The sequence below is a fragment of the Protomyctophum parallelum genome, assembly GCF_964188405.1.
Source record: "Protomyctophum parallelum genome assembly, chromosome: 21".
In the NCBI taxonomy this organism is placed as follows: domain Eukaryota; kingdom Metazoa; phylum Chordata; class Actinopteri; order Myctophiformes; family Myctophidae; genus Protomyctophum; species Protomyctophum parallelum.
Window position 1 is genome coordinate 13,982,982 of NC_139713.1, and position 72,089 is coordinate 14,055,070.

Sequence of the window (72,089 nt, forward strand, 5' to 3'; positions counted from 1 at the left end):
AAAATTTAAAAAAACGATGGGCTATAACCCATGTTTTTTGTTTTTTTTTCATTTTTTTCAAATCCTCAAAAATGATGAAAAACGGCGTGCTATAGTATGCCATATGGTATGGGCTATAGCCCATGTTCAAAAATGATGAAAAACGAGGTTAATTTTTTTTTTCAAAATTTCAAAAAACGATGGGCTATAACCCATGTTTTTTTTTTTCATTTTTTTCAAATCCTCAAAAATGATGAAAAACGGCGTGCTATAGTATGCCATATGGTATGGGCTATAGCCCATGTTCAAAAATGATGAAAAACGAGGTAATTTTTTTTTTCAAAATTTAAAAAAACGATGGGCTATAACCCATGTTTTTTTTGTTTTTTTGTTTTTTTTTCAAATCCTCAAAAATGATGAAAAACGGCGTGCTATAGTATGCCATATGGTATGGGCTATAGCCCATGTTCAAAAATGATGAAAAACAAGGTTATTTTTTTTTCCAAAATTAAAAAAAAACGATGGGCTATAACCCATGTTTTTTTTTTTTTTTTCATTTTTTTCAAATCCTCAAAAATTATGAAAAACGGCGTGCTATAGTATGCCATATGGTATGGGCTATAGCCCATGTTCAAAAATGATGAAAAACGAGGTTAATTTTTTTTTCAAAATTTAAAAAAACGATGGGCTATAACCCATGTTTTTTTTTTTTTTCATTTTTTTCAAATCCTCAAAAATGATGAAAAACGGCGTGCTATAGTATGCCATATGGTATGGGCTATAGCCCATGTTCAAAAATGATGAAAAACAAGGTTATTTTTTTTTCCAAAATTTAAAAAAACGATGGGCTATAACCCATGTTTTTTTTTTTTTTTCATTTTTTTCAAATCCTCAAAAATGATGAAAAACGGCGTGCTATAGTATGCCATATGGTATGGGCTATAGCCCATGTTCAAAAATGATGAAAAACGAGGTTAATTTTTTTTTTCAAAATTTCAAAAAACGATGGGCTATAACCCATGTTTTTTTTTTTTTTTTTTCATTTTTTTCAAATCCTCAAAAATGATGAAAAACGGCGTGCTATAGTATGCCATATGGTATGGGCTATAGCCCATGTTCAAAAATGATGAAAAACGAGGTAATTTTTTTTTTTCAAAATTTCAAAAAACGATGGGCTATAACCCATGTTTTTTTTTTTTTTTTTTTTCAAATCCTCAAAAATGATGAAAAACGGCGTGCTATAGTATGCCATATGGTATGGGCTATAGCCCATGTTCAAAAATGATGAAAAACGAGGTAATTTTTTTTTTTCAAAATTTCAAAAAACGATGGGCTATAACCCATGTTTTTTTTTTTTTTTCATTTTTTTCAAATCCTCAAAAATGATGAAAAACGGCGTGCTATAGTATGCCGTACGGTATGGGCTATAGCCCATGTTCAAAAATGATGAAAAACGAGTTTTCTTTTTTTTTCAAAATTTCAAAAAACGATGGGCTATAACCCATGTTTTTTTTTTTTTTTCATTTTTTTCAAATCCTCAAAAATGATGAAAAACGGCATGCTATAGTATGCCATACGGTATGGGCTATTAGACGAGCGTCTAAAAATGGGATAAAAAACGTCTAAAAATAGACGTCTAAAACACGTCTAAAAATAGACGTCTAAAACACGTCTATTTTTAGACTTGTTTTAGACGTTTATAAACAGAACATTCTAAACGGATGGTTAAATATAAGTTCCCGATTGTACCTCACATGCCAGTGTGGCACCGTAGATAAACCTGGGGTTTATAAGCAGAACATTCCGGGTTCAAGCCTCCTGAAGAACTTTTTCACTGTCCATCTAAATTCTAAACGGCTGGTTAAATATAAGTTCCCGATTGTACCTTACATGCCGATGTGGCTCAAAAGATAAATCTGAGGTTCATAATCCAAAGGTTACTGGTTCAAAACTAATACTCAACCAATGCTGCAGTAATTTGAACTTTTCAAGGCTAGAATAAAAAATAAAAACTCATAAGCACCAGGAGACATCTGCTGATTGCCCCAAGGTGCCTTAGCTCAATGGTGTGGTGTGCTTGATCGGTTGCCTCTGCTACCACCTGCCTGCAGGTTCAAGTCCCATGCAAGGTACTGGGAAGGACCATCGGGAGACGGTGCTCTCTCCCCCTGTTTCCTGAAAAGTAGCAGTTGGGGGTTATGTTTGAAAGAACCCTGTCCACCTAAAATTTTACAGATAAGAATTAGGTCAAACGTTTAAAAATAAAATAGCAATTTGGCCCATCATCTGACAGAAAGAATAGTCTGTGTATTTGCATACTGGGCCCTGATTGGTGGCCCAAAACTTGGTTGGAAAGTCCCTCTTTTATGTCTGGCTTCCAGGCCAGTTGGAAAAGGGCAAACTGAGAGGTGGTAAGAGTATGTTAAATTGGACATTTTCATGGTAAAAGGTTAGCTGGACAGGGTTCTTTCAGACATAAGCCCCAACCGTTACATCTCAGGAAACAGGGGGAGAGAGCACCCTCTCCCGATGGTCCTCCAGCACCTTGATGTCATGACATGGGACTTGAACCTGCCAACTGCCTGTAGCAGAGGCAACGGGTCAAGCGCTCCACACCATTACACCAAGGCACCTTTGGGCATTCAGCAGATGTCTCCTGGTGCTTTTGAGTTTTTATTTTTCATTCAAGCCTTGAAAAGTACAAATTACTGCAGCATTGAGCTGTAGGAGGAACAGGACTTGAACATGGAATGTCTGTACTGAAAGCCTGATGATTAGACCATTGCACCATCAGTCAGACACTCTCAGGCAAAGTCTCCTGGTCATTTTGAAGTGATCTTTTGTTCGTTAGCCTTCAGTTAGTAAAGTTTAAATAACACAGAATCATATTAATCAGATGTTTCTTAGCGCTGTTGAGGTCTTCTTTTATATGATAGTGTAACAGCCGGGAATCGAACCCTGGTCTCCCACGTGGAAAGCCAACATCTTAACCACTACGCCAATTAGAGTTATGAGGTAATCAGGCTGAGGCTGTGAGCCACTGCTAGAATAGCAGTAAATGAAGCTCAATAACTAGCATTAAACTTTAGGAAGAGTGGGATTTGAAAATGAACTCTCTGTGCGGAATAACCCCTACTACACCATCACTCAGTAACATCTGCCTCTTTGTACTGTTGAAGCGATCTTTTGTATGTTAGCCTTCAGATAGCCTGACCTAAGCAGAGACATTTCTGGTCTAGAGGGGCGGGTCGCGCCTCAGAAATGCGCGCACCCTGATTGGATCTCATTGATCTGTCCGTCACCCCCGGCCCCTCCTCTCCCCCCTAGTGCAGCGCTACGTCACATCATTTAGAGCGACGCCCACCCAGAAGGGTTGACTCCCACTTTTAGACTGGTTCAGCCCACGGCTTTTTCCAGGCTTTCATCTTTCGCGCAGACGAAATGAAAGCCTGGGTATCGAGGCTAGCCTTCAGATAGTAAAGTTGAAAGAATCAAGAGTTGAACATAGAATCACGTTCATCAGAGTGTAACACCCAGGAATCGAACACAGGTCACCTGCACTGAAGGCCAACATCTTAACCACTAAGCCAAAGCAACTGCCTATGTCTCAGGGGAGATATGAGACTTTTGAGGTCATCAGGCTGAGGCTGTGAGCCACTGCTATACAATAAAAAAATTCAAAAAACGATGGGCTATAACCCATGTTTTGTTTTTTTTTCTAATTTTTTTTCAAATCCTCAAAAATGATGAAAAACGGCGTGCTATAGTATGCCATATGGTATGGGCTATAGCCCATGTTCAAAAATGATGAAAAACGAGGTAATTTTTTTTTTTCAAAATTAAAAAAAACGATGGGCTATAACCCATGTTTTTTTTTTTTTTTTTTTTCAAATCCTCAAAAATGATGAAAAACGGCGTGCTATAGTATGCCATATGGTATGGGCTATAGCCCATGTTCAAAAATGATGAAAAACGAGGTAATTTTTTTTTCCAAAATTTCAAAAAACGATGGGCTATAACCCATGTTTTTTTTTTTTTTTTTTTTCAAATCCTCAAAAATGATGAAAAACGGCGTGCTATAGTATGCCATATGGTATGGGCTATAGCCCATGTTCAAAAATGATGAAAAACGAGGTAATTTTTTTTTTCAAAATTTCAAAAAACGATGGGCTATAACCCATGTTTTTTTTTTTTTTTCATTTTTTTCAAATCCTCAAAAATGATGAAAAACGGCGTGCTATAGTATGCCATACGGTATGGGCTATTAGACGAGCGTCTAAAAATGGGATAAAAAACGTCTAAAAATAGACGTCTAAAACACGTCTAAAAATAGACGTCTAAAACACGTCTATTTTTAGACTTGTTTTAGACGTTTATAAACAGAACATTCTAAACGGATGGTTAAATATAAGTTCCCGATTGTACCTCACATGCCAGTGTGGCACCGTAGATAAACCTGGGGTTTATAAGCAGAACATTCCGGGTTCAAGCCTCCTGAAGAACTTTTTCACTGTCCATCTAAATTCTAAACGGCTGGTTAAATATAAGTTCCCGATTGTACCTTACATGCCGATGTGGCTCAAAAGATAAATCTGAGGTTCATAATCCAAAGGTTACTGGTTCAAAACTAATACTCAACCAATGCTGCAGTAATTTGAACTTTTCAAGGCTAGAATAAAAAATAAAAACTCATAAGCACCAGGAGACATCTGCTGATTGCCCCAAGGTGCCTTAGCTCAATGGTGTGGTGTGCTTGATCGGTTGCCTCTGCTACCACCTGCCTGCAGGTTCAAGTCCCATGCAAGGTACTGGGAAGGACCATCGGGAGACGGTGCTCTCTCCCCCTGTTTCCTGAAAAGTAGCAGTTGGGGGTTATGTTTGAAAGAACCCTGTCCACCTAAAATTTTACAGATAAGAATTAGGTCAAACGTTTAAAAATAAAATAGCAATTTGGCCCATCATCTGACAGAAAGAATAGTCTGTGTATTTGCATACTGGGCCCTGATTGGTGGCCCAAAACTTGGTTGGAAAGTCCCTCTTTTATGTCTGGCTTCCAGGCCAGTTGGAAAAGGGCAAACTGAGAGGTGGTAAGAGTATGTTAAATTGGACATTTTCATGGTAAAAGGTTAGCTGGACAGGGTTCTTTCAGACATAAGCCCCAACCGTTACATCTCAGGAAACAGGGGGAGAGAGCACCCTCTCCCGATGGTCCTCCAGCACCTTGATGTCATGACATGGGACTTGAACCTGCCAACTGCCTGTAGCAGAGGCAACGGGTCAAGCGCTCCACACCATTACACCAAGGCACCTTTGGGCATTCAGCAGATGTCTCCTGGTGCTTTTGAGTTTTTATTTTTCATTCAAGCCTTGAAAAGTATAAATTACTGCAGCATTGAGCTGTAGGAGGAACAGGACTTGAACATGGAATGTCTGTACTGAAAGCCTGATGATTAGACCATTGCACCATCAGTCAGACACTCTCAGGCAAAGTCTCCTGGTCATTTTGAAGTGATCTTTTGTTCGTTAGCCTTCAGTTAGTAAAGTTTAAATAACACAGAATCATATTAATCAGATGTTTCTTAGCGCTGTTGAGGTCTTCTTTTATATGATAGTGTAACAGCCGGGAATCGAACCCTGGTCTCCCACGTGGAAAGCCAACATCTTAACCACTACGCCAATTAGAGTTATGAGGTAATCAGGCTGAGGCTGTGAGCCACTGCTAGAATAGCAGTAAATGAAGCTCAATAACTAGCATTAAACTTTAGGAAGAGTGGGATTTGAAAATGAACTCTCTGTGCGGAATAACCCCTACTACACCATCACTCAGTAACATCTGCCTCTTTGTACTGTTGAAGCGATCTTTTGTATGTTAGCCTTCAGATAGTAAAGTTGAAAGAATCAAGAGTTGAACATAGAATCACGTTCATCAGAGTGTAACACCCAGGAATCGAACACAGGTCACCTGCACTGAAGGCCAACATCTTAACCACTAAGCCAAAGCAACTGCCTATGTCTCAGGGGAGATATGAGACTTTTGAGGTCATCAGGCTGAGGCTGTGAGCCACTGCTATACAATAAAAAAATTCAAAAAACGATGGGCTATAACCCATGTTTTGTTTTTTTTTCTAATTTTTTTTCAAATCCTCAAAAAGGATGAAAAACGGCGTGCTATAGTATGCCATACGGTATGGGCTATAGCCCATGTTCAAAAATGATGAAAAACTAGGTTAATTTTTTTTTTCAAAATTAAAAAAAACGATGGGCTATAACCCATGTTTTTTTTTTTTTTTCATTTTTTTCAAATCCTCAAAAATGATGAAAAACGGCGTGCTATAGTATGCCATATGGTATGGGCTATAGCCCATGTTCAAAAATGATGAAAAACGAGGTAATTTTTTTTTTCAAAATAAAAAAAAACGATGGGCTATAACCCATGTTTTTTTTTTTGTTTTTTTTTTTTTCAAATCCTCAAAAATGATGAAAAACGGCGTGCTATAGTATGCCATATGGTATGGGCTATAGCCCATGTTCAAAAATGATGAAAAACAAGGTTATTTTTTTTCCAAAATTAAAAAAAACGATGGGCTATAACCCATGTTTTTTTTTTTTTTTTCATTTTTTTCAAATCCTCAAAAATGATGAAAAACGGCGTGCTATAGTATGCCATATGGTATGGGCTATAGCCCATGTTCAAAAATGATGAAAAACGAGGTTAATTTTTTTTTCAAAATTTAAAAAAACGATGGGCTATAACCCATGTTTTTTTTTTTTTTCATTTTTTTCAAATCCTCAAAAATGATGAAAAACGGCGTGCTATAGTATGCCATATGGTATGGGCTATAGCCCATGTTCAAAAATGATGAAAAACAAGGTTATTTTTTTTTCCAAAATTTAAAAAAACGATGGGCTATAACCCATGTTTTTTTTTTTTTTTCATTTTTTTCAAATCCTCAAAAATGATGAAAAACGGCGTGCTATAGTATGCCATATGGTATGGGCTATAGCCCATGTTCAAAAATGATGAAAAACGAGGTTAATTTCTTTTTTCAAAATTTCAAAAAACGATGGGCTATAACCCATGTTTTTTTTTTTTTTTCATTTTTTTCAAATCCTCAAAAATGATGAAAAACGGCGTGCTATAGTATGCCATATGGTATGGGCTATAGCCCATGTTCAAAAATGATGAAAAACAAGGTTATTTCTTTTTCCAAAAAAAAAAAAAAACGATGGGCTATAACCCATGTTTTTTTTTTTTTTTCATTTTTTTCAAATCCTCAAAAATGATGAAAAACGGCATGCTATAGTATGCCATACGGTATGGGCTATTAGACGAGCGTCTAAAAATGGGATAAAAAACGTCTAAAAATAGACGTCTAAAACACGTCTAAAAATAGACGTCTAAAACACGTCTATTTTTAGACTTGTTTTAGACGTTTATAAACAGAACATTCTAAACGGATGGTTAAATATAAGTTCCCGATTGTACCTCACATGCCAGTGTGGCACCGTAGATAAACCTGGGGTTTATAAGCAGAACATTCCGGGTTCAAGCTTCCTGAAGAACTTTTTCACTGTCCATCTAAATTCTAAACGGCTGGTTAAATATAAGTTCCCGATTGTACCTTACATGCCGATGTGGCTCAAAAGATAAATCTGAGGTTCATAATCCAAAGGTTACTGGTTCAAAACTAATACTCAACCAATGCTGCAGTAATTTGAACTTTTCAAGGCTAGAATAAAAAATAAAAACTCATAAGCACCAGGAGACATCTGCTGATTGCCCCAAGGTGCCTTAGCTCAATGGTGTGGTGTGCTTGATCGGTTGCCTCTGCTACCACCTGCCTGCAGGTTCAAGTCCCATGCAAGGTACTGGGAAGGACCATCGGGAGACGGTGCTCTCTCCCCCTGTTTCCTGAAAAGTAGCAGTTGGGGGTTATGTTTGAAAGAACCCTGTCCACCTAAAATTTTACAGATAAGAATTAGGTCAAACGTTTAAAAATAAAATAGCAATTTGGCCCATCATCTGACAGAAAGAATAGTCTGTGTATTTGCATACTGGGCCCTGATTGGTGGCCCAAAACTTGGTTGGAAAGTCCCTCTTTTATGTCTGGCTTCCAGGCCAAACTGAGAGGTGGTAAGAGTATGTTAAATTGGACATTTTCATGGTAAAAGGTTAGCTGGACAGGGTTCTTTCAGACATAAGCCCCAACCGTTACATCTCAGGAAACAGGGGGAGAGAGCACCCTCTCCCGATGGTCCTCCAGCACCTTGATGTCATGACATGGGACTTGAACCTGCCAACTGCCTGTAGCAGAGGCAACGGGTCAAGCGCTCCACACCATTACACCAAGGCACCTTTGGGCATTCAGCAGATGTCTCCTGGTGCTTTTGAGTTTTTATTTTTCATTCAAGCCTTGAAAAGTACAAATTACTGCAGCATTGAGCTGTAGGAGGAACAGGACTTGAACATGGAATGTCTGTACTGAAAGCCTGATGATTAGACCATTGCACCATCAGTCAGACACTCTCAGGCAAAGTCTCCTGGTCATTTTGAAGTGATCTTTTGTTCGTTAGCCTTCAGTTAGTAAAGTTTAAATAACACAGAATCATATTAATCAGATGTTTCTTAGCGCTGTTGAGGTCTTCTTTTATATGATAGTGTAACAGCCGGGAATCGAACCCTGGTCTCCCACGTGGAAAGCCAACATCTTAACCACTACGCCAATTAGAGTTATGAGGTAATCAGGCTGAGGCTGTGAGCCACTGCTAGAATAGCAGTAAATGAAGCTCAATAACTAGCATTAAACTTTAGGAAGAGTGGGATTTGAAAATGAACTCTCTGTGCGGAATAACCCCTACTACACCATCACTCAGTAACATCTGCCTCTTTGTACTGTTGAAGCGATCTTTTGTATGTTAGCCTTCAGATAGTAAAGTTGAAAGAATCAAGAGTTGAACATAGAATCACGTTCATCAGAGTGTAACACCCAGGAATCGAACACAGGTCACCTGCACTGAAGGCCAACATCTTAACCACTAAGCTAAAGCAACTGCCTATGTCTCAGGGGAGATATGAGACTTTTGAGGTCATCAGGCTGAGGCTGTGAGCCACTGCTATACAATAAAAAAATTCAAAAAACGATGGGCTATAACCCATGTTTAGTTTTTTTTTCTAATTTTTTTTCAAATCCTCAAAAAGGATGAAAAACGGCGTGCTATAGTATGCCATACGGTATGGGCTATAGCCCATGTTCAAAAATGATGAAAAACTAGGTTAATTTTTTTTTTCAAAATTAAAAAAAACGATGGGCTATAACCCATGTTTTTTTTTTTTTTTTCATTTTTTTCAAATCCTCAAAAATGATGAAAAACGGCGTGCTATAGTATGCCATATGGTATGGGCTATAGCCCATGTTCAAAAATGATGAAAAACGAGGTAATTTTTTTTTTCAAAATTTCAAAAAACGATGGGCTATAACCCATGTTTTTTTTTTTTTTTTTTTTCAAATCCTCAAAAATGATGAAAAACGGCGTGCTATAGTATGCCATATGGTATGGGCTATAGCCCATGTTCAAAAATGATGAAAAACGAGGTAATTTTTTTTTCCAAAATTTAAAAAAACGATGGGCTATAACCCATGTTTTTTTTTTTTTTTTTTTTCAAATCCTCAAAAATGATGAAAAACGGCGTGCTATAGTATGCCATATGGTATGGGCTATAGCCCATGTTCAAAAATGATGAAAAACGAGGTAATTTTTTTTTTCAAAATTTCAAAAAACGATGGGCTATAACCCATGTTTTTTTTTTTTTTTCATTTTTTTCAAATCCTCAAAAATGATGAAAAACGGCGTGCTATAGTATGCCATACGGTATGGGCTATTAGACGAGCGTCTAAAAATGGGATAAAAAACGTCTAAAAATAGACGTCTAAAACACGTCTAAAAATAGACGTCTAAAACACGTCTATTTTTAGACTTGTTTTAGACGTTTATAAACAGAACATTCTAAACGGATGGTTAAATATAAGTTCCCGATTGTACCTCACATGCCAGTGTGGCACCGTAGATAAACCTGGGGTTTATAAGCAGAACATTCCGGGTTCAAGCCTCCTGAAGAACTTTTTCACTGTCCATCTAAATTCTAAACGGCTGGTTAAATATAAGTTCCCGATTGTACCTTACATGCCGATGTGGCTCAAAAGATAAATCTGAGGTTCATAATCCAAAGGTTACTGGTTCAAAACTAATACTCAACCAATGCTGCAGTAATTTGAACTTTTCAAGGCTAGAATAAAAAATAAAAACTCATAAGCACCAGGAGACATCTGCTGATTGCCCCAAGGTGCCTTAGCTCAATGGTGTGGTGTGCTTGATCGGTTGCCTCTGCTACCACCTGCCTGCAGGTTCAAGTCCCATGCAAGGTACTGGGAAGGACCATCGGGAGACGGTGCTCTCTCCCCCTGTTTCCTGAAAAGTAGCAGTTGGGGGTTATGTTTGAAAGAACCCTGTCCACCTAAAATTTTACAGATAAGAATTAGGTCAAACGTTTAAAAATAAAATAGCAATTTGGCCCATCATCTGACAGAAAGAATAGTCTGTGTATTTGCATACTGGGCCCTGATTGGTGGCCCAAAACTTGGTTGGAAAGTCCCTCTTTTATGTCTGGCTTCCAGGCCAGTTGGAAAAGGGCAAACTGAGAGGTGGTAAGAGTATGTTAAATTGGACATTTTCATGGTAAAAGGTTAGCTGGACAGGGTTCTTTCAGACATAAGCCCCAACCGTTACATCTCAGGAAACAGGGGGAGAGAGCACCCTCTCCCGATGGTCCTCCAGCACCTTGATGTCATGACATGGGACTTGAACCTGCCAACTGCCTGTAGCAGAGGCAACGGGTCAAGCGCTCCACACCATTACACCAAGGCACCTTTGGGCATTCAGCAGATGTCTCCTGGTGCTTTTGAGTTTTTATTTTTCATTCAAGCCTTGAAAAGTACAAATTACTGCAGCATTGAGCTGTAGGAGGAACAGGACTTGAACATGGAATGTCTGTACTGAAAGCCTGATGATTAGACCATTGCACCATCAGTCAGACACTCTCAGGCAAAGTCTCCTGGTCATTTTGAAGTGATCTTTTGTTCGTTAGCCTTCAGTTAGTAAAGTTTAAATAACACAGAATCATATTAATCAGATGTTTCTTAGCGCTGTTGAGGTCTTCTTTTATATGATAGTGTAACAGCCGGGAATCGAACCCTGGTCTCCCACGTGGAAAGCCAACATCTTAACCACTACGCCAATTAGAGTTATGAGGTAATCAGGCTGAGGCTGTGAGCCACTGCTAGAATAGCAGTAAATGAAGCTCAATAACTAGCATTAAACTTTAGGAAGAGTGGGATTTGAAAATGAACTCTCTGTGCGGAATAACCCCTACTACACCATCACTCAGTAACATCTGCCTCTTTGTACTGTTGAAGCGATCTTTTGTATGTTAGCCTTCAGATAGTAAAGTTGAAAGAATCAAGAGTTGAACATAGAATCACGTTCATCAGAGTGTAACACCCAGGAATCGAACACAGGTCACCTGCACTGAAGGCCAACATCTTAACCACTAAGCCAAAGCAACTGCCTATGTCTCAGGGGAGATATGAGACTTTTGAGGTCATCAGGCTGAGGCTGTGAGCCACTGCTATACAATAAAAAAATTCAAAAAACGATGGGCTATAACCCATGTTTTGTTTTTTTTTCTAATTTTTTTTCAAATCCTCAAAAAGGATGAAAAACGGCGTGCTATAGTATGCCATACGGTATGGGCTATAGCCCATGTTCAAAAATGATGAAAAACTAGGTTAATTTTTTTTTCAAAATTAAAAAAAACGATGGGCTATAACCCATGTTTTTTTTTTTTTTTCATTTTTTTCAAATCCTCAAAAATGATGAAAAACGGCGTGCTATAGTATGCCATATGGTATGGGCTATAGCCCATGTTCAAAAATGATGAAAAACGAGGTAATTTTTTTTTTCAAAATAAAAAAAAACGATGGGCTATAACCCATGTTTTTTTTTTTTTTTTTTTTTTTTTCAAATCCTCAAAAATGATGAAAAACGGCGTGCTATAGTATGCCATATGGTATGGGCTATAGCCCATGTTCAAAAATGATGAAAAACAAGGTTATTTTTTTTCCAAAATTAAAAAAAACGATGGGCTATAACCCATGTTTTTTTTTTTTTTTCATTTTTTTCAAATCCTCAAAAATGATGAAAAACGGCGTGCTATAGTATGCCATATGGTATGGGCTATAGCCCATGTTCAAAAATGATGAAAAACGAGGTTAATTTTTTTTTCAAAATTTAAAAAAACGATGGGCTATAACCCATGTTTTTTTTTTTTTTCATTTTTTTCAAATCCTCAAAAATGATGAAAAACGGCGTGCTATAGTATGCCATATGGTATGGGCTATAGCCCATGTTCAAAAATGATGAAAAACAAGGTTATTTTTTTTTCCAAAATTAAAAAAAACGATGGGCTATAACCCATGTTTTTTTTTTTTTTTCATTTTTTTCAAATCCTCAAAAATGATGAAAAACGGCGTGCTATAGTATGCCATATGGTATGGGCTATAGCCCATGTTCAAAAATGATGAAAAACGAGGTTAATTTCTTTTTTCAAAATTTCAAAAAACGATGGGCTATAACCCATGTTTTTTTTTTTTTTTTTTTTTCAAATCCTCAAAAATGATGAAAAACGGCGTGCTATAGTATGCCATACGGTATGGGCTATAGCCCATGTTCAAAAATGATAAAAAACGAGGTTATTTTTTTTTTTCAAAATTTCAAAAAACGATGGGCTATAACCCATGTTTTTTTTTTTTTTTTCATTTTTTTCAAATCCTCAAAAATGATGAAAAACGGCGTGCTATAGTATGCCATATGGTATGGGCTATAGCCCATGTTCAAAAATGATGAAAAACGAGGTAATTTTTTTTTTCAAAATAAAAAAAAACGATGGGCTATAACCCATGTTTTTTTTTTTTTTTTTTTTTTTTTCAAATCCTCAAAAATGATGAAAAACGGCGTGCTATAGTATGCCATATGGTATGGGCTATAGCCCATGTTCAAAAATGATGAAAAACAAGGTTATTTTTTTTCCAAAATTAAAAAAAACGATGGGCTATAACCCATGTTTTTTTTTTTTTTTCATTTTTTTCAAATCCTCAAAAATGATGAAAAACGGCGTGCTATAGTATGCCATATGGTATGGGCTATAGCCCATGTTCAAAAATGATGAAAAACGAGGTTAATTTTTTTTTCAAAATTTAAAAAAACGATGGGCTATAACCCATGTTTTTTTTTTTTTTCATTTTTTTCAAATCCTCAAAAATGATGAAAAACGGCGTGCTATAGTATGCCATATGGTATGGGCTATAGCCCATGTTCAAAAATGATGAAAAACAAGGTTATTTTTTTTTCCAAAATTAAAAAAAACGATGGGCTATAACCCATGTTTTTTTTTTTTTTTCATTTTTTTCAAATCCTCAAAAATGATGAAAAACGGCGTGCTATAGTATGCCATATGGTATGGGCTATAGCCCATGTTCAAAAATGATGAAAAACGAGGTTAATTTCTTTTTTCAAAATTTCAAAAAACGATGGGCTATAACCCATGTTTTTTTTTTTTTTTTTTTTTCAAATCCTCAAAAATGATGAAAAACGGCGTGCTATAGTATGCCATACGGTATGGGCTATAGCCCATGTTCAAAAATGATAAAAAACGAGGTTATTTTTTTTTTTCAAAATTTCAAAAAACGATGGGCTATAACCCATGTTTTTTTTTTTTTTTTCATTTTTTTCAAATCCTCAAAAATGATGAAAAACGGCGTGCTATAGTATGCCATATGGTATGGGCTATAGCCCATGTTCAAAAATGATGAAAAACGAGGTAATTTTTTTTTTCAAAATAAAAAAAAACGATGGGCTATAACCCATGTTTTTTTTTTTTTTTTTTTTTTTTCAAATCCTCAAAAATGATGAAAAACGGCGTGCTATAGTATGCCATATGGTATGGGCTATAGCCCATGTTCAAAAATGATGAAAAACAAGGTTATTTTTTTTTCCAAAATTAAAAAAAACGATGGGCTATAACCCATGTTTTTTTTTTTTTTTTTTTTTTTCAAATCCTCAAAAATGATGAAAAACGGCGTGCTATAGTATGCCATATGGTATGGGCTATAGCCCATGTTCAAAAATGATGAAAAACAAGGTTATTTTTTTTTCCAAAATTAAAAAAAACGATGGGCTATAACCCATGTTTTTTTTTTTTTTTCATTTTTTTCAAATCCTCAAAAATGATGAAAAACGGCGTGCTATAGTATGCCATATGGTATGGGCTATAGCCCATGTTCAAAAATGATGAAAAACGAGGTTAATTTTTTTTTTCAAAATTTCAAAAAACGATGGGCTATAAACCATGTTTTTTTTTGTTTTTTTTTCAAATCCTCAAAAATGATGAAAAACGGCGTGCTATAGTATGCCATATGGTATGGGCTATAGCCCATGTTCAAAAATGATGAAAAACGAGGTAATTTTTTTTTTTCAAAATTTCAAAAAACGATGGGCTATAACCCATGTTTTTTTTTTTTTTTCATTTTTTTCAAATCCTCAAAAATGATGAAAAACGGCGTGCTATAGTATGCCGTACGGTATGGGCTATAGCCCATGTTCAAAAATGATGAAAAACGAGTTTTCTTTTTTTTCAAAATTTCAAAAAACGATGGGCTATAACCCATGTTTTTTTTTTTTTTCATTTTTTTCAAATCCTCAAAAATGATGAAAAACGGCATGCTATAGTATGCCATACGGTATGGGCTATTAGACGAGCGTCTAAAAATGGGATAAAAAACGTCTAAAAATAGACGTCTAAAACACGTCTAAAAATAGACGTCTAAAACACGTCTATTTTTAGACTTGTTTTAGACGTTTATAAACAGAACATTCTAAACGGATGGTTAAATATAAGTTCCCGATTGTACCTCACATGCCAGTGTGGCACCGTAGATAAACCTGGGGTTTATAAGCAGAACATTCCGGGTTCAAGCCTCCTGAAGAACTTTTTCACTGTCCATCTAAATTCTAAACGGCTGGTTAAATATAAGTTCCCGATTGTACCTTACATGCCGATGTGGCTCAAAAGATAAATCTGAGGTTCATAATCCAAAGGTTACTGGTTCAAAACTAATACTCAACCAATGCTGCAGTAATTTGAACTTTTCAAGGCTAGAATAAAAAATAAAAACTCATAAGCACCAGGAGACATCTGCTGATTGCCCCAAGGTGCCTTAGCTCAATGGTGTGGTGTGCTTGATCGGTTGCCTCTGCTACCACCTGCCTGCAGGTTCAAGTCCCATGCAAGGTACTGGGAAGGACCATCGGGAGACGGTGCTCTCTCCCCCTGTTTCCTGAAAAGTAGCAGTTGGGGGTTATGTTTGAAAGAACCCTGTCCACCTAAAATTTTACAGATAAGAATTAGGTCAAACGTTTAAAAATAAAATAGCAATTTGGCCCATCATCTGACAGAAAGAATAGTCTGTGTATTTGCATACTGGGCCCTGATTGGTGGCCCAAAACTTGGTTGGAAAGTACCTCTTTTATGTCTGGCTTCCAGGCCAGTTGGAAAAGGGCAAACTGAGAGGTGGTAAGAGTATGTTAAATTGGACATTTTCATGGTAAAAGGTTAGCTGGACAGGGTTCTTTCAGACATAAGCCCCAACCGTTACATCTCAGGAAACAGGGGGAGAGAGCACCCTCTCCCGATGGTCCTCCAGCACCTTGATGTCATGACATGGGACTTGAACCTGCCAACTGCCTGTAGCAGAGGCAACGGGTCAAGCGCTCCACACCATTACACCAAGGCACCTTTGGGCATTCAGCAGATGTCTCCTGGTGCTTTTGAGTTTTTATTTTTCATTCAAGCCTTGAAAAGTACAAATTACTGCAGCATTGAGCTGTAGGAGGAACAGGACTTGAACATGGAATGTCTGTACTGAAAGCCTGATGATTAGACCATTGCACCATCAGTCAGACACTCTCAGGCAAAGTCTCCTGGTCATTTTGAAGTGATCTTTTGTTCGTTAGCCTTCAGTTAGTAAAGTTTAAATAACACAGAATCATATTAATCAGATGTTTCTTAGCGCTGTTGAGGTCTTCTTTTATATGATAGTGTAACAGCCGGGAATCGAACCCTGGTCTCCCACGTGGAAAGCCAACATCTTAACCACTACGACAATTAGAGTTATGAGGTAATCAGGCTGAGGCTGTGAGCCACTGCTAGAATAGCAGTAAATGAAGCTCAATAACTAGCATTAAACTTTAGGAAGAGTGGGATTTGAAAATGAACTCTCTGTGCGGAATAACCCCTACTACACCATCACTCAGTAACATCTGCCTCTTTGTACTGTTGAAGCGATCTTTTGTATGTTAGCCTTCAGATAGTAAAGTTGAAAGAATCAAGAGTTGAACATAGAATCACGTTCATCAGAGTGTAACACCCAGGAATCGAACACAGGTCACCTGCACTGAAGGCCAACATCTTAACCACTAAGCCAAAGCAACTGCCTATGGCTCAGGGGAGATATGAGACTTTTGAGGTCATCAGGCTGAGGCTGTGAGCCACTGCTATACAATAAAAAAATTCAAAAAACGATGGGCTATAACCCATGTTTTGTTTTTTTTTCTTATTTTTTTTCAAATCCTCAAAAAGGATGAAAAACGGCGTGCTATAGTATGCCATACGGTATGGGCTATAGCCCATGTTCAAAAATGATGAAAAACTAGGTTAATTTCTTTTTTCAAAATTAAAAAAAACGATGGGCTATAACCCATGTTTTTTTTTTTTTTTTCATTTTTTTCAAATCCTCAAAAATGATGAAAAACGGCGTGCTATAGTATGCCATATGGTATGGGCTATAGCCCATGTTCAAAAATGATGAAAAACAAGGTTATTTTTTTTTCCAAAATTAAAAAAAAACGATGGGCTATAACCCATGTTTTTTTTTTCATTTTTTTCAAATCCTCAAAAATGATGAAAAACGGCGTGCTATAGTATGCCATATGGTATGGGCTATAGCCCATGTTCAAAAATGATGAAAAACGAGGTTAATTTTTTTTTCAAAATTTAAAAAAACGATGGGCTATAACCCATGTTTTTTTTTTTTTTCATTTTTTTCAAATCCTCAAAAATGATGAAAAACGGCGTGCTATAGTATGCCATATGGTATGGGCTATAGCCCATGTTCAAAAATGATGAAAAACAAGGTTATTTTTTTTTCCAAAATTTAAAAAAACGATGGGCTATAACCCATGTTTTTTTTTTTTTTTCATTTTTTTCAAATCCTCAAAAATGATGAAAAACGGCGTGCTATAGTATGCCATATGGTATGGGCTATAGCCCATGTTCAAAAATGATGAAAAACGAGGTTAATTTTTTTTTTCAAAATTTCAAAAAACGATGGGCTATAACCCATGTTTTTTTTGTTTTTTTTTTCAAATCCTCAAAAATTATGAAAAACGGCGTGCTATAGTATGCCATACGGTATGGGCTATAGCCCATGTTCAAAAATGATAAAAAACGAGGTTAATTTTTTTTTTCAAAATTTCAAAAAACGATGGGCTATAACCCATGTTTTTTTGTTTTTTTTTTCATTTTTTTCAAATCCTCAAAAATGATGAAAAACGGCGTGCTATAGTATGCCATATGGTATGGGCTATAGCCCATGTTCAAAAATGATGAAAAACGAGGTAATTTTTTTTTTCAAAATTTCAAAAAACGATGGGCTATAACCCATGTTTTTTTTTTTTTTTTCATTTTTTTCAAATCCTCAAAAATGATGAAAAACGGCGTGCTATAGTATGCCGTACGGTATGGGCTATAGCCCATGTTCAAAAATGATGAAAAACGAGTTTTCTTTTTTTTTCAAAATTTCAAAAAACGATGGGCTATAACCCATGTTTTTTTTTTTTTTTTTTTTTTCAAATCCTCAAAAATGATGAAAAACGGCGTGCTATAGTATGCCATATGGTATGGGCTATAGCCCATGTTCAAAAATGATGAAAAACAAGGTTATTTTTCTTTCCAAAATTAAAAGAAAACGATGGGCTATAACCCATGTTTTTTTTTTTTTTTCATTTTTTTCAAATCCTCAAAAATGATGAAAAACGGCGTGCTATAGTATGCCATATGGTATGGGCTATAGCCCATGTTCAAAAATGATGAAAAACGAGGTTAATTTTTTTTTTCAAAATTAAAAAAAACGATGGGCTATAACCCATGTTTTTTTTTTTTTTCATTTTTTTCAAATCCTCAAAAATGATGAAAAACGGCGTGCTATAGTATGCCATATGGTATGGGCTATAGCCCATGTTCAAAAATGATGAAAAACGAGGTTAATTTCTTTTTCAAAATTTAAAAAAACGATGGGCTATAACCCATGTTTTTTTTTTTTCTTTCATTTTTTTCAAATCCTCAAAAATGATGAAAAACGGCGTGCTATAGTATGCCATATGGTATGGGCTATTAGACGAGCGTCTAAAAATGGGATAAAAAACGTCTAAAAATAGACGTCTAAAACACGTCTAAAAATAGACGTCTAAAACACGTCTATTTTTAGACTTGTTTTAGACGTTTATAAACAGAACATTCTAAACGGATGGTTAAATATAAGTTCCCGATTGTACCTCACATGCCAGTGTGGCACTGTAGATAAACCTGGGGTTTATAAGCAGAACATTCCGGGTTCAAGTCTCCTGAAGAACTTTTTCACTGTCCATCTAAATTCTAAACGGCTGGTTAAATATAAGTTCCCGATTGTACCTTACATGCCGATGTGGCTCAAAAGATAAATCTGAGGTTCATAATCCAAAGGTTACTGGTTCAAAACTAATACTCAACCAATGCTGCAGTAATTTGAACTTTTCAAGGCTAGAATAAAAAATAAAAACTCATAAGCACCAGGAGACATCTGCTGATTGCCCCAAGGTGCCTTAGCTCAATGGTGTGGTGTGCTTGATCGGTTGCCTCTGCTACCACCTGCCTGCAGGTTCAAGTCCCATGCAAGGTACTGGGAAGGACCATCGGGAGACGGTGCTCTCTCCCCCTGTTTCCTGAAAAGTAGCAGTTGGGGGTTATGTTTGAAAGAACCCTGTCCACCTAAAATTTTACAGATAAGAATTAGGTCAAACGTTTAAAAATAAAATAGCAATTTGGCCCATCATCTGACAGAAAGAATAGTCTGTGTATTTGCATACTGGGCCCTGTTTGGTGGCCCAAAACTTGGTTGGAAAGTCCCTCTTTTATGTCTGGCTTCCAGGCCAGTTGGAAAAGGGCAAACTGAGAGGTGGTAAGAGTATGTTAAATTGGACATTTTCATGGTAAAAGGTTAGCTGGACAGGGTTCTTTCAGACATAAGCCCCAACCGTTACATCTCAGGAAACAGGGGGAGAGAGCACCCTCTCCCGATGGTCCTCCAGCACCTTGATGTCATGACATGGGACTTGAACCTGCCAACTGCCTGTAGCAGAGGCAACGGGTCAAGCGCTCCACACCATTACACCAAGGCACCTTTGGGCATTCAGCAGATGTCTCCTGGTGCTTTTGAGTTTTTATTTTTCATTCAAGCCTTGAAAAGTACAAATTACTGCAGCATTGAGCTGTAGGAGGAACAGGACTTGAACATGGAATGTCTGTACTGAAAGCCTGATGATTAGACCATTGCACCATCAGTCAGACACTCTCAGGCAAAGTCTCCTGGTCATTTTGAAGTGATCTTTTGTTCGTTAGCCTTCAGTTAGTAAAGTTTAAATAACACAGAATCATATTAATCAGATGTTTCTTAGCGCTGTTGAGGTCTTCTTTTATATGATAGTGTAACAGCCGGGAATCGAACCCTGGTCTCCCACGTGGAAAGCCAACATCTTAACCACTACGACAATTAGAGTTATGAGGTAATCAGGCTGAGGCTGTGAGCCACAGCTAGAATAGCAGTAAATGAAGCTCAATAACGCATTAAACTTTAGGAAGAGTGGGATTTGAAAATGAACTCTCTGTGCGGAATAACCCCTACTACACCATCACTCAGTAACATCTGCCTCTTTGTACTGTTGAAGCGATCTTTTGTATGTTAGCCTTCAGATAGTAAAGTTGAAAGAATCAAGAGTTGAACATAGAATCACGTTCATCAGAGTGTAACACCCAGGAATCGAACACAGGTCACCTGCACTGAAGGCCAACATCTTAACCACTAAGCCAAAGCAACTGCCTATGGCTCAGGGGAGATATGAGACTTTTGAGGTCATCAGGCTGAGGCTGTGAGCCACTGCTATACAATAAAAAAATTCAAAAAACGATGGGCTATAACCCATGTTTTTTGTTTTTTTTTCAAATCCTCAAAAATGATGAAAAACAGCGTGCTATAGTATGCCGTACGGTAAGGGCTATATCCCATGTTCAAAAATGATGAAAAACGAGGTTAATTTTTTTTTTTTCAAAATTAAAAAAAACGATGGGCTATAACCCATGTTTTGTTTTTTTTCATTTTTTTCAAATCCTCAAAAATGATGAAAAACGGCGTGCTATAGTATGCCGTACGGTATGGGCTATAGCCCATGTTCAAAAATGATGAAAAACAAGTTTTTTTTTTTCTTCAAAATTTCAAAAAACGATGGGCTATAACCCATGTTTTTTTTTTTTTTCATTTTTTTCAAATCCTCAAAAATGATGAAAAACGGCGTGCTATAGTATGCCGTACGGTATGGGCTATAGCCCATGTTCAAAAATGATGAAAAACTAGTTTTTTTTTTTTTTTTCAAAATTTCAAAAAACGATGGGCTATAACCCATGTTTTTTTTTGTTTTTTTAAAAAAAAAATTCAAATCCTCAAAAATGATGAAAAACGGCGTGCTATAGTATGCCGTACGGTATGGGCTATTAGACGAGCGTCTAAAAATGGGATTAAAACGTCTAAAAATAGACAAAATAGAATGATACCTGGTCCATTTAAACTGTAGACGGGCCTCTTGAATGATACCTGGTCCATTTAAACTCTAGACGTCTAGGCCTCGCATGGCCTTACTAATTACTATTAGCACACATTTTACGCCCCACTCAGTACGAAAACGTCAATTAAGTCCATATATGGGCATTCCCAGACGTGTTGTTTCAGCGCGTCTCGCCCTCAGGGTGATGACTATAGTTCAGTCAAGAAACATTACAGAAAGGCGATTGTATTTTATTCAAATGACAAAATGGATATATTTATAGAATTTGAAGGATCCATTATCAGGACATCGTGCGCTGACAATGCACTGGTAACCTGTTCAATAAGTAGGCATGCACTTGGGAAGAGATGGACTCACTATAACGTAATTGATTGGACAGAATACGAAGTTATTTGAACAATAAAGGCAATGATATAGCCATGACCTTCTGGTGAGAATGGGCAGACTGATGAAACAAGCGAAAATATTAAATATTTGAATGTGTACTAAAATACTTAATATAATCATTACTGTACAGCTTTATATATAGATTGCTTTCTCAAAGAGTCAAATCCGACCTGTCCTTTGATTAATAGATCAATGTTGGCCAACGACAAGGCCACAAATTGGAGATCCACATTTCGTTTTTTTTTTAAAGATTCCATTTACCTTTTTTTTGTAGTTTGTGGAAAGGTCAAACTGAGGTAGCAATTTACAGTATGTCACAAATCAGTGCATTTCCGCAATATTATCATTCGTGAATCAGGGGAAATAAGACAATCTGTAAAGTTAAGAGATTTCCAAACAAAATTCAAATATGACGCAAGTCACGCAAACCTCCACAGAGAACAATAATATAAAAAGGAATTTCCCGTCTATTCCTCGACAGCTCCGCAAAGTTGCACAGCTGTCTATTGTAGACGTCACGACGGCACACTCCACGTTCAGTGGAAAAGTTGGCTAAGAACATAAACAGACAATTTACTAATAAGAGCCCTCTTTGTTTCCCAAACATCGTAGTAACAGTATACATGATGACAGACTGACAGGGCATAACACTGCTAACCTGACGCTGACAGATCCAAGAAGCTTGCTACACAAGTTTGTTACACAATACCGCCCCCATCTGGCAGAGTCAGGTTATAACACTGCTGGACCATACAGACAGAGAGGTGGAGAGAGACTTCTTATGCATAGTAAGTCTTAAAAACACAACATACAATTGACATTGACGTGCAACAAACAGTGTAAAAATAAAAAATAATAGAATCCATCTCCCTTGTCTTACATTCAACTTCAGTATACTGAAATAATGTTCGGGATGAACTAACATGGAGGATTTCTATAGGTCGTCCAACAGAAATGACGTTTTACTACACTGAAAGTATGTACAGTATGTATTGATCAATATGCTTATTTGACCAACCCATCCGTGCCCAGTGATTTTCAATGGTATAGGCATGTAACGATTCACTCAACTCACGATACGATTCGTATCACCACACGATATGATTTTTCACGATATTTTAAACAAAAAGAAATTTCCAGAATAATTACCGCTTTTTAAAATTTATATAATTTATCTTCTCCCCGAGCTTTTATCACATTTTAACATTTTTTAACTACATTGCAAAAGTAGCATTACTTTTGACAGTGATGATACATAATTGCCTTCCGCATCAACGACCATCACCTGGGCACAGTCACACACACACACACACACACACACACACACACACACACACAGCTCCCCTCTACAGTGTTCTACTGAAAGCGACTCATTTCTCTCCAAAACACTTGAATATGATTAAAGCTCACATTTCACATCACACCCCCCCCCCCCCCCCCTACAAATAAAATGTTATTATTTATTTTTTTGCAAATCGATTATATTTTATTAAATCGATTCATATTAATATCGATATATCATTACATGCCTGGAACGGAGCGTTTTTTGTTTTTGCAGGAATCCGTGAATGGCTTCGTTTCCATTAAAAAGCAACCCGCATAGATGGAATTCAAGTTCAACATCCTTAATCCATTTGAACATTAACCGCACAGCATTGGACTAAATTAAACTAATAAAAAGTAGGCCAACTTTTATAATTACTTTAAAACATTAGCAGAGTGGTACATGACTGTTTCTAGATAATCATGCATAGGTGTATACAAAAACATCAACATTTAAATGTACTGTTTAACAGATAATGAAATAAACAAAAGTCTTCAACTCTTTCAAGGTAGATGGTCTTACAACAATTTTATCAAAAAATGTAAATGTCTTTTTTTGGGGTTTTCTTTTTTAGAAAGAACATCAGTAATCATAAAAATACAAAAATCAACAAAAACAAAAGGAAGGTTACACACACACACACACACACACACACACACACACACACACACACACACACACACACACACACACACACACACACACACACACACCTTTTTAGTTTTCTAACCCCAACAATGAGACCACATAGGTGAATGGATTGCAATTTAACACATCAACAAAGCTAACTTGAAGTGTAATGGTTTCACTCAGCTTTACAAACCCTTTTGGTAGTAGTTAAGTAGTCATTACTAAAGTGGCTGCCAGACCTATTATGCTATTACAAGAAACATTAAAAAAAAAAGCACTCATGCTTACACAGTACCTTAGAATTCACCAAATTTGAACACGAAAGGTTTGCACAAAAACTAATTCTAAATGTACGCCATCAGGTACACAGCAGTGAAGAGCAATGTGTATGAATGTGTTCACGTCAACAACCATGTCAACTATTTTGTTAAAGTTTGTTTTACTTTTAGTAGCTGTGAGACTATACAATCAGCCAGAAGAATACAAAACACAAATTGTTTCAAAAAAAGGTTATTCTATGAACGTGCAATATGTTTATCATTTTAAGTTATGCACTTGCATTGGGAAAGTGAACAGTGAACACATGCATTCTATGTAGTAAACGTTTCTTTCTTATGACTCCCTTTTCAGTACAGTAAATACAGATTTCCTCCATCATGTCAAACTGGCCACCAACTGCAAATGTACCAGACAGCCATTGTCATGAAACCAACGTGCTCCAATACAGGAGGACATTGGGGGCAGTGTTGACGGGGACACTTTACTCTCGTCAACAAGTATGACCAACACTCACCCACGTAAGCACGACCGACCACCTGTACGCCTCCTGCTCCCAACTGTACCCCTGCGGTAAACATGACAGCATTGTCAAGTAAAATAAGTCAGAGGGGGGGGGGGGGGGGGAACGCCAGTGGTCGTAGGACAACAATAAAAACACAAGCCTGAGACAAGAGCATGCAGTAGGACTACAAACGCATGCAGGAGAAGGGAAGGACAATGCAGGTGGTTGTAAAGGGCCAAAGCACATGTCGTGTTGGAGGAGGAGGTGGTTGTCGTTTGTTTTTTCTCCTCTTGGAAGGTGTTAGTTCGCCACGGTTCGGTACAGTTTTACATTATTGTAATTACTGTATGTGGGGGGGGGGGGGGGGCAACGGCTTATTAAAAAGGCGCCTTCATTTGATATCGGTATGCCTTTTTTTAGAGATCCTTCGATTCGCCTTTCTCCGTGTCCTGTCATGTCAACCGATCTCGTCCACCTCCCCAGGGGGGAGACCTTTTTGATAAGGCTATGTATAAAACGGAGTAAATGGGTTATGTTGACTGCTGGCAGGAAAGACCCCACAACTAGGACAACATCGGAAGGAGCCCTCTGCATCAGGAAAGAGCTTCATCCTCGCCCACATACGGCAGGTCCATACTTCTCGTGCCATCGGCGCTCTCCTGTTTCCTAGGTAACCAGAAAAACATGTCCTGTCAATTGTCATACATATATACAGCAGAGACGAGCGCAAGCATAATGCCTGCCCCTTGCCCACCGAAACCGATGGGAGTCTTTGTGTCGTTACGTAATGTGAGACACGATGCACAGTGAGAACGATAGCCGGACAAGCTCTCGCTGAATATTCTGGTCAAGGACAAGAAAAGGATACAACACAATGTTATGTTATTATGGGGTCACATGCAAAGGAATACATATCAAGAGGATAAAAATGATGCAGTTATACATTGCAGAACTGTTCAGGCAGCAATTACTGTGTGTGCTCTTATTATAGCCAAGCTCATGTCACAGTTTCACCTAATGCTCATACATGCAGCGAATCTTATTTGGGTCAAAACAGTCCTAACCACTAAGTAAAAAGTAAAGAGATGGCGGGTCTGCATGACCACCACCTGACACTAGTCAGTAAGCGACAATGCAGTGTTGTTTTCGTCGACTAAAACTTAAATGTACTGACAATTTCGTCAACAAATAAAAACTAGACCAAAATGTCAGGAAGGGACTAGTGGACAAGAAATCCAGTATAAGTCATTTTAGTTGCACGCTGGAAAATAGCAGATCTACAAGCTCATCACAACGTGTCGCAGCGCTTGTAGATCGGCTATTTGTGTCTAAGTGTAAAAACAGTCATTATACGACGGCATCAAGGCTCGCCAAAATAAATTTCAGTCGACTAAATCAACTGTAGATTTAGTCGACTAAAATGTTGTGATATTTAGTTGACTAAAACTACACTGACACTAAAACATTCCGGGTGCCAAAAAAAAATGTGACTAAAACTAAGTGAAAACTGTTCAAGAGACTATATGACTAAAAACTCAAATCAAAATTTCTGCCAAAAACAACACTGGCGACATGGGCTGGTATTGACCCGGCCCAACATGTCCAGTAAACTCAACATGGCTCTGAAGCTTTGGACTACTTGACCACTACACCATGGTGGAAACGATCAGTTCCCCATGTCATGCCCATGGTCTTTAAACGATACCGCTGCTTAAAATAAAATATTTGGTTCCATTGACACCATAATAATAATCATCATCATACTATAATTCAGTCAATGTCTGTCTGAATGTGTGTCTGTCTGTCTGTCTGTCAGAAACACCACCATATCTCCTCACCGCCTGCACCAATCGCTCCCACTTTTCACACAAGCATTGACCATAATAATGGTCTTAACGAAGCCCTTTTGTCCAATTTAACAAATTACAAATTAATAATTAATTTATTAGTGAATTAAAAATGCGAAAAACGCACCCAGGGCGCAGTACCCCCCGCGGCGGGGGATATCTCACAACGGGTATTAAGGGCTATAGTAATAATAATTTTGTCCCCCAACAAAAAAAACATAACTTACAGTACTCAATATAAGAGCAGACAGAGCTTCACAACATGCCTTGCAGTTCACTTCGGTCACTCTTGCAAAGCGTGCTCACCTCTGTCTGTAGTATTATAGCCTTGTTGTGATTAAATGTTTTTCAAACCACGTTAACTGGCTTAGATCATGATGCCAGTCCAAATCAAAGTAATTGGATCGGTAATTACTACTACTAGTCTGACAAAATGGAACTATATGGCTAATTTATTACAGGACAACATGTTTATTTGGAGCCAAACAAATACACAGATTCCTCCACTACTGGTTTGCATTTTTTTTTGCGGCTTTCGCCTTTATTTGATAGGGTATAGGCTGACAGGAAACGGGGGAGAGAGATGGGGCGGTGGGTGACATGCAGTAAAGGCCGCCGGGATCGGGAGTCGAGCCCGCGGCACACTGCCAGACTCGGGCTACCACCGGCCAAGGTGCCTGGACCGCTGAGCCACGGCCCAGGCTTCTTGATTCTTGATTCTTACTTGAATCAATGGAACCAAAAAAAACCCCCAAAAAATAAAATTAAAACATTGGTGGTATCCTTTAGTTTAAAGGGTGACTTTGAAGTTATTTTACCGTCATTATTGTTTTGTAAGGATGGAAATCTGACATCAACCGTTTCACTTTCAAAGGCATGTCAAACGCATCAGGATGCCTTTTTTCATGTAGGCAGGCCCAAGGTGTTTCCACGTTTTTGAGACAGAACCCTTGAGAGACATGAACACGCTGTGAAGTGTGTATGTCAGACTTTCCACGTGCCCTAGTTCCTCACAAAAGGACGGTAGGATTCAGGCTTAACAGTTGGTCAAAGTCACCCTTTTCTGTGTGCAAGTATAATTTCGTGCTACTTTCACACAGTTTTAAAATAGGCAGGCCAAGTGCTGGCTGCTGGCACAGTCCTAATATATCCGTCTTTACCTTCTTTGGTTACAATGAACGTAGCAGTATTTCACTTTGCCTCCTCTGCCTTTGCTGGTGGGCAGGAGATGGAGGAGAGAGACAGTAAAGGTCTACCATACAGATCTGTGCCTTCCAAGGTCCAAGCAGTGTTGTTTTTGTCGACTAAAACTAAGATGAAAAATGTTCGTCGACTACCTTTTTTCACTGACGAAAGTTAAATGGAAACTAAATGAAAACTACAGCTATGATGACTAAAACTAAGACTAAATATACTGACAATTCCGTCAACAGATAGAAACTAGACTACAGCGTTAGAAAGGGACTAGTGGACAAGAGATCCAGTAGAAGTCATTTTACACTTGGTTGCATGCTGAAAATAGCCGATCCGTAAAAGTGTAAAATTACGCCAATACGGCGGCATCATGGCCCCGCCAAAATACATTTTAGTCGACCAAATGGACTGCAGATTTAGTTGACTAAAATCTTAGTCGACTAAAACTAGAAGTTTCATTCCAAAGACTAAACTATTTTAGACTAAACTAAAATAGAAATTTGCTGCCAAAAACAACACTGCTTCCAAGCACAACTCTGTGAGCACCATGACCGAAGAGAGCATCACTTATCAATACGGACGCACATAAACATGCATTTGTTTAACCCATTTTGGGCGGGGACCCATTTTGGTGTTAGCGTCATGATCTACAAGCTCGTAGCGCGCCACCGAGTGGCGCGCTACGAGCTTGTAGGTCTGCTATTTTTTTTTTAATCGAAGAGCGACTGACATAGAAGAATTTTAGAATCTGATCTCAGGTCAGAATGGGTTAAACGGTGCAATGTATCTTACTACGGTACCTGTACAGAAGAAGTAAGGTCTAAAAGAACAGAAAACATGCAAGGTAAATGTGCTGAACACGTTTGTACTATTTGACTTGTCGTGGTCGACACCAATTATTTCTTATTAAGTCTGCTCCATTAATTCACAGGATGGTTTTAATCCCTCACCATGACCTTGATGTCAAGATAATTACATCGATATGACAGCTATTAAAGCTGTAATATCACATAATCCCACACAGCACGAGAGAGGTGCTGAGTGGAATGCAAATCTCCGCCAGGAGGCACGCCTCACAATTAATAGATACACGGACACATTGACATCAGTGTGTGTGTGTGTGTGTGTGTGTGTGTGTGTGTGTGTGTGTGTGTGTGTGTGTGTGTGTGTGTGTCTCTCTCTGGCCCCTTTTCCACCGGTTGGGAATCTGTTCAGGTTCTTTTTGATTCTTAGTCCATGAGCCAGACCTCCACAATTGGAACGTTAACTATTTATGAATTGAGCGTGCAAAACCATACCCATATAAAAATAGTTTATAGGGTTAATATAAGTAAATTAATACATGATAATCCTTCCACAGGAGTAACCTTTTCACATTTATCACACATTTTGCAATTTTCACCTACAGCTGAATAGGTAAAAATGTAATTAATAGTGATCACCATTAAACTTCCCCAGTTGATTACTTCCACAAAGACAATGATTTATTGTATTACAAATATTCTGAAATTGAAAAATACGAAAAAGCCTACTGTGGAGTGTTATCATATATTGATCCTATAAACAATTTAATATGGGTATATAGTATGGTTTTGCCCATTCAATTCACAATCAATGTTCCAATTTTGTGAGGTCTTATCTGGCTCATGCACTAGTAAGAACCAAGAAGAACTGAACCGGGGGCACTCGGTGCCGCACTATGAGCTTGTAGATCTGCTATTTTTCAACAGCTAAAGTATATCATAATGCTTAAAACACCAAAAGAGCTTCCCGTCCAGAATGGCTTTAACCCATTTTGGGGCGGGAACCCTTGCTTGTAGGTCTGCTATTTTTGAAAAATCGAAGAACGAGTGCCCACGTGTCACGGGTGTGCTCTCTCTCTCTCTCTCTCTCTCTCTCTGTGTGGTGTGCTACTGTGCATCAACCGTGTGGGCAAACACGTGACACGGGATTGGCGCTCAGTAATGCGGTGTGCATGTCTAGTGATTGACTAGCCCATTTAGGCCTGAAATATTCCTCTGAAATAAATATTTTCACGATTTTTCAAAAATAGCAGATCTACAAGCTCATAGCGCGCCACCGAGTGGCGCGCTACGAGCTTGTAGGTCAGATTATGAATTCACAAAACTAAACATAGCTGTCGGTGACCAATGGGGAAAGATATTCACATTCTCGGCCTTGCTGTATGGCAGCTGATCGGTGTACTGTAGGTGCAGTGAAAACAATACTGTAGGTGGCTATGGCTACATTAAGCTACATTAAGAATTGAGCCTTACGTGAGCATTTGCCCCGGAGCTGAAAGGCTTCCCCGGTCTTCTCGGCGTCCCCAGTCAAAGGGATTCCCAAAGGAGCGCTTCCTTAGCATGGTCCTGACCATTATCTGTAAATAAAGAGGGCATAGAACAAACACACATTCCTGAAGATTCTTCTATAGCATGAATTCTGCCAAAGACAAATCGATTTGTCAGTGTTCACTTTAAACCTGCACAGAAAGGTAAAAATTGTGAATCTGCTCAAACTATTGCTAGCAATATCTCACAACGGGTAAGGGCTAGTTCATTAAACCAATTAGTATCGGCTGCCACTGCCTTTAAGAGGCAGCCGTGCCTTCATTTTGATAGTGGTATGATGGAATTTAAATGATGGATTTGGAGGAGATGCAAACTGCTGAAAGGAAAATTGCATTCCGTCATCTATGGGAGAAAAGAACACATTCTAAATCAGGCTATTTATGGAGATATTATACTGTACATGCATCTCTTTTTCTCTCCTCTCTCTGCTTGCTTTGCGCCGGGGCAGATAAGATATATCTCCTCTCAGACACAGAGACAGAGAGACAGGGACACAAAACTAAACCTTGCAGAGATAATAATTGCTCAGTTAGAGAACAACATTTCACCAGAGTATCTCTGGTCCGGTGGATGTCAAGATTATCAATTCAACAAAATGTGACACAATGTTTGTCTGAATAAATAATATCTTCCTAATAAAAAGAAAAAATCGAAGAACGACATTTTTGGAATCTGATTTCAGGTCAGAATGGGTTAAAGAGCATAGTCCGGCAGCCGAGGTGGAAGGGTCGGAAATTTGGTATACAGTCTTTTTTTATTGGCCTGAAATATTGTCTATATACATACATTCATGAATCCACTTGCTGAGCGGCTGTCGGTTTTGGGCAATTCTTTTTCATAGAGGTTTCTTATGACCCTAACATTAACATCCTATGAGAGGCAGAAATGTCAAATATCAAACTTTCCTTTTGCTTTAGGTAGCATGTGACATGTCAAACTAGGGGGGGGTTTCATGATTCTGAATCCATTACAAGCATTACGTTTTGCACAAAATACACTCGTTGGGCTAAAAACAGCCATAGTCACTTGCCCAAAATGTGCTGACCTCATCACCTTTGTGCTGACCTCATCACATTTGTGCAAAACTGAAGCTTGGAATGGATTCAGAATCATGAAAACCCCCCAAGTTTGACATGTCACACATGCTACTTAAAGCAAAAGGAAAGTTTGACATTTTTGCCTGCCATAGGATGTTAATGGTAGGGTCACAAGAAACCCCCTATAAAAAAATAATTGCCCAATAGTGACAGCCGGTCAGCAAGTGGATTCGTGAATGTATGTATATACTATACACAATATTTTCCCACTTCATCGCATTTTGGGCGGGAACCCCTTTTGGTGTTTTATTGCATTATGTTATACTTTAGGTATTGAAAAATAGCAGATCTACAAGCTTGTCTGCTATTTTTGAAAAATCGTGAAAATGTGGCTCAAATCTTTGAATATATATTATTACAGAGTGAACATTTTAACTCAAATCTTTGCTTCTGAGGTCCCTGGAATAACATATTTTCAGACGGGTGGCGGAGGCATATTACACATAATCTTTGGGAGTCCTTGACATGAAAATTATGAAATATTGAGCACCACTGATATAGAAACATTAGGTTTATCAGAAAACTGTCAGGATCTAGAAGACTTTTTTTTTCTTCTTTTTTCCGATATCAGGCCTAAACCATTCTGTACGGGAACCCCTTTTGGTGTTTTAACTATTGAAAAATAGCAGATCTACAAGCTCATAGGCGCGCTACGAGTCTGCTATTTTTGAAAAATCGTGAAAATGCTGCAAAAATCTTTGAACATATATTCTTTCAGAAGACTTTTTTTTAATTTATTTCAACGTCAGGCCTAAATGGGTTTAAACATAAGAAGCCTGTCGGCTGCCGGACTATAGCACCCTTCTTGCATTGTTTTTTTTATCTTACCACTGTGGCCAGGCTAGGAATGTGTTTGACGGAGTTCTCCACCTCCTCTTCGGTCACTTCGATCAACATACAGCAGTTGTCGTCCTCTGGCGGTAGAGGCTCCGCGCCGTTCCTCGTCACCCACGGCTGAACCTGGACATAAAAATGAGGCACAGAGCAGAAGTGTTGTTTTCTTTGTTTTTTTAATATATGTTTATTGGTAGCAGGTTTCAACAATTTAAGTTCAGTTTGAACATACAATTTTTTTCCCCTCCATTTTCTCCCTCGCCCCATCCCTCCCCCCACAGTTATCGTCGTCATTAAAACAATATAAAGAATTAACAATAATAATTGAGTAGAGACATACAAAAACAACAACCATGCATATTTGTACAGTAGTACACAACATAAGTTAAGCACAGATGACAAAAACAATATAAATAACAAAAAAACTAAAATAAACAAAACTAAAATAAATACAATTATAAGTTGGGTTATTCGAGTTCAAAAGATAGTCACAAGTTATGTTAGAGAAGATTGCGTTGAATCGGAACATCACCCTCTGTTATAGACAATTCTATCATTATGAGAAAGCAACAAAAGAAATAACACCTAGTATAGTATTGACTCAATTAGTCTGTCGGAAGTACTCTCAAATTCTCAAAGTAGGTAATACTTTGTGGCTCAGGAGGTAGAGCAGGTCGTCCAATGATCCCTGGGTCGGCGGTTCGAATCCCGGCTCCTCCAGTCCACATGTCGAAGTGTCCTTGGGCAAGACACTGAACCCTACATTGCCTCCAATGAGTTGGTTGGTGTGAGCTTGCCACCATTGGTGTGTGAATGTGGGAAGTGAAGACGCTGGCGTCGACTGTTCGCCGCTTCACCTCCCAATGTATGAATGAATGAACCATTGTAAAGCGCTTTGAGCACTTGGAAAAGCGCTATAAAAATGCAATTCATTATTAATAAATGGTTGCCAGCTAGAAAAGAACCTTTCTGTTGAACCTCTATTGTAAACTTGATCTTTTCCAATTTTAAAAACCCCATAATATCCTTAAGCCACATAGCTATTGAAGGGGGAGTTGGGGATTTCCATCCCAACAATATTCTACGTCTTGCTATCAGTGTGGCAGAGCAGTGTTGTTTTTGGCAGCAAATTCATATTTTAGTTTTAGCCGTAGTCTAGTTTTGGTCGACTAAATGTCATGTGATTTTAGTCGACTAAATCTACAGTTGATTTAGTCGACTAAAACTTTTGGTGAGCCTTGATGTCGTCGTAATGGCTGATTTTACACTTGCTGAAAGTCTGCTCATAACGCGTCATGCATCAATTGCGTAAAATGTGTAAAATGACTTATACTGGATCTCTTGTCCACTATAGTCCCGTCCTAACATTTTAGTCTAGTTTTTATTTGTTGACGAAATTGTCAGTTTATTTAGTCTTAGTTTTAGTCGTCATAGCTTAGTTTTCATTTAGGTTCCATTTAGTTTTCGTCAGTGGAAAAAGGTAGTCGACGAACATTTTTCGTCTTAGTTTTAGTCGACGAAATCAACACTGGCACAGAGGCCATGGACAGTTCTCTCGGTTCGTCCTAACCAGATATACCCGAACCACCTCAGTTGGCTCCTTTCCAGGCGAAGAAGCAGCGGCTCTACTCCGAGTCTCTGCCGCGTGACTGAACTTCTCACCCTATCTCTAAGGGAGATGCCAGCCTCCCGTCAAAGAAAACTCATTTCGGCCGCTTGTATTTACGAAATTGTATTGTATTGTATTGTATTGACTAATAAACTAGATAAATAAAATAATTGTCTTTGGATCTTATGATGCTAACCTTAATCTGTGGGATTGATATTCTTCTCTCTGGATTTTTGTCCAACATCTTCAGCAGCAGATCTTTGAGGTCGTCTGATATGTCAGCACTGTTGAAACAGGAAGTATTAGTATTAGGTTTAGTTTAGTTTCGTGCATCTCTGTACGTATGTAACATTTTATTTTACCGACGGCACGAGTGACCGTGTGCCCCCCTTTTATGTAGTTTTCGTCAGTGAAAAAAGGTGGTCGACAAAAAACTTCGTCATAGTTTTGGTCGACGAAAACAACACTGAAATACATTGCAATATCTGTGCCTGACCAGCCCAGCATGACAGTCAGCATGAAGAGAACGGATCGCTCTCTCAATCCATGCCACACGCATGACATATTTAACCCATTTTGGCGTTTTAAAGCATTATGTTATTCTTTAGCTCACCTACAAGCTCGTAGCGCGGCAATCGGTGCCGCGCTTCGAGCTTGTAGGTCTGCTATTTTTTTTAAATTGCGGAAATGTGGCGCAAATATTTGAATATATATTCTTTTAGAGCAAACGTTTTGAACTCAAATCTTATTGCTTATTTTCAGATACGGGTCGGTGGCCAATTACATATCATTTTTGGGGTCCTTGACATGAAGTATTGAGCACCACTGATACAGAAACATGAGGTTTTTCAGAAAGCTTTCATCATTTAGAAGACATTTGTAAAATTTCGACGTCAGGCCTAAATGAGTCAATTCAGAACTAAGGATGTTGCTCCTACGAATATCTTCCAAAAATGAATGTTATTTTCCAATCCAGCTTTGGGGGTGTGGGTGGATTGTCATTCTGAAAACAGGAAGGATACTACAGCGTTCCACAAACTTAAAACACACAGAATGTCAGATTTCTCTGCTGTCGGGAGGAAACCTCATCACAACTCCAAAATGTTAATTTTTCAGGAAAATGAAAAATATAATTTTTTCAGGAAATAAAGAAAACCATATATATTTCTTTAAACGAAGCATTACAGCCTCATCAAAGTTGGTGTTGTAACTCTTATATATTGTCAATTACTTCCATGAGAGGTGGGAGAGGTGGTGGAGTTAGTTGCTTTAGCAGACATTTTGAGGTCCAAAGCACTTTTTTACTACTTTCCATTGGTTCAATATTTCCGAAACAACACACAGACGTAAAGGTCTGTGTAAAATAGCACTGATTTATGCCAAAAAAAGAGAAAAAATAAAAAACCTCAAAAATGGAGTTATGAGGTTTCATCCCGACAGCAACGATATATATATATATATATATATATATATATATATATACATTCACTGGAACAAAAGGGCAGACATTAGTGGTACTGTATTGCATGTACAGTGAATGACAGGGAGGATTATTTATTATACTCACTGCTCTGGCAGTTCTACGGGCTGGGTCTTGATCTTCTGATGAAGGCTGAGGATCCGCTCGTCCATAAATGGACACTGGATGAAACCAGAAGAAAGTCGTTTTCAATGGAAGACAAACTGAATTGGTCACCATTCGGGGCGAGAAATCAATCAGGGCGGGAACACCTTTTGGTGTTTAAAGCATTATGTTATACTTCAGCTATTGAAAAATAGCAGATCTACAAGCTCGTAGCACGGCACTGAGTGCCGCGCTACAAGCTTGTGGGTCTGCTATTTTTGAAAAATCGTGACAATGTGGCGTAAATCTTTGAATATATATATATATATATATATATATATATATATATATGTATATATATTCTTTCACAGCGAAAAAGAAAATTGCTTCGGTGTGTGTGTGTGTGTGTGTGTGGGGGGGGGGGGGGGGTCCCCCTGGAACAACATATTTTCAGATGGGGGTCGGCAGCCAATTACAGAATAGTTTTTGGGGTGTCCTTGACATGAAATAGTTTGAGAACCACTGATGTCTCCTAAATCATTTCTATGTCATAGAAATGATTTAGGAGACATATTTTAGAATCTGCAATCTCAGGTCTAAATGGTTTTAATTAACGAGTCAATGTGAAGATGTCAACTCACCACTCCGAAAACAAAACAATAAAGTGTCACTCCCATGGCCCAAACATCCAAAGCCTAGAAGACAAATGAAGAATTGGGTTACATAACGTAACTTACATTATTGCCCACATCTTTTTCCCCCAAGTAAAGTAGTCCATATAAGTGCAGGCTGTCTGGAAAACGGCACTCTGAATAATGTCCAGACAATAATGCCTGCAATAATTGCTAGCGAGCAATAATGTCCATTCACCTTGCCGGAGAAGTTCTTCCTGGTCTCCGACAGCGTCTCCGGGGCGAGGAAAGCGGGCGTTCCCACGGTGCTGGTCAGAAGGGCGTCGGTCCCCTCAAACTGGTTGCTGACCCCGAAGTCGGCGATCTTGATGTGACCGTCTTCTCCCACCAGCAGGTTGGAGGGCTTGATATCCCTGTGGATAATCTTCTGGTAATGCACTGGATCAGGAGAAATGAGATATATACGGAGACCCACATCATTAGTACACGTTGTTGTCAGCTGTGTGGATTTCGTCGACTAAAACCGAGGCGGAAAATGTCGTTCGTCGACTACTTTTTCTCCACTGACGAAGACTAAATGGAAACTAAATGGAAACCAAATATACTGACAATTTCGTCAACAAATAAAAACTAGACTAAAATGTTAGGAAGGGACTAGTGGACAAGACATCCAGAATAAGTCATGTTACACTTGGTTGCATGCTGAAAATAGCAGATCTACAAGATCACAACGCATCGTGCTGCGACGTGTTGTGAGCTTGTAGATCGGCTATTTTCAGCATGTGTAAAAACAGTCATTACGACGTCATCAAGGCCCGCCAACATTTTAGTCGACTAAATCAACTGTAGATTTATTCGACTAAAATCTTATGACATTTAGTCGACTAAAACTAGACTAACACTAAGACATTCCTGGTGACTAAAACCACCAGTTTTAGTTTAGATTAGATAGATTTAGATTAAATTTATTGTCACTGCACTGTATAGTATATACAAATACTTTGACAATGAAATGAAGAGTGGCGTCTAGCCAGAGTGCAATACAGTAATGCAGTAAATGAGAGAATAAATGCAGAAAAAGTACAGTATTAGTAGTACAGTAATGTATACAGAATAATAAATAGATAAATAAAATAAATAGTACTGAATATGATGGTATTCAACCCTCCTCCCCACCACCCTGGCCTGGTGACCAAGTGTAAAATGACTTCTCTTGTCCACTAGTCTCCTTCCTAGCATTTTTGTCTAGTTTTTAGCTGTTGACGAAATTGTCAATACATTTTGTCATCATAGCTTAGTTTTCGTCAGTGAAAAAAGGTAGTCGACAGACATTTTTAGTCTTAGTTTTAGTCGACAAAAACAACAATGTTGGAGAGAAGCACTATATAAAGGCAGCACTTACATTTATCAGCACTACAATGTACTACAATGTACATTTAATACAATGTACATTTAATACAATGTACATTTAATACAATGTACTTACACTTACATTTAATTATCAGTACTAACAATGTACTACAATGTACATTTAATACAATGTACATTTAATACAATGTACATTTAATACAATGTACTACAATGTACATTTAATACAATGTACATTTAATACAATGTACATTTAATACAATGTACTACAATGTACATTTAATACAATGTACATTTAATACAATGTACATTTAATACAATGTACTACAATGTACATTTAATACAATGTACATTTAATACAATGTACATTTAATACAATGTACTACAATGTACATTTAATACAATGTACATTTAATACAATGTACTACAATGTACATTTAATACAATGTACATTTAATACAATGTACATTTAATACAATGTACTACAATGTACATTTAATACAATGTACATTTAATACAATGTACATTTAATACAATGTACTACAATGTACATTTAATACAATGTACATTTAATACAATGTACATTTAATACAATGTACTACAATGTACATTTAATACAATGTACATTTAATACAATGTACATTTAATACAATGTACATTTAATACAATGTACTTACACTTACATTTAATTATCAGTACTAACAATGCACTACAATGTACATTTAATACAATGTACATTTAATACAATGTACTTACACTTACATTTAATTATCAGTACTAACAATGTACTACAATGTACATTTAATACAATGTACATTTAATACAATGTACTTACACTTACATTTAATTATCAGTACTAACAATGTACTACAATGTACATTTAATACAATGTACATTTAATACAATGTACTTACACTTACATTTAATTATCAGTACTAACAATGTACTACAATGTACATTTAATACAATGTACATTTAATACAATGTACTTACACTTACATTTAATTATCAGTACTAACAATGTACTACAATGTACATTTAATACAATGTACATTTAATACAATGTACTTACACTTACATTTAATTATCAGTACTAACAATGTACTACAATGTACATTTAATACAATGTACATTTAATACAATGTACTTACACTTACATTTAATTATCAGTACTAACAATGCCAATGCCAGTACCTCAGAAACATGTCTTGATTCCCCACGTTAAATATAGGAACAGGTCAAACTGCTGAAATGCATAAACATATCGTTTGGGGTGTGATGCCCCCCCCCCCCCCCCCCCCCCCCATGGAGGAGTCTTTAAATATGCAACAAACACAGCAAGTGAGTCACAGATATCAGCAGGACGCCATATTATTATCATCCTACTAACGGAAAGAATCTCTCACACACTGTTCCTGCTAATGTTGTGCGAGAAAGAAATGAACGCATGCGGCAAGCCTCCTCTTTGACCGTGACATTTAAAAAAGCATATGCGCCGGGAATTACTTTCCCCATTACAATCGCACTCAGAAAAAAGGTAAAGGTACTGGAAATAGTTTGTATACATTTTAGAATTCAAAATTCCAGAGCATGGTTGTAATTTCTACAAGATTTCTAAAAAAAAATGAATCCTCTTTACTTACTGGGTCGGTTGGTTAGGGTAGACCAGGGGTTTCTGAACCCGTGGGCCACGACCCCTCTGGGGGTCGCCAAATTATTTTGGGTGGTCCCCCCCCCCAAAAAAAACTTTTTTTTTGCAACTGAATGGCTGGAAAATGGAAATGAAGAGTTTACATATAGTACATGCATACACCTTCCCTAATGATTATATCTAGTTTCAGTATTCATTTATGGCAGACCTGGGCATTGTACGGCCCGCGGGCCAAATACGGCCCACCGGCTGACTCTGACCGGCCCGTGAAAGATTACTTGATAATCCGATTATCCGAATATAAAACATACTTTCTAATTACCTTATGGGTGGACTAAAACCGCATCACTTTTATTTTGAAGCCCATGCATTCTCACAGTTCACACAATCTGCACGTCAACTGTGCACATGAATTGCGTGTGATTGAGAACCTGTCTTTCTTCCTTCACCCCCCTCATATGCGAAAATGTCGGCTTTTTGGATTTATTGTTGACTACGTCGGTGAATACAAATAGCCATGAATCATGCAGCTCCACAACACGGTAGGCGCAGGCGCATGCTTTGATTACCAAACTTCCTTGCAGGAGGACAAGTTAAATCCCATTATGCTTCATTGCGTTATTTAACCCGCCTCGCCAATAAAGTTAAGATGTTTTAAGATGCTGCCGTATGGCGTTGTTGCGCCCAGAATGTGGCATGCTTCTGAAGTTCAGAAAGCTTGGGCGATGCGCCGTGAGCTTGTGGATCGTCTGTTTTCAGCACACGAGTCGATCGACACCGTTGTACCACCAAGTAAATCTGGCAGAACGAACGTGCACACATCAACATACAGCGCCTGCCAGGCTGCCAAGTCTCAACAATACCATTACTGGTCGGCTTATTATTGTTTTCAGAACGTCGTTGTTTAATGGTTGCGATAGTAAGCAGCGCACCATGGGTTGTGAAAGTGGCACCTCCAGTGTCCTCCGAATGGAACTATTAAGAGAGCTACCTCTAATGTTCTCATTGTTAAAAGAAAATGCTAGTATTTACAGGACTTGTAACTTAAACAAAAACATAGTTTTCAACTGGGAAAGGAAACGTCTCAAGCCTGCAAGAGTGCAAGTAGAAAGTAAAAAAATCACACCCATGTGAAGTGAGGGGTGCTCTTATTGTACATCATCATGATGTAAAATAGTCACTCTGCCTATAATTTGAGTCAAATGTTTCACATTTAGTTTACCATTGCTTTGCAAAACAATGCCATTTACTGCTATTTATATAGAAATAAAATTGATATTATGCATAATTAAGTTCAGCCTTTTGGCCCGGCCCTCCAAAATATTTTCTGTTTCTCATTTGGCCCCTTGGGAAAAATAATTGCCCACTCCTGATTTATGGTGTATTGTCTCTATTATTAAGGTTATTGTAGCAGTCAATTTATATTGGGGGTCGGGAGGGGGCGGGGCGGGGGTCCCGAGACACTTGCCAAAGCATCTCCGGGGGTCCACCGGCCAAAAACGTTGAGAACCCCTGAGGTAGACCAGGGGTTGTCAACCGTTTTGACCGGGGACCTCTTGGAGACCCCTTTTGGTGTTTTAAACATTATGTTATAATTTAGCTATTGAAAAATAGCAGATCTACAAGCTCATAGCGCGCCACCGAGTGGCGCGCTACGAGCTTGTAGGTCTGCTATTTTTTAAAAGTCGTGAAAATATTTATTTCAGAAAACTGGAGGATTTAGAAGACTTTTTTTTTTTCATTTCGACGTCAGGCCAAAATGGGTTAAGGAAATTGGTAAACCTTGCCTTTATGTTCAAAGCTGTGTCTGTTCTTGTTATCGGTGAATGATTGTATTTCAGCAATCACTGCATTGAACGTAGTGTTTACATTGTCATTCTATTACTGGATTTTATTGTCATCCTAAGGCTGTGATGTTTTTCGAGGTTTAGTTCGCAGTGGTTAGTGTATGAGATTATGTTGTTTTGTCCTATGTATGTATCTATATGTATAATAGCATTGATCGATTGAATCGTTTCGATTCGTTGATTTGATCTGCATGCTCCATATACCATTCAGATTGGGCAAAAGGACATTGTATTACCCTATACGGCTTATCGACACAAGAAAACAGTGAATAAGGAGAAGGAAATGAAGGAAGTCAGGTAGACTCACAGAACTCAATTCCCCTGAGCAGATCCTGGAAATAAAAACGAGCTTGGTCCTCGTTGAACGGTTTATCTGTTGGTACCTCCATCACAGCCCTGAGTATTGCACGCACGCATGCACGCACACACACACACACACACACACACACACACACACACACACACACACACACACACACACACACACACACACACACACACACACACACACACACACACACACACACAATTGACCACATCACTCAATTGGCCACATCACTCAACGAAACCAAACTTCTTCTGTTCTTGCTTTCTATATTCATTACAGCAGTGGTTCCCAAACGTTTCCATGCCAAGGACCCCCAAGTCGACAATATAATTAGCCCACGGACCCCCATTTGAAAAGATATGCCACGGGGGGACCCCAATGAGAGAAGATTTTTTATGGCTCTAGCAGTGATTTTCAACCCATTTAATTTCAAGGACCCCCCCCCCCCCCCAGTTTGACATTAGTCATTAGGCATTAGTCTACGGACGTCCATTTAATATCATTTCTATCTCTGGGACCCCAAATTTATATTGTAAAATCAATGCTAATTTAAAGGTATATTCAGTGATTTCACTTAATTCAAATATCACTTATTTTTTTTGTTTTGTTGCGATAATCCTCTCTACTATAGAGTGTGCTGACCATATAAGGAGTTCCTCCCTGTCCCCAGTTAACCCCTGGGGGTAAAAAAAAACCTCGTTTTTGACTCTCTATCCTGATTGGATGAAAGGCTTAGGTCCCAGCCAAAAACGAAACCTAAGGTTTTTTGAGTGAAATCACTGAATATACCTTTAACTCTGAGTTACCGACCCATAAGGGTCCATTTGGTTCCAAATGATCATTTAGCTGGGGGGGGGGGGGGAACTCCCTCCCTCAGGTACTTTAACCCATTTTGGTGTTAGCATCATGTCGTGCTTTAGCGACTGACATAGAAGACATTTTTAGAATCTGATCTCAGGTCAGAATGGAAACTGTCAGGATGTAGAAGACATTTTTTTAATCTGATCTCAGGTCAGAATGGGTTAAGAACCACTGCATTACAGTGACCAGAAGATTACCAGCAAACTCACCCTTGCTTGACCAGCTCAAACACTGTGCGGCGGGGAGGAAACACAAAGGTATACGTTTAGTGCAAACGGAGGACTTTTCTCTCATATGTGAATACATCCGCTGAAAACAACGTGTTTTGGTGTCAGCATTATGTTGTGCTTTATCTATTGAAAAATAGCAGATCTACAAGCTCATAGCGCGCCACCGAGTGGCGCGCTACGAGCTTGTAGGTCTGCTATTTTTGAAAAGTCGAAGAACGACTGACATATAGAAACATGGCTTTTTCAGAAAACCGTCAGGATGTAGAAGACATTTTTAGAATCGGATCTCAGGTCAGGATGGATTAATCTGGCCTGGCTGGCAGGCGGGCTTACCCATGTACAGATGGTCCTCAGTGGGGTCGTCCAAGACCTGGGGGGGAGGGGGGGTCGTGGAGAGGGATGGAAATGAGGGGGGGGGGGGGGGGGGGAATGCATGAATCCTCAGTAAGAAACACCGAACTATAGTTATAGTAATAACACAAAGAATCCTGTAGGAACACAGACTATACTGTAGCTTCTGAAATGTTTAATCACAAATACTCATATAAAACACATGGTGATGTTGTTACAGTATGACTAGCTAGATCAGACGCACGCACGCACGCACACACACACAAACACACATACACACAATACTGTATGCCCAAGCATAATTAGCCCAAAAGCATAATAATTACACACTACTACACACTAGGTCTATAAGCACGTTACCTATAAGGCCGGGTGGAATTTTAAGCATTGCTGTGAAGCTGTCATTATTATACCGGCATGACATCTCTCTCGGGTATTATCGACTTGGACGCAATTGTTCAACGCAATAATACAAACATATACCGTTTTGTTCTCACACTCCTCTGAAGCTAAGTTGTGGCATGACTATATATATATATATATATATATATATATATACCGGTATATATATATATATATGATATATGGCCATGACCTGACGAAGACGCGACTGAAACATCGAAAACGTTAATTGTCGCTTCTTTTTTTTAATACTTCCACCCGGATAATAAAATAAGGGCTTAAACTCGTTGTTCCGGTGCCTCCTTTCCTCCTATTATATAACACTTTCTTTGTTGTCGTGGCAACGACGGAACGCTTGGTCCAGCAAAGCAATGAAAAAACTCAATAATCTTAAAGGTTTTTGATGCAGGAACAAGACGTTGGAGTAATTTCTCTCTACTTTCTGGATAATAAATTGCACAAAATTATGTTGAGAAGATGTCCACATGATTATCTTCTCGTCTCATGTACGGTAAATTGTGTAACATGAAACGCATCAGGCTATCACGCTGGCCTCCGTTACAGTAAATGTATGTATTTGAAGCCGTTTGCAAAATGACAGCCGATTGTGGCAGGTCGTCACAACCGAGGAAAATAGATTCCGCGGCTTCAAACATGCATCGAGCTTCTTGTAAATGTAAATGCATTTATATAGCGCCTTTATCCAAGGTGCTTTACATAGATGGTGCATTACATTCACCCATTCACACATTCACCCATTCACACACACATCCATACACCGATGCCGGAGGGAACCATGCAAGGCACCGACCAGCACATCAGGAGAAATTAGGGGTTCAGTGTCTTGCTCAAGGACACTTCGACACTAACTCTGGGGGGGCCCACAGCAGGGTTCGAACTGGCAACCTTGCGGTTCCCATCCAGCAACTCTATACCCCTGAGCGAGCGCCGCCCCATATTGTAACAAGGAGTGACACTACCAGTGTTGTTTTTGGCAGCAAAATTATTTGATTTTAGTTTTAGTCTTAGTCTTTTGAATATAGTTTTCATTTAGTTTCAGTCACATTTTAGTCACCTGGAATGTTTTAGTGTTAGTCTAGTTTCAGTCGACTAAATGTACGGTTGATTTAGTCGACTAAAATGTATCTACAGCGCGACGCATTGTGTAAAATTACTCATACTGGACCTCTTGTCCACTATAGTCCCTTCCTAACATTTTCAGTCTGGTTTTGATTACTTGACGAAATTGTCGATACATTTAGTCTTGGTTTTAGTCATCATATATAGCTTAGTTTTCATTTAGTTTCCATGTAGTTTTCGTCTGTGAAAACAGGTCACAGTCACAGTTTTAGTCGACGAAAACAACACCGAACGCCACACTGCCGACCGATCCGACTGAAACGCACAATGTGCACAAAAAATCAGTGGCGTGCAGACATTTAGAGGGGCAGGTGCTCAAGTAAAAAAAGGGCACCTTGTGCAGCGCATTTTGGTGCTTTAGCTATTGAAAAATAGCAGATCTACAAGCTCATAGCGCGCCACTACGAGCTTGTAGGTCTGCTATTTATTTTTTAATCGAAGAACCACTGACATAGAAACATAGCTTTAAATAATAAAACATAGGCCTAAATAATATAGTAGACGCGTTTTTTATCAAGATTTGATCAATGTCACCATGGTCCACACACTACAAATTAAGAAAAAAAAAAAAAAGTTTTTTTATTTTATTTATTTTTTAGAGCACATTGCCAAAAGGGCAGGGGGTGCTCTAGCACCCCCTAGTGTCTATCTGTGCACGCCACTGCAAAAAATCAATCACATTCATACGGTTTCATGTCAATGAAGTTCCGCGTTTTACTTCCGCTAACCTCCACCAGCTTCACCACATTCGGATGGTCCAGCTTCTTCAGGATGGCGATCTCCTGATAGACCCGCTCCAGGGGCCCCTTTGGCTGAGCGGGGCCCTCAGGGGCCATTCTAGCTCCGCGCGGCGGGGGCCTTCCTAGAGAGGAGAGGAGGAGAGGGGGGAAGAGAGCGTCGCTAAGCTAATGTCCATGTTGTTACAAACACTTCTGTAGTATCAGCAGTGATGGAAAAAGTACTCACTTTTTTTTTTTTTTACTTCAGTAAAAGTATCAATTACTGCAATACAGAATTACTCTGTTATACAAGTAGAAGTCCGGAATTCCAAATGTACTTGAGTGAAAGTACAAAAGTAATGGCATCAAAAAATGTACTTAAAAGTACCAAAAGTGGAAAGTATCCATTGGGCAGAATGTCCCAGTTTTCGAAAACTTTTGAATCTATCGGCTATTTTCAAATGGCCGAAATATGTATATAGGGCTTTTAATGTATGTTTTGTAATAATAATAATAATCAAACTAACTAGCAACTGAAGTTTTCCAATAAACGTAGTGGAGGAAAAGTACAATATTTTCCTCTGAGATGTAGTGGAGTAGAAGTAGAGTAGAAGTATTGGAAATTGGAAACACTCAAGTATAGCACAAATACCTCAAAATTGCACTTAACCCATTTAGGCCTGACGTCGAACATTTTAAATAAATACTTTTAAAATGTATTTTTTTCTGAAAAACCTCATGTTTCTACATCAGTGGTTCTCAATATTTCATGTCAAGGACCCCAAAAAATTATAATTATAAATTGTAATATGCCACCGACCGCCATCTGAAAATTATGTTGTTCCAGTGACCCTCCAGTCCAGAAGCAAAGATTTGAGTTAAAAACTGAAACTCTGAAAGAATATATATTCAAAGATCTGTGGCACATTTTCACGATTTTTCAAAAATAGCAGACACTCAGCCGCGCTGTGAACTTGTAGATCTTCTATTTTTCAATAGCTAAAGTATAACGTAATGCTTAAAACCCATTTTGGTGTTAGCATCATGCTATGCTTTAGCTATCGAAAAATAGCAGATCTACAAGCTCATAGCGCGCCACCGAGTGGCGCGCTACGAGCTTGTAGGTCTGCTATTTTTTAAATGGCCATCGGAAACTTACTTGGGAAACCTGCCTGCCTCATCAGCTTCTTCTTGGACAGAACCTTCATGGCCTACAGGCGAGAGACGCAGAGACAGAGAGACAGACAGTTGGACAGGCAGAGGAGGAAGGGGAAAAAGACATGTCTGTCGGTCCTTGTCCCTCTTATGCCCATATATATGGAGCTGAATGATTTGTTCACGCTGATGCTTGTAGAGTATATATATATTATTAATAGAGACGGCACCGGGAGGGAAACCCTGAGGCGAAATGGACATTGTGGCCGGATTTGGTATATCATTGCGCAACGTTCATGTTATTGCGGCAATGACACGTGAACGCTATGTTTCATACGTGAATGCTATGTTTCATACGTGAACGCTATGTTTCATACGTGAACGCTATGTTTCACACGTGAACGCGTGCAATGATAGTCAACGGCCCAGCGCGTTCACGATGCCCAACCCAGCCCAGAATGCACTCTGTTCCTATACCCGGAAGGAGGAGTGAAATCGCCTCATGCGCTTTTGAGCAACTTAATGCAAGTGGATGGGTTTGAGAAATCCGGTGCCATCTCTATTAATATATACTGTATATACCGGTATATATATACTCTAAGCACTGATGCCGTGACAAAAACTATTTTTTGCTGTAGCTATATATGGAACTTAAAAAGCTTTACCTAACTTTGATACTACAGGGAAAACATGTACAATATGTTACTCTTTTCTTTTTCTTTCGATTATTCGATGTGCAAGCTAGTCCTCTATAGTCCAACTGGTTTTCTCATTGGCTGACGTCACTCATGTGCTAGTCCAGTTGGCTTTCCCATTGGCTAAATGTATTCTACGTCTGAGCATGGACATGGTAACGCCCCCGCCTATGCCTCTGATAGGCCTGCCCTATACCGACAACAGACATGAATAAATAATAAATAATAACAATATATAATATAATACAAGAGAATGACAGCTTGGCACGCGCGACAGTAACTTTCATGTTTTGTAGAAGAGGCGAACTAACATTGTTTATGCCGTTTGTTTTACATGTGTACGGTGTAAACTAAATTAAATTAAAGAAAAAAAACATTCAGCGATTTTCTTAGTTTTAAGGGTAACTGTTGCTTGCTTAAAGAATCATGATAAAATGGCACGATTTTTTTCTACTCAGTCTGTGTCTCATAGGAGGGCTGTGGGCAGTTTAGAAACCGTCTTCCAGTGACATCATCATTAGGCAGATTATTTTTAAACAAGATTTCTTTACAAAAATGTTTAGGTTTTCATTATCGTGAGAACGATGGCTTCCATTTTAGCATTGCGACTTTTCAGGACTAGTAAGCATGCAGTTTCTATTGGCTTGTATTCCCCATCGATGATGTCACTGGAAGACGGTTTCTGAACTGCCCACAGCCCTCTCATGGGACACAGACAGAGTAGAAAAGAATTGCGCCATATATGAAGATAGGTTGAAAAGTGGTGAAGTGGTCCTTTAAGTGTGCTGTCATCGGGCACACACAGGGAAGCTAGACTAGAATGTGTTTTATATAACAAACCCAGTAGTCACATTAACTGTAACCAGTCTCACGTGTTTGAGACTCACATTAAATCCGTAAACGTGCTGGTTTCTGTGTCTGCAAACTGTAGGTACAACTACTGTATGTGGTACGTGGAGGAGTCGGGGTAATGGAAAGGTAGAAATGACATGCATTTATGTATGTATGCGACGCGTGCAGTATGTGACAAGATGAGTGTTGTTAGAGAGCGTATGACAGCGAGAGACATGAGTGTGTGTGTGCGCGTGTGTGTGTGTGTGTGTGTGTGTGTGTGTGTGTGTGTGTGTTCGTGTGTGTGTGTGTGCGTGCGTGCGTGCATGCGCAGGACTCACATAGTAAGTGTTGTCGTCTTCGTTATATGCCAGCTTGACAACACCGTAGGAGCCCTAGTTGTCAGAGAAGATGGGGAAACCGGATCACGTGAAGTGTGAGATTCAGCAGCTGTCAATTCTTCACACACGAACACACACACGCACATGCACACGCTCGCGCTGCTCTAATCCAAATCTAGAAATTCACATGAGATTAAACACTAACAAACACGCGCAAAAGTACACACAAGCTTCAATCACTCCAAAGCAAAAGAGATGTAATGTGTGTGGGTTGATGTAGTACACTCAACGAGGACCAGCTGTTTCCAACCAAGAACCGAGAAATTCTAATCATCTCTCTCATTAAAAAAGAAATTCCCGGAATTTACACTATAATATGAAGCTTCCCTTGGTCCAGTTTGTAGAGAAGGGAATCTGAGAATGTACACAAAAACCCATGCATGCAGCCACAAAAACAGATTAATCCCAAGTGTTAATGAAACCAAGTGTAACATTTGAACCACAATGGTTCCATTTTTAGTTAGTTCGATTTGAAGCCTATTTGGGAGAGGCAGAGACCTGAAAGGCACCATTGACTAAAACACAAGTTAGTTCTGTTATCCTACATCTGTTTGTTATATTGAGTGATTGATATTGATTCTTCGACATCACACGCACACACATACTCTCACTCTATCTCTCTCTCTCTCTCTCTACTCTCTCTCTCTCTCTCTCTACTCTCTCAGCCTCACACGACCCTCAGAGAGATCTATTTATACAAGCTCTTCCTTGGCCTGGTATTTTACAAAGAGTTTGGGGAAACGAGGACAAGTCAAAGCGCCACATTTCACTACCGGTCTATCCGCCTCGTATAAGAGACACGGTAGGTGGAGCGGAAGAGAGACAGAGACGGAACAATGGAAAGAGAACACAGAAATAAAACGATGATAATAATTCTGACGGTGATATTTACCTTTCCAATCTCATCTTTCAGCTTGTATTGGTTGAGTTGCACACAGTCCTTTGGAGAGAGAAAAGCAGGGAAGGAAAAAATAGGATGTCAAGGGCTTTTTTTCCTTCTTTTTTTAGATGCTCTTCTCAACCATTTTAGCCTTGTTTTGATAGCCTAGATGTGCATCTTGGCTTGAAATTGTCTTCACTAAACCCGACATAATCCAATCAATTTATACTGGTGCAACAAACATTGTTGTTTTAGCGAAATATAAAGAGTAAAAGTAAATGATACAGATTTTTTTTTAAAGGATAGTAGTACTTGAATAAGCCTACAAAGATTGTAGGTTTATTCAAGAGACCTCTCCTTGTTAACCCATTTAGGCCTGAGGCCGATTCTAAAAAGGCCTGACGAAAAACTTCAAATGTTTATATAGCAGTATCATTTTTTTCTTCTTTTTTACTTTTTTGAATACTGTACATACTGTACAGAACCCCAAAATGGGTTCCCGGCCTGAAGGGGTAAAACACCAAAAGGGGTTCCCGCCCAGAATGGGGGCTAGGAAGCAAAGATTTGAGTTAAAAACGTTTGCTCTGAAGGAATATATATATTCAAAGACTACATTTTCACGTTTTTTTTCTTCTAAAAAATAGCAGACCTACAAGCTCGTAGAGCTGCACTACGAGCTTTAACTTTGCTTTAACTTTGCTTCTGGGGGGGAAGGGTCCCTGGAACAACATATTTTTGGGCGTCCTTGACATGAAATATTGAGAACCACTGACATAAAAAACTGAATTTAGAAGGCATTTGTAGAATCGTCCTCAGGCCTAAATGGGTTCATTCCCATCATGCTACGCTGTCCTTTTTTAAACAAGACATTCCGAAGAGCACCACGACCTTGGCAAATCAGGACACGACTCGTCAAAGACGGGCATTGACACAAAGCATCTTGCAGATGAGCTAAATTATTTACAGTAATCCTATCTGCTGATCTTTGCTGCTATGAAGTCTAGAGAGAGACAGGTGTCTGGGATTCTATAAAAGCAGGATGTGTGGAGGACACGGTATACATACATACATACAGGGTTTTCTTTGTGCTCATAAAGAGGTCTTACATTAGCACTAGTGGTGGGAGATTCATAGGCAAACTGAAATACATATTCTCACGATTTTTCAAAAATAGCAGACCTACAAGCTCGTAGCGCGCCACTCGGTGGCGCGCTATGAGCTTGTAGATTGTAGATGGAGTTGGAACAACTGATGTTCGGGAGGAGGAGAAACGCACATTGGCCCTGCCCTTCACGCCACTCTCCGCCCTTCACATCAATCTACCTGTCCCCATTTATACCTGCCCAGCACCACCCAGAATCCTCCATGCTTCGCCCGCCTCGCTGCGTCGCACACTGGCCGCCTTCCTACAGGCAAACCCACCCCACCCCTTCACCTCCATAGCAGCTCCTCTCCCCGCTCCCCCCAAAGGAGCTACTACATCCACCTCGCCAAAAGTGGATGAAAACGATTAAAACAAAACTCTCCTCTCCTTATCAGGTTCCTGCGGGGGGGGGGGGGGATATCGTCCATGCGCACCGTAAGACGAACGCCTTACGACAAACGCCACACGACGAGTGCCATTCGACCTCCTCCCCAAAGACTCCAGGGTCGGCGACCCCCCCCCCCCCCCCCCCCCCCCCCCCGGAACCTACACATTCCGCATTCATTCATCCCTCCTTCATCCCTCCATTTCTTCACTGTCAATAAATGCCTTAAAACCTCCCCGATGGCGTGTTTATTCCTACTAGTGGAATGGAACTGTTGCTTGGCCTTTTCCTTTACCTGGAGGTCCGTGATGGACACGCGGTGAGACTCCACGGTCGGCCTGCGAGGCATGCGGGGAGAGGAGTGGGGCGAGGCCACGGGAGAACAGGGGTAAATGTAGCGCCCGTTGAGAAGCCCGGGGGAAGTGCAGGGCGACGTGGCGGCCGTCTGCGAGGAGCGCGCCTCCTGGAGGGACAGCTTTCTGTCCGAGAGGTTCATCATTCGTCCCCTCTGCTCGTGGGAGTCCGGCGACAGGCCCCCGTCGGGGGGCCCCGTCGTCGCGTGGAACGGCGTGGGGGCCCCAGAGGACGCAGGCTCGGGGGTCTCGGAGCTGTCCATGTCTTCAACCTGTGAGATTTGTAGTCATGTAAAAATGGTGGTGGTGGGAAAAAAGGACTCAATTGTTTTACTTAAGTAAAAGTACCAATACTGCAATTTAGAACTACTCCGTTACAAGTAAAAGTACAGAATTGAAAATGTACTTGAGTAAAAGTACAAAAGTATCGGCATCAAAATGTACTTAAAGTACTAAAAGTAAAAGTACTCATATTGCAGAATGTCCACTTCACAAGTTAAAAATGTGTCCAAACTTAGTCTATTGAAAATAGCAAAATAGCTCACAATGTATTGTGAGCTTGTACATTGTACTCTTTTACCTAACTACAGAGTGCAATCTTCACATCGGATTTGCTTAGATTTTTTTTTTTTCAATTTCAATGTTTTTTTTGTGACATCCCTAATAATTAATGGCCTATGGAATACTAAATGAGAGCAACGATAGAGAAAAGAGAAAAGGGTACTATAAAGTGGAAAAGGGGCTTATAAAATATGAATACAAAATCAATAGTTTTCGAATATCCATACAGACCAAAATATTACGACGCTCAAATATATTGATAAGACCCCCCTAAAGCATTATTTATTCATAGTATGGATTTTCGGTGGTGAGGTGACCACCGAACTACAACATGACGTCACTGAGCCGCGGTGAAGAGCAAACCACCGCCAACCGCCCCCAGCCCTTCTCTCTGTTTTTACTCACCACCGCTCCAGTGGTCACCTCACCACCGGAGCGGTGGTGGTCACCTCACCACCGGAGCGGTGGTGGTCACCTCACCACCGGAGCGGTAGTGGTCACCTCACCAACGGAGCGGTGGTCACCTGACCACCGGAGCGGTGGTCACCTCACCACCGCTCTGGTGGTCACCTCACCACCGGAGCGGTGGTCACCTCACCACTGGAGCGGCGGTGGTCACCTCACCACCGGAGCGGCGGTGGTCACCTCACCACCGGAGCGGCGGTGGTCACCTCACCACCGGAGCGGTGGGTCACCTCACCACCGGAGCGGTGGTGGTCACCTCACCACCGAAAATCCAGACTATATGAATAGGCCTTATTAATTGGGACAACGTTGTCTTACCTCTTCCTCGTCCCCGGCCTCTCCAGACGGCGTGCTGGGTTCATACTCTGTGACCACGATGAGGGAATCCATGGGGTCCGGGGAAGGACAGGCAGACTGCGCCTTCAGAGGGGCAGGCGCAGCAGGGCAGCTGCACAGCAGATCGGGCAGGGCTTGTTGTGAGGGCTGTGGTGGTGGCGCTGGAGGAGGAGGAGGGGCATGGTGGCTGCCACAGGGGGGCGCCGTCTGCTCAACAGCAGCAGAGGGCCAGGCGGGCGACGCGTGGCAGGGAAACATGGCGGCGACGTCTCAAGCAGGCCGACGACCACTGCTCCATCAGAACCTCAGCGGGTGATGATGTCACTGGGAGGGATATCGGATCACGTATTGATTAGAAACAGTTTGGGAATATTATACTTTCCGACACTTTCACATGCATGCACAGACTTAAACCACTGCAACAATCGCTGCAACATCGGGTGGTTACCGGCGGTGACCCATTTTGACCGGAGATCAGATTCTAAAAATGTCGACTACATCCTGACAGTTTTCTGAAAAAGCTATGTTTCTATGAAAACGCCGGTCCGCCCGGGTCGGCCCCTCTCTATTCTGATTGGATGAAGGCTGGGCCACCTAGCCAAAAACGAAACCTAAGGGTTTTGTTGGGGTTTTTTTATCCCCAGGGGACTGGGGACAGGGAGGAACTCCTTATATGGTCAGCACACTCTATAGTAGGGAGGATAATCACAACAACAACAAAAAAAGAAGTGATATTTGAACTAAGTGAAATCACTGAATATGTCTTTAAAATCTCTTCAACATGGATTGACAATATTATTCCATTAGTAGGTGAAGCCTCAGAGGTAAATCTAATTGGGATAGAGAACTCAAATAGTCTGGCAGCACGTGCACATTACTCAAGAGGATGGGAGTACTTAGTATAAATAAAAGAGTATAAAGAATGTTATGGAAATAGAAACAGTATGATTGCTCAACTGGACAGTAAGTACTGTTTTATTTTTTCCCCTGGAGAAGGTCGTGTTGCTGTCATGAGCGACGCCAACACAAACCGAGCAGGGGGAATTAGGGATGCACGATTAATCGGTAGCATAATCGGAATAGGCCATAAAAATGTCATATCGGTATCGGAATGGTCTAAAAAATAATACAGATTATTTAATCGATTTTCACCAGCAAAATAAATTCTACATTTAATTTGTGTACTCATCTCATTCAGTAGTCATTCAGTTGTGAAAACACTTTGAAAAGAGTATATGCTATTTATTGAATGATTGAATACTTTATTAACAGGCTTTGGGCCAAGTCCCCATTTCCATTTGTGGTCCTCTGTATAATACCGGAATCGATTATCGGTCAGAATCGGTATCGGCAGATATGACTCTGCAAATAATCAGAGATGGGGTATCGTCGGTCCTAATTTCATAATCGTGCACCTCTAGGAATTATCGTTCTTTTCACTGAAAAGGTGTCCGCCGTCAATATAGTCCAAACCGACATCTGACGGAACGTCGCGTGTGACGGCAGGTTGCTCCGACATCTGATTCTGAGGCGCTCATGATATCGTTTTATTTCCGCAATCTGTCAGCAGCGTACCAGCTAGTGTTTTGAAGAACGGTTGGACGCTGTCGTAATATTAATCCACTTCTGTACATGCTGTCCCTTTTATTGCTGTTCCACCATGGTCTACTGTACTGTACCATAAAAAAATAATATGTTATGCTACAACAGAGACAACAGGTCAGAAAGGGGTTACAAGTTAGGACCTCTACTACATAACTAGCATGACATATCTAATTGTGTCTGTATAGTCCCTTTTTTTCTTTTTGGTCTTTGTTGAAATCTTTGCTCATTTATTTTTCTATTCAGGTCTATGACGGGGTGGGTTGGGAGGGATATATTATATATATTATTATTTTTTACAATTTGTTGTTAATTTAAAAAATATATTTATATGTTGTATTAATTGTTATAATCATTACTAGATTTTTCTCCCTTTTCTTTTGTCAACGGTGGTTGGTGCTGGGGTTTGGGGGTAGGATTTTTTAAAATGAGGTAAGGAGCAAGCCACTGATTGTAGTTTGCAAATAATTTGAATTATGTTTTATGTGCATTTATTTTTGTATGCCTGTACCTGTGCCTTTCATCCAAAAATGAAATAATAAAAATATTTAAAAAACAATATTTTTCCACCTGGCCATTCCCTCTCTTTCCATGTATTGCTTTGTACAATGCTACAGCCAGCAAGCCGCAGTGTTCATACAGGATACAGGCAGGGTGTGGATGCTGGGCACTCTGACTAAACATGAAAAGAAATGTACCGATTATTAAAATGAATGTATACACAAATCCCAGTAGCCAGTGAAACGTCTTGACCCATGACCGATATTATTGCAGCCCAGGTTTATGAGGTAATTGAACTGGAAAATCACAAAAGATATCATGCACCCTTTTTTTACATCATTTCAAGAGGTCCATTTCGATCTCCAAATCCACTCAGATCATTATATTGCTTAGTATCTCTGAGAGGGATTTGAAACAAAAGGAGAAGAGGCCAAGGTAAGGAGATAAGGAGAGAGACAGTCAGAGAGAGAGAGAGAGAGAGAGAGAGAGAGAGAGAGAGAGAGAGAGAGAGAGAGAGCGGTTCCGTCACAGTCACATAAAGAGAGAAAAAGAAAAGGAGAGAGCTTCTTTGATTCTTGTCATGGCGCTGTTGTATTGGAAGCACAGTCAGTGTGTGTGTGTGTGTGTGTGTGTGTAGGTGGAGGAGCTGAGTGGGCTTCACAGATAAAGGTAACAGAGACAGCCATAAGAAAAACAAGACTGCCAAGTTCAGAATTATGAGACATTAGCCTATGTGTGGGATGAGAGACACCCGCTTCAGCTTCAGATGACCCTATCTGTAACCCATTTAAGCCCGACTGAAATAACTATGTTTCTATGTCAGGGGTGCTCAATATTTCATGTCAAGGATCCTAAAAATGTTATGTAATTGGCCACCGACCTCCATCTGAAAATATGTTGCCCCCAGAAGCAAAGATTTGAGTTAAAAACGTTCACTCTGAAAATATATTATATTAAAAGATTTGAGGCACATTTTCACGATAAAAAAAAAATAGCAGACCTACAAGCTCGTAGCGCGGCACTCAGTGCCACGCTATGAGCTTGTAGATCTGCTATTTTTCAATAGCTAAAGCATAACATAACATCATGCTTAAAACACCAAAAGGGTTCCCGCCCCAAAATGGGCTAAGGCATGAGAAACAGCATGTAAAGATACAAAAATAACCTACATTCCGCCCACGTTATGAATAATTTGACGATGCTGCACTGATTTGAGTCTTTTATTTTATTGAATTAGGTCGGTCGCCGTCTTCCTTCCTTTTATTTTTGCCCATGCCTCAAACTCTTCATCAATCAATGAAATGCCAGCTTTTCCCACCCACTCAGATATGGAGGTATACAGTATATGTCAAACTCAGCTCCAGTGTCCTCTGTAGCTCCCACCCAGACAGTAACTGAGGACTAGGTGACTGTGAATTCATTTGTGTTCCATCTCTCCAGGCTGCAGAGGCCAACTACCCCTGTCACACCCACCCCCACAGGGTCTGGCATGGTTGACCTCTCAGCCAGTAACCTCGCCTCACCAGGCTTTCCACCACCTCGGAGGAAAGCCGGCTGGTCTCTGTTTCAAAAGTCCGTATGATCCTGTCGGGGAGCAGATGATATCGATACGTCATGTTGTAGTATTGTTTTGTAGTCGACAGGCAGGAACAACAGGCGGCAACCTTATTGAGGGAAAAGGAAGGTTCCTTCCTTTTCCCTCAATAAAAGCTCTCGTAGCCTGTAGCTTTTACTGAGAAAAATCGGTTTGAGGGAAAAGGAAGTTGCCGCCTGTTGTTCCTGCCTGTCGACTACAAAACAATACTACAACATGACGTAACGATATCATCCGCTCCCGACAGGATCATATACCCTAAATGAAATGGTGCCCAGGCTACTCAGCCAGCCAACATGTTACAAATACTTCTATTGTGGCATTATAGAGCACCGAAGTCCTGACGTCACTCGCTCATCCCCTGGTTCCAAGGGGTTCATGGAAGTAATTTCTCTACGGAGAATAACATGGGCTCATCTTGAAATCGTTTCATATAAAGCAATGTGGTCCAAAAATAAACAAGCTGTCTCTGCGTTATTGTCAGGGAGGTGCATGTGTCTGTATCGTTTGTGACAGTCAGTCACTCATATATGATAGCCTACAGTCTGTTAAGTTTCTAGCGAAAATGTAACTACCGGTAATTCAGTAGCAGTAACAATAGCGTTTTCTCTCGGTCAGTTGATTCTTCATATCCATATGAGTGAAACGGCCGGGATGACATGTTTACTTTTCAAACACAGTTCTTATATGGGGCGATCTAAAATCCACCTATGGGGATTACAATGCAAAAAAAGTACATGAACCTGTGGATTTGCGCCCTCTACCGATATTGACGTCAGAGTGTCGCAGTCCCGCCCCCTACCAGGGCCCAGGAAATGATTCTCCGACGATTTTCCTCATAGGCTTTTCAAAAAGTATTTATTTAAAGACCTTTTAAGCGTCGTACAAAGCCAACTCTTGTCATGACAACAAACAAAACATTTCAGGCCGAACAAAGAATTAGAAAGAACGGCAGGTTACAACACTCTGAAGCCTGTGACTGAGTTAAACTGAAGTTTAACAGGCCTTAAAGGAGCATTCAGTGTTTTGGGTGATTTGGAACACACCCCGGTCTGACCCGGTAACAAGATGTGCACATGTCATGCACACACTACAGTGGGGGGACACGCAACAGGCCAACAGCACGCACACCAAGGCCCACCCTCAATCGATTATGATTGGCAGAAGGCCCCTCTCTATCCTGATTGGATGAAGGCTGGGCCACCTAGCCAAAAAACGAAGTTTTTTTTTACCCCAGGGGTACCCCAATTAACTGGGGACAGGGAGGAACTCCTTATATGGTCAGCACATTCTATAGTAGGGAGGATTATCACAACAAAACAAGAAAATAAGTGATATTTGAATTAAGTGAAATAACTGAATATACCTTTAACCATTTTTAAGCATCCTTAGAGTGGGCACCGCACTCAGTATCAGACTTGCCCAAAATGATTGGCAGGTTTCGTAGCAATCTGTAGCAACTGTAGACATATTCATTATAAAATCTTCAAGCATGTACTATACTTTGCATTACTTGAGAGAGTAGACCCATTTACCAAATATCGTATGTATATATTTTTTTCTTTTACATTTTGGACCAATTAAATCGACAATTTTACATTCAGGCGCCCACGATGCACTCTTCCTGTTACCAAGGTTTCCATAAATGAATAGTGTATAGCTCAGATCAAAGAAAATCACTCTGGCAACTGTAAACTATATAAAGACTTTAACCTCTGATCCCTGGTGGCGACCACAGCAGCTTGCTGGAGAACAAACAGATGCTTATATATCACTCCAGATGCTGTACTAGTATACGGGTCCTTATCGCCAGGCACGTCACACGTGACCTGACCTTCTCTGCTCAGGCAGAAAGGGGGAGTGGACTATCACTTATTAGCAGGACATGTGGGAGTCCATCCCAGGGCAACAACAACATACATACATACACACACACACACACACACACACACACACACACACACACACACACACACACACACACACACACACACACACACACACAGGGCCGCCTACAGCACAGGGCCATATGGAATGATGGAGTATTCTATTTCTAGGCATCGTCAGATCAACAACAGGAACCCTAACATCACTTAACTGCTACAGGCCTGGACATATATTAAGCCCTGTGATGCAAGCAGATAGGAGTGTTAATATAGTATACACACATAGTGATTGATGATGAGCACGTGCCGTGCACAATGCCATGCACAAGTCAATACATAATATGGACACTACTGTAGTACACGAAAAAATATATAAAACAAGTTGCATCAGCATGGATAAAACATTGAGCTGAGAACGAATAATAGGCAAATCCTTGGTTTTGATACATGTTATTAGTGTTCCAAATAACTTAAGTAAGTTTGGGTGTCATACATATTGCACCCAAAGAGAATGTTGCTTTTAACATGCCACCCCAATTAACAAAAAAAACGACGCAAGAATTATTTAATTGCGTTGTTGCGGCACACGTAAATTAAGCTAAAACATTCAAATAATCGATAATCAGATCAGTCTATATGTCAGGCGTTATGCGTTTTAAAATGACAACTTTATCAAAACAACTCTGTGTTAGGCTATTCAGCTCCGCAGTAGTAGCCTATAATAATAATAGACAAGTGTACACGATAACGCATAGCCTAGCTAAAGCTTCACCGACATGCAAGCAACACTGAATTGCAAGGATCGGGGAGGGGGGGAAATAATTCGTCTATTATTGACAATGACATGCAAGAAGAAATCGGCGTTATTACCGTCGTTTTTAAGTCAAAACCTCAACCACCCACAGCATATGGCTTTGCCAAGACACGTTACCTCCTCTTCTAGCAGGTGTAACCCCGTCTCTCTCTCCCTCATCTGTCACCAGATGTTACACACGGATGCACATCACAAGTCACACACAAAGAAGACATTTAAGACCCATAGCCCGATCCCAGCTAGAAGCTAAATAAAATATTACCTTACCATGTATAGGTCCACGACTCACAAAGGCGTTGTGTTGTTGGTATGATGTGTGTGATCTGTGATGTCTTTCTTTGGTAATGTCGCTGTGCAGAATGTGCCACTGCTGCTGTAGCTAGTAGTAGTAGCTCTGAACAGCAAACCAGGGAGCTTGAAGTCACAGGGTGACTTTTGCCTTGAATTTATAATGAACCTGCTTTGTAATAGGCTACGGAATAAAATTAAAACACTTGGCATAATAATGCATGAAAACTCAACATGAAACAAATTCACGTTTAGTAATAGTTGAGTAGTTGCGTTACTAGCATAGTAAACTCAACTACTCAAGAGCTCAGAGTATGTTGGATATATCCCAAATGCAGGGTGGAAAATACCCTATGCCAGTATGCCTTGATGAACCAATTCAGCTGAGATGTTGTGACCAGATGTTTTTACCGTATGCATTATATTATATACAGCCCAAGTTAACATGACTTTAACCATCTTGCTTCTTGCATGACAACAATAATCCTGGTGACTTTCCATGACGTTAATGCAATTTGGCTCCACCTGGTGGTGCGAAAAAGACTAACAAGTTGATTTTATTGGATACAAAAGGCTACAAAATCTTCTTATCTACCGTTGATAGAAGATCCTCAAGAAGATCCGGCTAAACAGATCAGTGTAGAATCACTGTAGATAGAGCAGGACAGGTTAAGTCACCCGACAAGCAAATAAGAGATGCAAAAGAAGGTTGGGGTAAGCAATAACCATTATATTTTTTTGTATCTCAATTCTCAACTGAAAGCTGAATGCGTGTCATTTTGATCAGAGGTTCCAACCACTGGTACTAGTACTTGAGCCCCCCCTCTGGTGGTACTCAGAGTAGTCACCAAAAAAAGGAAATAAATTACAAAAGTGGAATGAAATATATTACTAGAGGTACCGAGCAATTGGTTGAAAAAGGCTATCCAGGCTTGCTGAAAGAGCGTGACAGCACACCTATAGAGCGTCGCAGTCCCACGCAGACGCCAGGCCCAGGAAATTATTTCCAATGCATTATTTCCCATAGACATTTTTAAAAGTATTTATTTAAAGACAGTTACGCCGTGGACAAAGCCAACTCGAGTCATGGCAATAAACACAATATTTTGGACCAAACAAATAATTACAAAGAAGAAAAGTGTTTTCTTATAATTCTTTGTTCGGCCCCGAAAAAAAATGTGTTTGCCATTTGGGACAACTCGAGTTGGCTTTGTACGAGGCTTAAAAGTTCTTTAAATAAACACTTTTTGAAAAGTCTATGAGGAAAATTAATGGGGAATCATTTCCTGGGCTCTGGTAGGGGGCGGGACAGCGACGCTCTATAGCCGGTAAATAGAAGATTTGAGAACGGATTCATCACATTAAAAATATCAGTTGTGCCGATTAGCGATTAGACCGTTTTGTCAGAGCAGCAACATTATATGCTTCGGAATGGAACACAAAGGGCAGGTATACGCTCCTGTATTTTAACTTCAGTTATTATGGTGGTACTTGGAGAGCCAAATATTTCCTGAGGTGATAATAGCAGAGTGACTTAAAAATATATCAAACAGTTGATATAGTGACAAAGTACTGACTGAAGATTTGAAATATGGTTTATTTTCATAAAAAAAAATTAATCAAAAAAGCAGACACGTGACTTGCAAAACAAACCAATAACCTGGACAAGCATGTCTAGACAAAACGAAATCCTTGTGTGATGAAAAATAAAATAAAGCTGTACAACGCAAGAAAACTATCGCCTTTTCTGGAAGATGTTGCCTCTTCCCATGCCGCCACGGCCTCGACCCCTTGCAGCCACTGTATGCAAAAAAACAGAAAAAAAAGAACACTTATATAACAGATGTGCTTTTCGAATGCAATTACTTCAATGAATAATTAGGGATTCATCAAGGTTGTGAGCTTCATTTTGAGCATACAGAATGTAAATTTAGTATTCCCACATGTTTACACCCACCGTTGTCATAAGAGCGTTTTTTCTATATAAGAAGGGTCTTGTCACCCAAGGATATTTTAGAAAGCAAACAGTATTTATAAACTGTAACACACATTAAATGCATTTCCTCATGAATACAAGATGTGTTTAGAAAAGTTGTTAAAAACAAAAAATCACATGTTAAATGGTTATAGTGAAAGACAAATAACCTTTGTTTTAATGAAAGTTACAAAGTATCCATAATAAGTATATTGCTGCTAAATGCCTAAATTGTAAGTATATATAAAAATGTGCACACACAGCCAGTTTCGACAGATGGCACAGCTCCGGTTCAACCATATATGAATATGATTCCATTGCTAACTGGAACAGGCATAAGGCGCAAGCACCCTACGTGAAAGAGGACGTGCACCCCTGACATTGTTGAATCGAGTACGATTTCAACTGAACACACACACACAAACACACTCACCTTGAGCTTTAAGGATAGCGGCCTTGCCCCTTCCTGCCCCAGAGCCCTGGTTCTTGTTCTTCATGCTCTTCAACATGGGAGCATTTTTTAACATGTCCGGTAGGATAAGGAAGCGGATTTTGCTGCCACGGATGTAGACCTGCTCCAGCTGTGCAACGCGCCCGTCGCGGTAGGTCACTGTGATATTGGACATCTGCAGAAGAATAATAATAATCTCATTTTAGCTAGACAATAATGATATACAGTTATTGGAAGACAAAGGCCTAAAGTCTAGTTAAAGCAGCACTGTATAGCATATTTTGTCCACATGTTTAAGCAATAATAATAATCATCATTCCAGTTATTGGAAGACAAAGGCCTAAAGTCTATTAACCCATTCTGAACGGGAACCCATTTTGGTGTCAGCATCATGTTATGCTTTAGCTATTGAAAAATAGCAGATCTACAAGCTCATAGCGCGCCACTCGGTGGCGTGCTATGAGCTTGTAGATCTGCTATTTTTAAAAATCGAAGAACGACTGACATTTTTTTAATCTGATCTCAGGTCAGAATGGGTTAATCAGACCAGTGTGTGTCCAGTGGAAACCTCGTATGAATCTGATCTCAGGTCAGAATGGGTTAAAGCAGCATTGTATATATATATTTATATAGAGAGAGAGAGATAGAGACAATGAGTTTTATCCTGAGATTTGCCAAGGGATACAGGTGACCGACACTGATACTGTCCAGGAAATGTCCGTTATGTGGGAGATTATTGCAACATATATTGGACTGCCGAAATAGGGTTCAAAATGCATCAACCTTTTGCATCGTTTTGATCACCACGTGACAGATTCTTCAAACGGTTGTAGACAGAGTAAAGTAGTGTGACCGCGTCCCCCAGGAAAGCAGGCTAGCTGTGGTGTTGTGGACTGCAATCAGCCTCCCCATCACAACTTTTGAGCTCAGACCAATGGAATAAACCTATTCTGTCCATATCGGGTTGCAACTCCAACAGGGCCGACTCGGCCGAGTCAGCTCTAGCAAACTTCGCAGCCTTCCGACACGGCAACTCGGTGGCGTCTCTCATGGCTCAAGTTGGCCAGAGACGGCGCCCCTCCGTCGTGGTCTAAAACTATACTTTATCACAAACTAGTCTGCGGTTGTTGGAAAAATAGTGGCGGCAGCAGGATTCGAACCCGGGAGGTGTGGATTCACAGTCTAATGACTAGACCAGCACGCTAGTGACGCTACCGAGTTGGCTGGCAGAATTTGTTTTGTAGCTGTATTAAAATGTGAGAATGCCCCGACCCACGAGCACCCTGCTACTTTGTACTAGTAGTAGGAGGGGCGCCAATCAGAGAGGCAGGCAGGGGGAGGTCTTGGCACAACCCCATCGGTTTTCGAATGACGCCAACACACCACATGTGTCCTTGAATTCATGGAGATTTGTGTTTGTCATATTCCTCAGCCAATATTTTGATGACCGGGCCATCAGTCAATTGGACTTTTTGTCCCTCTCTTACTGAACTGAACCTCCTACTGAGACTCGAGTGTTGGGCCGAGGAACAACTGCCCATTGGGCAAAAGGGGGCATGGCCACATTGGCCAGTCACAAAAATAAACAGACAAAAAGAAAAGATTAACATGACAATAGAGGGTATGCGCGTGACATCATCATCAAACCAGGAAGTTATGCAGGAACACCTACCGACTCACCGAGTGGCTAAAAACTACATTCCAGGCCCTGACAGCCCATACATCCACACAGAAAAGTCCCATCTGATTGCATTAAACAACATTAAACAATGTTAACCTCACTTTAAATGTTGCTTTGCCACTCGATGTGCCATTCACTTTAAGCATGCGCATTGCGCATACCCTCTATACTTGGTTGGCTGGTACCTCAAGTTTAGTGTAGGCAACTAGGTTTGGTCAATGCAATTCTTCTCAAAGTGAAAAGTGCACCCAGGGGTTCATGGGGGGTTCGCACACAAATTATTAAAATCTATTTAACCAATCTTTAACCCCTTACACAGCTATTTGAAAAGAACAGATCTACAAGCTCACAATACATCTCATTGTGACAAAAGCTTGAAAATGTAATATTTAATATCTTTTAATGTTCATGGGGGTCCCAGAACACTATATTTTCTGATGCGGAATATATATATATATATTCGATTTTCAGTTTTTCACCACAGCAAAGAAAACACTGTCCTCATGTGCAAACGCGTGATACATTATACCACAAAGCCTCATTATCCATAATATACATATCGTTACTAAGAAGTTAACTAACATAAAAGCAACATTAAAGCATTATGTTATACTTTAGCTATTGAAAAATAGCAGATCTACAAGCTCATAGAACTTGTAGGTCTGCTATTTTTTTTAAATCGTGAACATTTTGGCATTATTACCAACCTGACAGTTCATGTTATCCTCAGCTTCGATGAGCTTCCCTCGGTACACCTCTCCAGTGTTGGTCTCACAGGTCACGATGTGACCCTCTGCCTCGTGCAGGACTTTGATGGGTACGCCGATGGACATTGTTCAACTGTTGAGGGACAAGGATAACAGGTTTATCTTCTGCAACACAAGATGTCCTTTGAAGAATCACTGTGAAAATGGCTACTACTTCTCACTACTACTCACTCCCCAAACCCACCTCACTCCTGCCCATTTTGACAGGCTGGAATGGAGTACAGAACATTGCAATGGGTCTGGTCCACAAGATTCGATACACCACCAAGATCATAAATTTGCACTAAGACCAAGAAGAAATAAGCCACAGGCTTCAAACCTATGCCTTTTTGGTCTTAGCGCAAAGTTATGATCAAATTAAATGAATGCATTCAATGTTCATTCTATGACCACAATAAACTGAAATGAAGATACCTATGTACCTCTCCGTAATGTCAACAGCACAACACACCAGAGGGAGCTCAACAAACCATGTGCAACCCAGATTCGGCACAAACAAGGGACTAAATTAATTTCTCCTCCTATGGCCTATCCCTATGCCACCAAAATGTGGAACGCCCTACCCACAGTCATTAAGACATGCAAATCCTTTGACTCCTTCCCCTCCCCCCCTTTTGCCATTACTGTATGTTTGAGGGCCAGCCCCTCCTATACACAGGTTTAATGTTTGTCTTTTTAGTTTGTTTTGTAAACGCCATTGACAATGAAGGACATTTTACTCATAGTGTGCATCATTACATCATATTGTCTCTTTATTGTTTAATGTTTGTACCGTTTGTTTTACATCACCTAATCAACATGAGTTAGACTTTGTGTGTAATTGTACGTCTCTAAAGGTTCTGATAATTGAAAATGGTGGACCCCTATTGTAAACAAGAAAGCGTACTGCTTTATTATGGTGTCCTGCACAGTAACAGTTTATGTATAGAGTTATGCTTTCTTTCGTTTAAAATGTACCCATTCTTGCATACTGTGAATGAATACTTCAAAACCAAACCAGGTAACAATACAACTCACTCAAGTTAGCATATCATGGGCTAACAACTAGCCTCATTCAAAGCTAACTAGCCTTGAACGGGGTTAGGTAGTACAAAACAAACACGAATTACTTCCCGACCGATGCACACAATAATATCACTCTAGATTAGACACTTAACAAGAATCAGTGTTGCAGTTTGTCTCTCTTTGAACCAACTAACTAGTAGAACGTTTCGCTAACTGGCTTGGCTAGTCAGAATGCTAATCGAGTGAACCGACCTGCCCACTGACTGCACTGCAACAAATTAGACTACTAATGACTAATGTACTACAGACACATTAACTTTATCATAATAAAGTTGACGTGCTTGTCGTGAGAGTAGAAGTCGTGCACCAGAGACATTCATTATCTCACAATTCGGCAGTTAGTAGTAATAATACGCCGTACTAATCGCGTACATTGTGATCCCAAAAGAATGAGACGAAAGCGTATGAATGAACCAATGAATGAGATACGAGTATAGAACTATAGCCAACACGGCCGAATTAACGCATAACGTGTGTATATATACACATAGATTCACACATTTCACAGACGTACTCACCCTGATTGTGTTCTTTGTTGTTTGACTGTGAATAATCGGACGGTATCTACTTGTGGAAAAACGCCGCAACGTGCACTCGTCGATTTCGGGATTTTGGAGCCTTTTCCGCTTACCCACAATGCCAAGTTCTTCCGGGTCACCAGAGGGAGTTGTGGGAGTTGTAGTATTACATTATATTCATTATCTCTACTAGGCAACATTCATTCATGCACCCTTATTGCTTGTTTGTGGCGTTGTTTTGTGTGTGTGTGTGTGTGTGTGTGTGTGTGTGTGTGTGTGTGTGTGTGTGTGTGTGTGTGTGTGTGTGTGTGTGTGTGTGTGTGTGTGTGTGTGTGTGTGTGTGTGTGTGTGTGTGTGTCTGTGTGTGTGTGTGTGTGTGTGTGTGTGTGTGTGTGTGTGTGTGTGTGTGTGTGTGTGTCTGTGTGTGACTGTGTGTGACTGTGTGTGTGCGTGCACATGACATCATATTCATTTGAAAGTTCTGGCAGAAAACGTGTATTTATAGTCAAATATCTCCACTTTACCACGAGCTGCACACGGATGACATTCTCTCCCCCATGCAGTGAGGGGCCTGGAATGAGTCCCAAACTTTATCATGTCAAGGACCCCCAAATTGACACTAATTAGCCCGCGGACCCCCATTTGAAATAGATATGTCAGGGACCCCCATAAGAGAAGATTTTTACGTCTCTAGCAGTGATTCTCAACCCGTTTAATTTCAAGAACCCCCAATTTGAACTCAATTAGGCTACGGTCCCCTTTTTAATGGCATTTCTATCTCTGGGACCCCCAACTTATATTTTAAAATCAAAGTTAATTTCACTCTCTGAGTTACAGACCCATAAGGGTCCATTTGGTTCTAAACTATAATTTAGCTGGGAAACCCCCTGGAACTCCCTCAAGGACACCTGGCCGGTTCCCCCAGACCGGTGGGAACCATTGCTTTAGGAAACCCAAATGTATGGGGCACATAAAATAGGTGTCGATACAACAATTGCAACACACCTGCCAATTGTGTGCCCCATACGTTTGTGTGCTTCCTAAACATTGTACGTTTTTCTATTTTGACTGAGTCCAGCTTTTCCTCGTGGAAAAGTGGTTATATTTTACTTAACATTATGCTATTAAGAGTTGTTCTCTTGTTAAATTTAATATTGCTGTCAATCTCCCACTCACAAATAAAACACCACACCCGTGTGAAGTGAGGGGATCGAGCATCATCATCGTACATCATCATCGCCGACTTCTTACCGACAGTTGATAGGCTATAGTTGAAACTTGAAAGCCTCCAATATCAATGTTTGTGTTTACACAAACACTCAAAGCTGGTCATAGGAGAGGATAGCGCCCCTTAAAGATCACACTTCATGTGAAGTGAGGGGCGCAAGATGCATTTGGACTCACATGACGTTTACCGCTGTAAACAAACATTAAAAGTCCACAGACTTGGCTGCCATATGACGTAATTTAAAAAGCCAGACGTTGGAGGGGATAGTAGCCTAAACGGACAAAATATTTCTCTCATTTTATAATCCTATGCATTGGTGTTATGAAATAGAATCAATGGCTGCTTTACATCCATTTTGAATATAAACCGAAAACACACGTGCATTCCAAATACACGTATACAGTATACATGTCCACACACACATAGGTGATGAACTTAGCTGTTATTACTCAAGGGCAGTAAATGTTGCTTAGGGCCTAATGCAGCAGTAGAAGGGCTTTTTAATGAGGAAAGGCAAAAGCATAATGGCATAATAAAATACATCATCAAATGAACCATTCATTTGCTTTCCATCACATTAGGCTCAGTGACTGGCGTCAGCAGGTGTTTGTGTGTAGGTGTATGTCATCGCACATCACATCACAGGCATTATTTGAATAGATAACATAACATGTTTCTCTTTGTGTGCATGGTTGACAACCAACTCATATAAATGATATTGGTTTTGATCATGTCTTTGAAGCGGTAATGGGTGAGTGTTGCCTGGCAGTTATCATACCAATTACCAAAACAGCAACCTCATCTGTTGTGCAGCTATCCAACATTCTAGCAAATTACTTTTTAAACAGGCATGTGTAGCCTACAGATAATCAGGCTTACGCGTTTTCCTGGTAATGATTTTTTTGAAGCACGCGTTACAATTAAACGACTGCGTTTATATTTTACAGTTACACAGATCCCTACCCAGTACAATTCCCATTCTTCATTTAAGGGTCCATTTGGTTCCATTTGTACACCGATACATTAACACAAGAATTCTAGAAGTCTTCACGCTCTACGGTGTGGCGTCCGATGTCCCTTGGGATTTATCTCTGCACTATAACAATACAAAAATGTAAGAAACTTTTTTTATTTTTCGTGTATTTCCAGTCAGTGTGTCGGGCACCAGATGTAGAGTTGGTCGGGCACCATATATGGTGCCCAGGTCTCGTGACATCATCAGGGATGGGGATGTGTCATAGTAAATGCGACCTGCTGTCGCAGTTAAGCCCATATAATGGAGATTCCTGTTGTCATCAATATTGGCCAGCAACTCTACATCTGACCTCAAACCTCAATTCCTTAGATCTCCAATTCCATATATGGATACTGGATAATGGATAATGTCAGAACCTCAGTTCTGACATTCCATATGTTGATCCTTCCCCATCCATCCTTCCTCTTCGATGTCTCCCTTTTGACTTATACCGGTCCATTCAAATTTCAAACTCTAGACGGGCCCACCCCAAAGTTATCAGTGCAGCCGTGCCCGGCAGCCGGAGAAAACTAGAGTTCTCAACAGGCCGGCCCTACCTGGACCCTCATCAAACCCTGTACACTCAAGAGAATGTCCCCGCTAGGCGCCACCACCCTTAGATCTCCATATACTGTATGGAGCTGACCTGTTCTGACATTCCATTATGTTGATCTGACCTCATCAAACCCTGTACACTCAAGACATGCTCCTTATATGGCCAGTACAGAATTCATTCCATGTTGATCTGACCCCCCCCATCCCAAAGCGCCAGCGCTCGCCCAGCAGTATGCCGTCAACGAGGCGGATGCGTGCACGCCCTCGTTCCCGAATACAGACCCACTTTAACCACTTTCAGTTTCAACCTGGCATATTTTGGGCATATCAATATACAGTAGGGGGTGGGGGGGCATGGTGGCACAGTCGGTAGTGCTGTCGCCCAACAGCTATAAGGTCCTGGGTTCGATTCCCGCTGGGGACGCCGTGGGCACATGGCGCAGGTGGCCTCTGCGCCATGACATTGAATACAGTTGTGCCTTGAGATTTTGTCTTGCCCTGGTTTGGAGTAACCTGACTCTGCCAGATGGGGGCGGTATTGGGTAACCATGTCTGGCAGTGTCAGGTTAGGTTTGGAGTGTCTTGAGCACAAAAGGTTTTTAAAACCACTGCTTTAAGGCATTGGCCATTTGGCCTTATTGTTTTCAGAGTTGTTTGACTATGAATCACACGTAATTCAACATTTTCATTCAACATTTTCATTGAGAGTGATAAAAAAAAAAGTATACCGGTATACATTTTCACAACCACACTGCACACAACAACAGCTTTGTAAAAATGTAAAGAACGCTGATAATTATATACTTTACTTAACATTAAAATTTACCCTGGCAATAAACACAAAACAAATGAGAAATTAGAAAAAAATGGCCATGGTGAAAAAATATAACACATATTTAAAGCATTATGTTCATCCCCGTAATTGGTTTGACATTAAAAACAGATACCAAGGACAGAATATATTTTTTGGAACACTATAGATTGCAAGTGAGGCCTATACTGTTAATGAGATACAATACTGGCAAAGTGTGCTGCTTTGATAAGAAAATGCACACCAACTACCGGTAGATAGAGACAGTCGCGTAGTAGCATACAGTATGCTATGCTAAAGAATCTTTGTATTGTAGAGAAAATGGTAAGTATTCATTCTTCATTCGATTCTTCTCTTCTGTGAGTGGTGATAAAACCTCCAGATTCCAGATAGCATATTTTACCATGTATTAACAGCATTAAAAGGTATAGGAGGGTAAGTGATATTTTGCTGTTAAAATAAGTTTGAAATAGCTCTAGATTATGATCAGTGTTTGTTCAGTAACGCTCCGTCTAACAAAAGGGAAGTGCAATTTCAGGGCAGGATACCAAGTTTATCCAACAAGTGACACTTGGAAGTGACGACACAAATAAATGAGCAGACAATTATTTTAAAACTGCTGATAAATTAGTACTCTTTCCTGATACACTGACACGGAACAAGACAGGAACGCCCAAAAACGTCACATCCGTTTTTTTTTACCCTGGGCAGAATCTTCTATGGCTGCCAATGCAACTTTTTCCAATCCTTAATCACATACGGACAAACATCTATGCCGATAATATCTAACTTGCGGAGGTAGCGTGCCTGGTCCACGGGCAACAGATCTTTCAACGTATGGCATTGCAAAAACGTTTGATAATCGCTACTCTGCGCAATATTGTTTTGGAAATGCCGCAAATTGCATTGCAGTGAACGAGAGCAAATCACAACTTACCCTGGGGGTGGTGACTCCGCCCTGAATACGCGTTTTCGTGTCAGTGTATTGGCTGAAATTGGCGACGGCTAGACTATACAAATGGAACACATTCTGCAAGGTGTTGCTGTAATGCTTGCACAATATACTTTCTATATTAATGTAACAGGAGGTATATTTGAAACACCCAATGCAGTTATTCAAAGGACATATAGCTGATTTCTCCAGTGACAAAATAATAATAACAAAATACACTTTAAAAGCGTCGTTTGGGGCGACACATTATTGGAGATGTGCTCTCATGGGGAGCAAGAGTATGTCTGTAACAGTCTGTTATACTCAGTGGTGTAAAGTAACTAAGTACTTTTACTTAAGTACTGTACTTAAGTACAATTCTGAGGTACTTTACTTGAGTATTTCCAATTTCCAGTACTTTTACTTCTACTCCACTACATCTCAGAGACAAAATTTGTACTTTTACTCCACTACAATTATTTGAAAACTTTAGTTACTTTGGAGATTTAATTTTGATTAAAAAAACATTAACATTAACCACTTCAACCCTATACATTTTGGCCATTTGAAAATAGCAGATCTACAAGCTCACAATGAACGTGTGAAATGGGACATTCTGCAATATGAATACTTTTACTTTTAGTACTTTGGGTACATTTTGATGCCAATACTTTTGTACTTTTACTCAAGTACATTTTCAATTCCGTACTTTTACTTGTAACGAAGTAGTTCTATATTGCAGTATTGGTACTTTTACTTAAGTAAAACAATTGAGTACTTTTTCCACCACTGGTTATACAACCTGACACACAAATAGTGGTTGACAGAACCACCATTGTTTAGACACGGTCTCTTCACTCCAGCTTTGCACTAAACCCCCGACAATCGCATCAACACCGCATACCGATACCAAAGATGGTAAATCATCAAGGTTGTCCCAAGATGGTGGCCTTGATCCTGCTTACAGAATGTGGATAATAGACATTCAAGCGGAGCAAAAGAGGCTCCAAGCTTATAATGATATGATCACGTTTGAAGAGGACTGCACTCTAGGAAAGTCCCTGGAACAATGATACCTTTTTAGTACAATCCCCCCCCCCCCCCCCCCCCCTCCCTTATCCCATTTTGACCTGGGAACGTTTCTATAAATGTCTTCTAAATCCTGACAGTTTTCTGAAAAAGCTATGTTTCTATGTGCGCTACGAGCTTGGCGCGCTATGAGCTTGTAGATTTGCTATTTTTCCAATAGCTAAAGCATAACATGATGCTAACACCAAAAGGGGTTCCCGGCCAAAATGGGTTATGCTAGGAAGCCAAGTTGAAGGTAAAACCAATGGTGAGATTAGATAGCGCTATCAATTTGAAGGCCGCTTCTTCCATCCGCAGTGCATTCTCCAGGACCAGATGTCCAGTGTTCGGAGATCAACCGTCGGGCAGAGTGCAGTTGGTATAATTAACAGCGGAGACTCTCCAGAGAAACCAGGACACGTGAAAGAAAGGAAAAGTTCTAATTTGGCCGCGATTCACTGCGAGTGCAACGTGAGAACTGTTAACTGTTTTGTATTTGGTCACAAATCAATGCATGATGCACAGATGAAAGTGTCAACATTATTCCTCGTATGGGAGTATATCAATAGCCCATGCGACATCCAATGTCACGCCTGTGTACCTTTTAAGTCATGAGACTTCTGTGAGTTCCCTGGAGTAGGCAGGGCTGATAGGTGCAGGGCACAAGGGCCTAATAATAACATTCACAAAGGAGACACCGCTCCCACCGTCTTTGACCTCCAGAACCCCCGTCGTCCGCCCCGGACACGTAACGGACTCCCCGCCGTCCTGCAGCGCGACAGATCCCGCCACGCATGTGGGCTGCCGCGGCAGCCTAGGCGACGGGATTCGATCCGCCGCGCGGCGGCGTCCGTTGGGCACGCGGCCGATCGGCGCCGGCTCCGATCCCGCTGTCCAATGTTCGGAAGGTTCACGAGAAGCGTTGGGCGGGCCGTGGTGACGGCCAGGGGGGTCCAGGGCGTAGCTGTTCACCACCGTGCCGCACGACGAAGCGTCCGCCACACTGAACCTGGACGAGGTCTGCGCGACACCGCCGGTCCTATCTCCCCTACCGACCCCAAACCCGACACCGTCCCTCCATCGGCACAGGACGTGCCGATGCACGATCCTCCGGAACGTGCACCGGAACTCCCGTATGCGGTAGGCGTAGATGAAGGGGTTGACCACGGAGTTGGCGTGGGAGAGGACGATGGCCACGTTCAGCACCCAGACGCGCGGGCGCCCGCAGTCCCGGCACAGCAGGTTGACGCAGTTGATGAGGTGCAGCGGCAGCCAGCAGAGGGCGAACAGGCCCACGATGATGGCCAGGGACTTGGCGGCGTGGACCTCCTTCTGGAGGGTGGAACGCGGCGAGCTGGAGGCCGACGCCGCCGCCGCATCGGGGCCTTCTCGGTGAGCCTGCACGTGGAAGACCTTGAGCTCCATCAGCCTGAGCTGGCGCCGCGCGGCCATGAAGATGCGAGCGTAGATGGCCAGCATGACCAGCAGCGGCACCAGCACGCAGCCGAAGAAGTTGAAGTAGACCATGTAGTCCAGGGTGACCACTCGTTCAAACAGGCATTCCGTCGTGCCTTCGGAACAGGTGCTGTTGGTGGTGCCGGTGGCGTTGTTGTTGACACCTGTGTGGAACAGAGCTATACTGTTAAATTAATTCTCTTAAGAGGTGTATGTTTAAAAAAAGGTATTTTTGAGGGGCGCTAGCACCTCCTATATATACAGGTTTAATGTTTGTTTTTAGTTCAATGTTTGTTTGAAAAACGCCATTGACAATGAAAGAGAGTTTAATGTTTGTTTTTAGTTCAATATTTAATTGTTTTTTTAAACGCCATTGACAATGAAGGGAAAAGTTACGTCATCTTGTCCCTAACGCAAACACTGTTGTTTGTTTTGTCACTGTTTGTTTTACATCACCTAGTCAACATGAGTTAGACTTTAATATATTAGCGCCCCTCACTTCACTCTGAA

The 72,089-nt window shown here is 40.2% G+C and overlaps 3 protein-coding genes across 3 annotated transcripts in view; all 3 read right to left on the reverse strand.

Moving 5' to 3' along the window:
• Positions 1–24,736: 24,736 nt before the first annotated feature.
• On the reverse strand, positions 24,737–51,520 carry camkk2 (calcium/calmodulin-dependent protein kinase kinase 2; the record flags this gene model as incomplete). The annotated part of the gene is made up of 16 exons (XM_083793786.1): positions 51,357–51,520; positions 49,955–50,284; positions 48,143–48,190; positions 47,191–47,244; positions 45,328–45,379; positions 44,178–44,311; positions 41,890–41,926; positions 41,536–41,557; positions 40,445–40,533; positions 35,510–35,709; positions 35,281–35,334; positions 34,643–34,716; positions 33,272–33,359; positions 31,461–31,592; positions 29,461–29,564; positions 24,737–24,809 (listed from the first exon to the last, which is right to left on the reverse strand). Exons 1-16 carry the CDS (start codon positions 51,426–51,428, stop codon positions 24,737–24,739), a joined length of 1,563 nt encoding a protein of 520 aa, XP_083649912.1. The 5' UTR covers positions 51,429–51,520.
• Positions 51,521–59,636: 8,116 nt separating this feature from the next.
• snrpd3l (small nuclear ribonucleoprotein D3 polypeptide, like) lies at positions 59,637–64,620 on the reverse strand. The gene is made up of 4 exons (XM_083793629.1): positions 64,517–64,620; positions 62,874–63,006; positions 60,468–60,660; positions 59,637–59,859 (listed from the first exon to the last, which is right to left on the reverse strand). Exons 2-4 carry the CDS (start codon positions 62,997–62,999, stop codon positions 59,795–59,797), a joined length of 384 nt encoding a protein of 127 aa, XP_083649755.1. The 5' UTR covers positions 63,000–63,006; positions 64,517–64,620; the 3' UTR covers positions 59,637–59,794.
• A 6,113-nt stretch (positions 64,621–70,733) lies between these two features.
• The window catches only part of adora2ab (adenosine A2a receptor b), a gene marked incomplete at both ends in the record, with an annotated part of 15,297 nt that continues 13,941 nt past the window's right edge, over positions 70,734–72,089 (reverse strand). Inside the window, one exon of the mRNA XM_083793249.1 lies at positions 70,734–71,743. Within this exon, the coding sequence (XP_083649375.1) occupies positions 70,734–71,743 (1,010 nt within the window). The remainder of the gene's footprint in view (positions 71,744–72,089) is intronic.

Excerpts from the sequence above, each read along its gene's own strand:
- snrpd3l (XM_083793629.1), bottom strand. The coding sequence starts at position 62,999 with ATGTCCATCGGCGTACCCATCAAAGTCCTGCACGAGGCAGAGGGTCAC. Across the intron at positions 60,661-62,873 it reads AGGATAACATGAACTGTCAG|ATGTCCAATATCACAGTGAC; the intron begins GTTGGTAATAAT and ends ATTCTTCTGCAG. Across the intron at positions 59,860-60,467 it reads CGCTATCCTTAAAGCTCAAG|TGGCTGCAAGGGGTCGAGGC; the intron begins GTGAGTGTGTTT and ends TTTTGCATACAG.